The sequence below is a fragment of the Sceloporus occidentalis genome, unplaced genomic scaffold (genome assembly GCF_023333645.1).
Source record: "Sceloporus occidentalis isolate IW3139 unplaced genomic scaffold, rSceOcc1.0.p SCAF_4, whole genome shotgun sequence".
Taxonomy (NCBI): Eukaryota; Metazoa; Chordata; class Lepidosauria; order Squamata; family Phrynosomatidae; genus Sceloporus; species Sceloporus occidentalis.
The window spans coordinates 184,038,313-184,110,401 of NW_028316984.1; the positions used below are offsets into that span (position 1 = coordinate 184,038,313).

At 40.5% G+C, this 72,089-nt stretch overlaps 1 protein-coding gene across 1 annotated transcript; it reads left to right on the forward strand.

Moving 5' to 3' along the window:
* Positions 1-631: 631 nt before the first annotated feature.
* On the forward strand, positions 632-34,476 carry DLK1 (delta like non-canonical Notch ligand 1). Its single transcript, XM_089522545.1, has 5 exons — positions 632-943; positions 21,206-21,269; positions 26,570-26,700; positions 30,567-30,711; positions 32,851-34,476. Exons 1-5 carry the CDS (start codon positions 871-873, stop codon positions 33,548-33,550), a joined length of 1,113 nt encoding a protein of 370 aa, XP_089378671.1. The 5' UTR covers positions 632-870; the 3' UTR covers positions 33,551-34,476.
* The last annotated feature ends 37,613 nt before the right edge of the window (positions 34,477-72,089 follow it).

The following is a 72,089-nucleotide window of genomic DNA, read 5'->3' on the forward strand; positions in this document are numbered from 1 at the left end:
GCTTAATGTTAGGGAATTCTGGGAACTGTAGTTTGGTGATTATTCTGTCTTTCTGTGATTTTGTTGTGACGAACGAGGCAGGTCAAGCAGTCTCAGAATGGATGATTTCCGCAGTGTGTTTTGGACAGGACATACTAAAACAAATGACATTAGTTGTCCATAGAGAAACCATACTTGCCCATACAGAATCATAAAGGAATACATGCCCCTCGGGAAACATAGGGGAATACTTTCCCATAGAGAAACCATAGTTGTCCATAGAGAATCATTGGAGAATAGTTGCCCATAGGGAATCATAGGGGAACACTTGCCTTTAAGGAAACATAGGGGAACACTTGCCCACAGAGCATCATTGGGATATACACTGGGGAACCATTGGGGCATGTATGGGTAAGTATCTTCCAACGATTCCTTGTGGGCTAGCGTGGTTTCTCGATGGGGCAAGTCCTGCCATTTGTTTTAGCACGTCCCGTTTTGGACCGAAGAGGGAGTTGTTTCTCTGTTTTAGCCCAAGATCTTCTATACGGTGCATTCAGATGTATTGCAGTTCCATGCACAGAACTGGGCAGAAACCCTGAGCAATCAAAAAAATAAATAAATAAAAATAAAAACGACAACAAATCCTTGGTGACCCAATAGCCTTGCCAACTCCCTGCCAAGGCGTGGGGGGCGTGAACGTGGGCATGGAGCCATCCCCTTCTCCTGCTCCTTCTTCTTCTTTCTCCTCCTCCTCTTCCTCGCTGGGCATGGAAGAGCTTAGCTAGGCAAGGCTTTGGGGATCGCTGCTTCTGCTTCTGCCTCTGCCTCCTTCTTTAGACCTGTGAAGAGGGGCATGCATGCTCCCCTTGGCCCCCTGCCCCTCTCCTGGGAATGGATCCCCCCCTTGCCACGTTCCTCTGGTGCTCTTTCTGGCCATTCCTGGCTTCTCTCTCTTCCTCCCAAGGTAAGAAGGCTTCATCCTCCCCCTCCTCCTCCTTCCCCTCTTTGTTTTCTCCTCTCTTCCCTTTTTCTTCCTCTTTCTTTTCTTCCTCCCTCTCTCTCCCCTCTTGCTATAACCCTCTCTCTTTTGTTTGGGGGTTCTGATGTCTGCAAAGTGGGGAGGGGTGGGAATAGGATCGCCTTGGACCAGGATCCTGGAGATCAGGGTTCGAATGCTGGCATTGGGAAACCCCTGGGCCAAGTCACACTCTCTCAACCTCGGAGGGGCCAGGGGCCAAGGCAAAGTCCGCTCGCTGGAAGAACCGGCCAGGGAAAGCCCTAGGCAGGTTCTCGGAAAGATTTCTTCCCCAGGAGAGTTGCCATTGGAATGGTCAATTTGGTAGGGTTTTTTTTTTTTTTTTAAATGGTGTGTGTTTTCTAATATTGAGGGCACACAACAACAACAGTCACTTTGGGCCCCAGTCTGGGCAGGAAAGCAGGATAGAAATAATACTAATAATAATAATAATAATAATAATAACAACAACAACAACAATAAGAATGGCACACAACAATAGCAGCAGCAGCAGCAGCAAGGATTGCCTTCCTATGCTCCTCGGAAGTAAGTCTTGTAGTCCTGAGTGCTAAAGCCAGGTTTCCTTTTCCAGGAGAACAACCTGATTTCTTTTGGTCTTTTGTCTTTTTCGACTGCTTGTGGAATGACAGGGGATGTTGTCAGGGGCCTTTTGTCCCTGCATATCAGGGGTTAGATTAGATGATCCTTGGGGTACCCTTCCAGCTCTCTGATTCTATGATTCTGCTTTGAGAGTCTGTGATGGTTCCTTTGTATTCCTGTGCCAAAGAGAGAGTGTGTTGGGTATATCAGGGCAACCTGAGGCAACTATGCGGGGTGAAGTGCCCTGGAGCTCACCCAGACAAAAGTCCAAAACACCTGGAAATAATCCAGTTTGAGACCGCTTTAACTGCCCTGGCTGGATCCTAGGCAATTCTGGGAACTGTAGTTCTGCGACACATTTAGCCTTCCCTGTCAGAGAGTTCAGGTGCCACAAGAAACTACAGTTCCCAGGATTCTCTAGCACTGAGCCAGGGGAGTTAAAGTGATCTCAAACTGGGTTGTTTCTGCAGTGTGTTTTGAACCTTACTCTCTTGGAAGTGATGAAAGGAGTGGATCCTAAAGAAGGGCATATAAGCATCACTGGCAGCCTAGTACACACACTGCATTCATCCTAGGTCTCTTATTGTTGTCTTTTTGCCTCCAAGTCATTTTAGACTCATGGTGATAGGCGAACCTATCATTATAACAATACTTTGATAACTCACTGTCAACCATGATTCCGTCTCTATCTATGATCTCTAATAGGCACAAAAGAAGAAACTACAGCTAACCACGGAGATATCTTCTTATACAGATACACATAGAGACCATATAAATGGAATCATGGTTGTTGTTGTTGTTGTGTGCCTTCAGGTCCTTTCCAATTTAGGCAATCCTAAGGGGTTTTCTTGGCAAGTTTCTTCAGAGGAGGACTGCCATAGCCACCCCCAAGGCTGAGACAGTGTGACTTGCCCTAGGTCACCCAGTGGGTTTTTATGCTCATGCAGGGATTTGAACCTTGGTCTTCAGTGTCATGGTCGAATGCTTTAACCACTATACCATGTTGGATCCCTTAATTCATTGTTGTTATGTGCCTCCAAGTCATTGTTGACTTACTACGAAGGCGAACCTCTCACAGGATTTTCTTGGCAAGTGTCTTCAGAGGGAGTTTGCAATTATTATTATTATTATTATTATTATTATTATTATTATTTATTTTTACCCTGCCTCTTGGACAGGATCAAGACAACCTACAATAGTCATAAAATACAATATAAAATGCATCATACATTATAAAAATACATCCCATTGTCCCTCCCTCCTAAAACAACACAATAATTTTTGCATATTAAATAATAATATTAATAAAATACCATTTTAAACTATCAAAACAATCAATGACAGAGATATGGGTGTCTTGGGTTCTTCTATATAGTAGTCTGAATCAGTGGTAGGCCAAGGACAGGGAAGCCCTGTCGGAAGAGACCCATCTTGACAGCCTTTTTAAAGCTGTGAAGAGTGGTAATGTTTTGTGTCTCTTCCTACATTCTCTGAGGCTGAGAGTGTGTGATTTACCCAAGGTCGCTCAGTGAGTCTCCATGGCAGAGCGAGCCTTTGAGCCCTCTACTTTGCAAGATTTGTGCAGAGGAGATGTGCCATTCCCTTCCCCTGAGGCTGAGAGAGTGTGACTTGCTCAGGGTCACCCAGTGGGTTTTTATACTCAAGCAGAGATTTGAACCCAGGATCATAGCCCAGGGCTCAGACCACAACACACGGCTGGCCCTCTTCCTTAAATCCTCCCTAATCCTAGGTGTATATTGCACTAAATCCTGGTTCAGTATTTAGTAGAAGTGCTGTTTCTTTTAGAGAAGGAAGATGTTAATTAGTGTTAATTGTTTATCATAGGTTTATTTTTTATTTGCTTGCTATATTTTACGATTTAATGTTTATATGTAGTAATAGATATTTTGATAAAATTAGTTTAGTAGAGTGTACACTTTAGGCAGGTTTATTTTACTTTATTCTATTTTAACTGATTGTATGTAAAGCTCTGTGTAAATTTACAGCACTCTATAAATAAAGCTTAATAATTAATTAATTAATTAGCAGTGGGGCCAGAATCCCAAATATGATATATTAACACTGCCAACTGAAGGCTGCAAACCTTATGAGGAAGGACATCCTGTTGACCCCAGTGGGACTTATTTTAAAGTAGTCATGCCTAAGGCAGCAAAACAGGCTGCGAAGGCTTGGCTGTCTTTCTCCCAAGCTCAGCATTATTTGGAAACAGAACAAAACAAGAGGACATAGATATCCCTGTCAAGCTTTTCTGGGGGGCCTTTCATCCTCCAAAGATGAAAAACAGCCTCACAGCCTCATTTTTGTTGCCTGGGGCAGAGCAGAAAAGTGACACCTGACCACCAAGGCAAGCTACTAAAGCAGACAATTATTTTGGTCCACAAGGCAGGGATAGCCAGATAAGTGTGTCCCGTGTACGACACTGAAATCTTCCACCTGATGTTCATTGCCTAAGAGTTGGGTCTGATTTTCTGTAATATCAACACCCATCCATCCCCTTTCAAATTGCTGTAATTTGTCACCAATGGGTCAGCACTTGTGGAAATGAAGGCTTTCCTTCCAACGCTCACAATTGTTTCTCTTTGGACTCATGCAGAATCGTTATACAGTCAGGCCTCCTTATCCATGGATTCTTTATCTGCTGAGTCAACCATCTGTGGATAAATATTCATATATATATATATATATATATATATACACACACACACACACACATACACACACACACACACACACACCCTTTTTTATAAGGGGTATCATTTTATTTTGGTTGTTGTTAACCACCCTCGAGCCATGGTGACTATGTGGATCAGACATCTCCAAGATTTTCTGTCTTCCACTGCACTCCTCATGAGTTTCTGCAAACTCATACTTCTGACTACACCACTGTATATAATGGAACTTGAGCATCCATAGATTTTGGTATCCATGGGAGGTCCTGGAACTGAACCCTAGCGGATACCAAGGATCTAATGAATCCTGTTGCTTACTTCCAGCTGTGGGTCCCTTGACTCAACTGTCAAAGGTGAGTCAACATTTGTATAAAGACCATTGATTTCTACTCCACATGGAGAACCAGCATGGTGTTGTGGTTTGAGTAAACACTCAAACTACAACACTATTCTGGCTCTCCATGTAGAGCAGATCCATTGAACTAAGTCATTGAATTAGAGTAGATGCCCCCTAGGCTAGGGAAACCTTGGACAAGTCACACTTTCTCAGCCTCAGAAAAAGGAAATGACAAACCCCCTCAGATCAAATGTTGCCAAGAAAACCCCAGGATCGGTTCACCTTACGGTCACCATAAATTGGAACCATCTTGAAGGCATACAGTAGCAACAACTATGTTTGAGACCAAAAAACCCGATTCCTGACATTCTATTTTTTTTTTTATTAATTTATTTATTTACAAAAAAAAAAATACATACATATAAATCGTCATAACATTTCAAACATTCTTTTAAAATAGAAATAAGCACATTATCTTCATTATTTCTCCAGCTCTCAAACTATCTACTATAACTTACAGTCTAACCTCCCTCTTCCTTGGGCTATTACCAAAACCTTCTAATATTAACTCACTATACGTTATACTAACTATTTCTTATCCATATTTACTCCATCCATCGAATCTTTATCACAAGATATCAGTGATGGAGGGCTACTACTAATCCGCTATAAATCATTCTTCCCTGGGGTCGTTATCCCATACTCATCTGCTTTAAATAAAGGAGGAGAAAAGGGAAAAGATGGCTTTTTTATAATTCAGAATTTTGTAAAGTCATACTCTCTTTCTGTTTCCAAAGGTATTCTTTCCACATATTCCAAACTTCAAAAAATCTATCCATATCTCTATTACCAACTATAGCGGACAATTTCTCCATCTCACATATTTCCATAACTTTGAGTCTCCATTCTTCCACAGTCGGCATCATATCCTTCTTCCAATATTTGGCCATAGTTATTCTTGCGGCTACAGTGAGGAAATATAGTAGTTTATCTTGAGATTTATTTAAATTTAAGTTATCTGTCATATTTAAGAGATACAGCCTAGGTGTAACCTTATCCTTAATCTTTATTATTTTACTAATTTCTTTATGAATTCTTTTCCAAAAGGATTCTACCTTTTTGCACCACCACCAACAATGCAAAAAAGTACCTGTTTTCGTTTTGCACTTCCAACAGCTGTTTTTTTTAATTTTAAACATTTTTGCCATCTTATAGGGTGTCAAATACCACCTGTACATTATTTTATACACATTTTCTTTTAACAACACACTAGATGAATATTTAATTTTAATTTTCCATAGCCTTTCCCAATCATCCAGATCGATTTGTTCCCCTAAATCCTGCACCCATTTTACCATATATTCCTTTACTATTTCTTGCTCCATTTCGAATTTTCTAATTAGATTATATATATTTGAGATTCTTTTTTTTGGGTTTATCATTATCTTTTCTAAGTCCTTATCCATTGATCCGATTCCACTAGTCTTGATGTCCAACAAAAAACGTTCTCTAATTTGCCTATATGTAAACCAGTTGCACGAGTATCCTTCATCAATTAATTCTTCTTGCGTTTTCAACAACCTTTCTTCTCCTCGTGGTTTAGTAATATCTTTGTATGTTATCCAGTAGTTTTCTTTTAGGATCTCTCTTTTATATAATGCCTCATTTGGGGAGACACAAAGTGGCAATTTGGTACACCATTTCTTTTTATATCTCTTCCAAATTTTTAACATATTTCTTCTAATCATCTGACTATTAAAATTCTTGTCTAATTTGATTTTATCATAAAACAGATATCCGTGGATTCCATATTTCAAATTTCTCTAAATTTACTATGCGTCTATTTTGTAAATTAATCCAGTCTGTTACCCAGTCTAAAACACACGCATGATAATACCATTTCAAATTGGGCACAGCTAACCCCCCTCTGTCTATGGAATCCTGTAAGATCCTTAGTTTTAGTCTCGCTTTTTTGTTCTTCCAAATGAACTTAGTAATTTCTTTTTCCCATTCTTGAAATACTTTGTCACTGGTGACTACCGGAAGATTTTGAAACAGGAAGATACATTTCGGCAATAATGCCATTTTGATGATTGCAATTTTCCCCATCCATGATGTACTCAATTTCTTCCACCTATTCAAATCCTCTTTATTCTTTTTCCACATTTTTTCATAATTGTTTTTAAATAAATCTCTATTTTTGTTTGTCAAGTAAATCCCTAAGTATTTCACCATTTTGGCCAATTGAAAACCTGATTTGTGTTGTAATTCTTTGTTTTCATCTTTTTCCAAGTTCATGGTCAGTATATTAGTTTTTTCAATATTTACTTTATATCCTGCTACTTTCCCAAATCTCTTAAGGGTTCTTAATAATGCCTCAATACTTTCTAACGGGTTCGAAATTAAAAGAACTAAGTCATCCGCATATGCTCTTAGTTTGTACTCCTCCCCTCCTTGCTTATATCCTTCTATTGATTTTTCTTGTCATATTTGGTTTAATAATATCTCTAACGTTAATATAAACAGAAGCGGTGAAAGAGGACATCCCTGTCTTACCCCTCTATATATTTTACAGATAGGGGTTCTTTGTCCGTTGACTACCAATGAGGTTGTTTGATCTTTATAAATTGTTTCAATTGCTCTCTGAAATTCTTCTCCAATCCTCATCCTTTTTAATACCCCAAACAGAAAATCCCAATGTATATTATCGAAAGCTTTCTCCGCGTCAATAAAGTACATTGCGAATTTTTTATCTATCCTTTTTTCATGAATATCAATTAAATTTAATAATACTCTGATGTTATCTTTTATCATTCTTCCCGGGAGAAAGCCTCTTTGATCTGAATGGATCCAATTGATTAATACTTTTTTTAATCTTTCAGCCAAAATAGATACGAAAATTTTATAATCCGAATTTAACAAAGCAATAGGTCTATAATTTTTAACGTTTGTCAAATCTTTCCCTTCTTTTGGTATTAATACTGTTATCGATTGGGACCATGTCTGGGGCATTTTACCTTTTAGCACCTCATTCATCACCTGCATCAAGGGTTCACTAAGGCATTCCACACAAGTCTTAAAGTATTCGTTTGTGAAGCCATCCGGACCAGGGGTTTTACCTGATTTCCCTTTTTGAATGGCATTTACTACTTCTGTTAATGTTATTTCTGCGTTCAATATATCTTTGTGTTCCTCCGTAATTTCTGTTATATTTACCGAGTTCAAATAATTCTCAATTTTGTTCTTTTTCACTATTGGTTTCTTAAACAATTCCCTATAATAATTTAGAAAACTATCTTTAATTTGTTTCTGATCCGTAATGCATTTCTTTTCCACCTTCAATAATTTTATTGTACGTTTTGCTCTTTCTTTCTTAATTTGATAAGCTAATAGTTTGCCTGGTTTATTAGCTGATTCAAAAAATTTTTGTTTCACAAATCTTGCTTTTTTTTCCATTTGTTCAACCAAAATAATAGATATCTGTTTTTGTAAGTTTTTAACCTCTTTTAAAATATTTGAATTCTTAGGGTTTTCTTTTAATTTTTTTTCTGTTTTTAACAATTCTTCATTCAATTTAGTTAACTTTTCTTCTTTAATTCTTTTCATTTCAGCAGCTTTTTTGATCAACCAACCCCTGATCACGGCTTTATGCGCGTCCCACACTACCTGCAAATTGGTCCCTTTATCCAGATTTTCATTAAAATAATTCTTAATATTAGTTTTCAATTGTTTTGCCAACTCTTCACTTTTTAACAACATATTATTGAGTTTCCAATTAAATTCTTTTTTGCCTACCAACAAATTAATTTGTACAGGATTGTGATCCGACAATAGTCTAGGAAGTATACTTGCCTTTTGAACCCTTGATATTAGGTGTGAAGATATCAGGATCATGTCAATCCTTGATCAAGTCTTGTGTGGAGTGGAGAAGAAAGTAAAGTCTTTATTATTCCCATTTTTGCATCTCCAGGTGTCCTCTAACACCAAGATATCAACCATATCAAAAAATTCCCTTGGTAATTTACCTTGTTGCTTTTTGATTTTTTTTTCTGAAAACCTATCTACATTGGGATCGATTACTCCATTCCAGTCCCCCATCATGACTAGCGAATCATATTCTTGTTCCAATAATTTTCCCTTGAGTCTTTTATAAAATTTACTTTTATTTTCTAATGGGCCATAAACTCCTGCCACCAACATTCTTTGATTTCTTTCCCTTAATTCTATCAAAATAAAGTGACCTTCTGGGTCACTGAAAATTTCTTTGGCCTCCAATTTCGAATTTACATATATTACCACACCTTTTCTTTTAACTCTTGATGCCGCAATAAACTCCTGACCCAATTTTACACATCTCAGATATTTTTTGTCTTTTTGCTTAATTCTAGTCTCTTGTAGGCAAATAAGATCTAATTTAAGTTTTTGTAAATAATGATATATTTTTTTCCTCTTCTGAGGTGTATTTAACCCTTGAACATTCCAGGATAGTAATTTCAGATGTTCTGCCATGATCAGACTGTATCTCTCAAACTATGCACAGATCACTCTTATAAGTAATTATATGAATTTAGTGTTTATTAAGGACAAAAATTAATTTAAAAAAAAGGTAGATGTAATAATCGCTGTCTGTGGTCAAATTTTAAAATTGTAATTCTCTTTCTGTCAATCAGTCAGTAGGTCGGTTTCCACCTTCTCTTCCTCCCTTCTTATTCTCTCTTCTTCCAACAATAAGTCCTGCAAATCTAGCTCTAAATTCGGTTCATTCAATAGGTTGCCTTCAGGTTCCTCCTCTTCTGGTATGATATCTTCCTCTTCACTTCCTTTTAGTTCTACCACTAACTTATCACCTTCCTCACCTTCTTGCAGATTCTTCTTTCCTTTATTGTGTTTCTTTTGGTTTTTCTCTTCTTTCTTCTGTTCCTTGTTCCTTTCTGTAGCTTTTCTCAAGAATGCTCTGCTTTGTTCCGGTGAGGAAACCTTCGTTCTTTTATTATTCCACCAGAATGAGAGTCCCTCCGGCAGCTCCCAACGATAGGGGATATCTTCTCTTCTCAAGAATAGGGTCAGCGCTGTGTAGTCCTTCCTTTTCTTTAATATTCTTCCTGGGATATCCTTCAGTATTTTTAAATCTTGGTTTTTATAGCAAAAGGGTGTTTCATTGTGCTTGGTCAAAAAGAGGTCTCTCGTTCTTTTCCTAACAAAATAAAGTGCCACGTCCCTCGGAAGGTCCTTCTGTTTAGCTATTAGGGAGTTTATTCGATAAATCTTTTCCACTTCATCATCAAAAAATACTGGATCTTTATTCAAAAATTTCGCAATTTCTGGTATCAAATTTTCTACTAAATTTTCATTCTGTTCTTCCACCAATCCTCTTATTTTAACACACTTTTCTCTCAATTTTTGTTCCCATGCAGCTTTCTCATCGAGTTCTTCTTCTTTTTTTAATGATATTTTTGCCAACTCTGTCTCCAATTTTTCGGTTCTAAATTCCACAATTTCAACTCTTTGTATAATTTTATGATTTTCCGCAATTAGTGTATCCACTTTCTGATTTATTTCTCTTAAGTCTGCTCGAATTTCCTGTTTAATTTCTCTTTTAAAATTGTTCATTTCTTTTGCCAAATTAGCAGTCAGATTATTTGATAAACTTTCTAATTTTTCCAAAATAAGTTGATTCATATCAGCACTTTTATATGAATCAGTTGAAAGTTTCCTTTGAATCAGGGCCTGTTGAATGGCTTTTTGTGTCTGACTTCTAGTTGTCATTCTATCTTCCTAAATCTTTTCTTTCCAGAAACACAGTACCTTTCCCCTTCCTTTAATCAAAAGACAGAATAAAGAAAGTTCAAAATCAACAACCTCACAGTAATACTAGGAACCCGACCTTACTTAAATCTTCAATATTCTTAAGATGCAATGGGAATCGAAAAGGAAAAAAAAAAAAAAAAAAAAAAAAAACCACCTATCTGCACCAGTAGCAAATTGTGGAGTTACAAGCGTTTTCAATTCAATGTAGCTGTGTTAAACTAAAATTCAGCCACAGCCTATACACCACACCAGTAGCAAGTTTGACAATTAACTAATTAGTCCAAAATTAGAAGTACATTTATAGTAAATTTGTAAATAAAATAGATTTCCCCCCCCAAAATAACAGCCTAGCTTCCACAGATAATTTATAATTTTATAGTTTGAGTTGTTACACTGTCAAATTATTTTCCTTTTGGGCCTCCTCTGAGCAGTTATGTTTTACAAGCCTCTTCCCGCCCTGTCAATTAATTACCCTTCTCAGTTTGTCCTTAATAATAATATTTTCTCTCTGCGTTATCCCCTTTGAAATGAATTATTAGGAATTCTCCCTTCTTCCTTGCTGCATCTTAATCATTAAGACTACCTTTCTACTACCTCCCTTCTTCTGCCGGCCTTCTTTCGTTATCACTTTATACCCAATCTCTATTTCTCTCCCCACAGTCCTCCAGACCTTCTTCTGTCGCCGCTTTTATCTCCCTCTAACCTTCTTCCGTCGTTACTCTGTCCTGCACCTTTCTTTCTTTAGTTCAGTCCTCCAGACCTCTTCCGTCAGCACACTGTCACTTTTATTGTTTCTCCTGGTGACCTTCTTCCGCTGTCGCTCTATCCCTCCACTCTTTTTCTTTCTACCAGTCCTCCCGACCTTCTTTCGTTGACACTCTATCCCGCCACTCTTTTCCTTTCTACCAGTCCTCCCGACCTTCTTCCGTTGACACTCTATCTTTTCTTTCCTTCCTTTATTTCCTCCAGACCTTCTTCCGTCGTCGCTCTATCCCACAACTCGTTTCCTCAAGTCAGTCCTCCAATTCTCCTTCCGTCTACACTCTTTCCCCCGTCTCTCTATTTCTTCCTCTTCTGGGCCGCGCGGTCTCCACTCTTTCTCCACTCCTCTTCACCCCTCCCGTCTCAAGCTCTTTCTCTCGGACTCCTCCACTCCTCCACTCCTCCTTCCACTTATCTCTTCCAGATCCAGGTGGCTTCTCAAGGTCAGTCCATTAACTCTTTACTTTCTTAATCATGTTGTCTTAACAATCTTCCCCGTTATGGAGTCCACTTTAAATTTCGAGAGGGGGGGGGGGGAGTAGATAACTAACAAGGAGAAAAATCCGGTGTCTAACAATGACCAAATTATAGGAAAGACTTTAAAAGACTAGGAATCAGCACTTAAGGAGAGTATCTCCCAGTCCTTCTCAAATTGGGAAAACGACTCCACTGGGAGAAAATTTTTCCTTGTAATCCACTTTGAGTCTTTAAGCTGGAACTCCAACACCACTTTCTTCTTCCTCCGATTCAATGCGCTTTCTTTAGCTGTGATCAGCTTAGAAGGATTTAGTAGCCTCTTCCTTTATCCACTTCTTTAATTAAAAAGTGATCTCAAATTGGAGGCGACTCTGTGCGACTCTGTCGCTATACTTAGGCAGAGCGTGGATTGCTCTACAGACCCCCCATCCCGGTTTTTCCGTCCTGCCACGTAGCGGCTAGAACTTACTCTGCAAAGCAGTTCCAGTTCGGGTTGGGTCTTCCATCGAGCCCCCTCTGATTCCCTCGTCAATCAGGGGAATTTCCCGATCCCCAAAAATCCCTTTCTGGGTCCGAGACTCTGCCTTAAGTTGGGACGTCTCCGCAGCCTCCTCGGAGTTCGTCCTAGTGAGGCGCCATCACAACCGGAAGTGATCCATTCTATTTATTTTTAAGATTCATCCAGAGTTCAGCACTCTTTAGCCTCATTGATTTCATTAGGGCAGTTTGTAAAAGCATGCTTTGCCATCAAAATGAATGGTAACCTTTAATGAATCATAGCCTTACATGCTGCAATCCTGTATGCAAGTACCTGCATTGGAATAAGATCCATTGGACAAAAGGACTTACAGATAGTGTCCCTTTTCTGATTTCTGTACGTTGGCTTTCTTCTGGCATATTGCAATAAAAATGACCTTATAACAGTCATACAGTGGTGAGGGATGAAAATGAACAAGGCTCCAGAATAACTGAGTCCTGAGCCAAAGAATTAAATTATCCTAAGTACAACTTTTAAATAAATCAGAAGTGGGCAGACTTCAAGCTTGCAAGTCTTTTTTATTTTTTATTAAACAAGAATCCACCAGCTAATTCCTCAGGCACAAACACCCTTCTGAGCCTAGGATATTTATTTATTTATTTATTTATTTATTTATTTATTTATACATACCCGAAATGAATAGAGTTCCACTTCCCATTATTTCTTGGTGCTTTTAAAAAACATATGTATTGTATTGATAACACATTTATATCATGAAAAAATCCTCAATTAGTTTTAAGTAAGATTGGGAATTGTCCTTTTTAATGTACTCTTATCAAGGCCAAATGTTGATTCTAATTTTTGTTAAGTGAATTAGGTTTGGTTATTTCATAGAAGTAATAGCATATATTATGGTTATGGAAGTTTGAAGAATTAGAGGAAAATAACCATAAGTAAGGGGAAGTTCACTGGTATGTTAGTTATTTGTAGTGTATACTTCACATGATTAGTTGTATTTACATATGCTTGAGACAGACAGACACAGAGAGAGAGAGTATGTGGTTGTTTATATTTTTATGTGTGTTTTAATCAATTTTTAAAAAAGATATTTATTTTTCTATTTATACCAGAATTGAATGGAATTTGACTCCCCATTATTTCTTGGTCTTTTTTGTTTTTTGTTTTACATATTTGTTGTATTGATTACACATTTATATCCACTCTTTCCCGCAGTGACCTCAGGGCTTTCCTCTTCCACACTGTATCCTCATTGCTGTCGTGTGCCTTCAAGTCATATCCAACTTAACACAGCATTTTCTGGGGCTGAGAGTATGTGACTCACCCAAGATCACATCCATTGGGTTTCCATGGCCGAGTGGAGAATTGAACCCTGATCTGCAGAGCCATAGTCCATTCAAACTACTACACCCCACTGGCTCTCCCTAAATCTTCATACCAACTGTGAAAGACGGATCTGGTTTAGAGAGGTTATTGATCGAGGGTGACCTGGGGGGTTGATGGCTTGGTGGGCATTTGAACCAGTTCCAATACAATGTATTAGCAACCCCACCAGTATAATAAGACAGGTTTTTGAGATCCACTGTGGGATAGTGGTTTGAGTGTTGGACTGCAACTCTAGAGGCCAGTTTTCAATTCTAGCTTAGCCATGAAACCCACTGGGTGACCTTGGGCAAGTTATATGCTCTCATCCTCAGGGGAAAGCAATAGCAGTCCGCCTATGAACAAATCTTGCCAAGAGAACACCATGATAGGTTCATTTTAGGATCGTCATGTCGGAACCAACTTGAAGGCATGCAATAACAACAACAACAATAACAAGAATCACTTTGTTATTGCCGCTATTAAACGATGAACTCTTCCACATTGATTTAAAGACGTATGAATTTGTCCAATATATAGTTCCTTGGGTTCTACTGGTTTTTGTTGCCACTGCTTCCATATGTTCCATTGTTGGTATTGTTTGTAGCAATTTCTTGCACTCTCCCCTTTTGTTTATTAATGGAGTAATGGTTTGCAGAGGTGAGCCTATGGCTTGAGGAGAATTTATTCTTAAGTGTTATAATGTCACTGTGGAAAAATGCCATTTCACTGATGCACTATTGCCCTGTGGGTATGTTCTTTCAAGTCACCTGTCTACTTGCAACAACCTTATTAATTTCATAGGGTTTTGTTAGGCAAAACATATTCAGAGGTGGTTTATTATATCCTTCCTTTGAAATACAGCCTGCAGCACCCAGCTCTCCCTGTAGATCTCTATTCTGAGTACTAACCAGTGCTGACCCTGCTTAGCTTCAAACATCAGGTAGGTTTTGGTGTCTTCAGAATATTTAAGAAAGCAGATTAAGAAAGAAAATAAAGGAGAAGAAATCTGGGACAACAGAAATGTTGCTGGGATTCAAAAACAAAACAAAACTGGGAACTACAAACAGCAAACTTGGCAGCCTCCTGACATATTTGCCCTATCTGGAAGAGCCAAACTATGGATTAAAAATTCTAGTTGGCCTAGTATAAATCATGCAAAGATCTGCCAGCAGATGTCAACCTACTGCTGTCCATGAAATAAATCACAAATACAGAACAGCTATGGATGAGTAAATCTAGGTAACTTTTTCATATTCATGATTCCTGTTTAGTAATGATTGTGAAACTATTGGTTGATGGTCCAGATCTGATTATAGTTTCCCAATGATACTATGGCCTAGAGCAGGCCCATTGAATTAAAGGGATTTAATGAGTACTACACCTATTAATATTTCATAGGAGTTTATCACACAGTGAAAATTGGGAGTTTAAACAGGTATTTTACAGGGACAATCACACAATCGCAGAAAAGATTTTCACATAACATCGCAATTAGAGATGACTTATCTGTGAAGAACCAGATAATGATTTGTTCCTGGAGTATTCCTGGTTCTTTCTGGGATAAATCATCTCTAATCTGGGCATGTGTGAAAATCTTTGCTGCAATCACATGACTGTCCCCGGAAAATTCCTATTTAAACCCCTGATTTCCCCCTGTGTGATGAAGTCCTTACTCGCCTCTCCCCAAGACTTGAGACAGGGTACAACATGGATTAAAATGCAATACATATTACTAAAGACATGAAACCATTTAAACGAGTATGTTAAAACACATAAACATACGATTAAGACAACCATTAACATTCAAATCATCTAGACATGAAATTAAAAAAAAACAAGTTTGAAATTCATAATCTAAAACTAATTGCCAGAAGAGATAGATCTTTAATACTGTCTTAAATTCAGACAGTATATTTAAAATCAGACAGTATATTTGGATGCCCTCCCCCCGACCACCATCTTGAGGAGGAGAGACGAGGCCTGGCCTGGAAAGACTAAGAGCCCTCCCCGCGACCACCATCTTGAGGGGGAGAGACGAGGCCTGGCCTGGAAAGACTAAGAGCCCTCCCCCCGACCACCATCTTGAGGGGGAGAGACGAGGCCTGGCCTGGAAAGACTAAGAGCCCTCCCCCCGACCACCATCTTGAGGGGGAGAGACGAGGCCTGGCCTGGAAAGACTAAGAGCCCTCCCCCCGACCACCATCTTGAGGGGGAGAGACGAGGCCTGGCCTGGAAAGACTAAGAGCCCTCCCCCGACCACCATCTTGAGGGGGAGAGACGAGGCATGGCCTGGAAAGACTAAGAGCCCTCCTCCCGACCAACATCTTGAGGGGGAGAGAGGCCTTGCAATTTTTTGTATTGTATTGCAATTTTTACTGTACACCGCTATGATCATTGCGGAATAGCGGTCTATAAATAAAACTTATTATTATTATTATTATTATTATTATTAAAGGGGTGGAAGTGGTGGGATCCTTAGGTGGGAGTGATCGTGTTCTCCTGGAGTTGGTTATACAGTGCAAAGGAGAAGCCAGGCATAGTCAGACACGCATTTAGGATAGTAGATTTTAGTAAACATAGAGCAATACTGAGGGTAACCCTATGGTCAGTGATACTAAAAGAGAATGGAGTTCAGGATGGATGGGAGTTTCTCAAAAGGGAGATATTGAAGGCACAATTTAAAACAGTTCCAATAAGGAAGAAAAATAGGAGATGTCTCAAGAAACCAGGATGGATGACTAATGAAGGCTGCATTCCCACTTGATTTGATTTCCATGGATTCAGGTAACTGATCTGAATTGATGAATCAGTTCAGTGGCAGAATGTGGTTCCCATTATATTTGTACCAAGAGAGGCTGGGGACAGAAGGCTGGGATGGAGGTTCGTGAGGAGGCTGGGGAAGCCAGGGACTGCCAGGACGGAGAGGCTGGGGAAGCTGGGGACTGCCGGGGCAGATTCGAATCTGCATGGTCCCCACTTGGGCTGAATCGATTTATCCAAAAGAACCTGGGGAAAACAGGATCTTTTTAACGTGAGTTAAATGGGTCAAAAGCATCCCCCCCCCCCCTTTCAGAATTGCTTCAGTGATTCAAATTAAGTGGGAACCATGCTCTTTTAAACCGGTTCATACCGAACCATGATCCAGTTTAAAAGATAGTGGGAATAAGGCCAAACTGTCAAGTGAGATAAGTTTTAACCAGAACATGTATAATAAATGGAAAGGGGGAGGGGGAAATCACCGAAGAGGAATTCAAACAAATAGCGAGCACATGTAGTGGTAAAGTCAGAAAAGCTAAAGAACAGAATGAACTCAGGCTTGCTAGAGAGGTCAAGAACAATAAAAAGGGCTTGTTGGGTATGTACACAGCAAAAGAAAGAAGAAGCAAATGGTAGGGCCACTATGTGGAGAAGGTAATAATAATAATAATAATAATAATAATAATAATAATAATAATAGGATTTATTTATATGCTGCACATATTGCGTCCGCGGAGTCGCGTCCGGCAGAGCTGTTCAGGGTTGTGAGAGAGCTTACTCAATTGGCTCCCCCCATGAACCCAATACTGGAGTCATCGAAAGCCTGCTGTGACGAATTTAATAACTTCTTCGCGGATAAAATCTCTTGGATAAGGGCTGATCTTGACGCTGTTATTTGTTCAGAATCGAGAGTAGAGGCGTCCAGAGCTTCCGTGGACTCAGTTGTACTGGATCATTTTGAGTCTATAAGTACCGAGGATGTGGACAAGATCCTCAGTAGCGTTAGGAAGACAATGTGCTCTCTCAATCCCTGTCCTTCATGGCTGGCAGTTCAAGAGGGAACGGCGGTAACAGAGATGTTGCGCCGAATTGTCAATTCATCTCTCAGGGAGGGCCAATTTCCATCCAGTCTAAAAACGGCCATTGTAAAACCTGTATTAAAAAAGCCCTCTCTTGACCCCCTAATTCGAAATAATTATCGGCCTGTTTCACTGCTGCCATTTCTAGGAAAGGTGATCGAGAGAGCGGTTGCCTCCCAGCTGCAGGGGATCTTGGACGATATGGATTTTCTAGACCCATTTCAAACCGGCTTCTGGGCGGGCTATGGGGTTGAGACTGCCATGGTCGCCTTAGTCGACGATCTCCGTCTGGGCATGGACAGGGGTAGCATGTCCCTGTTAGTGCTTTTGGACATCTCAGCGACCTTCGATACCATCGACCATGGTATCCTTCTGGATCGCCTGGGGGAGTTGGGTATCGGGGGCACTGCTCTGCAGTGGTTCTGTTCCAACCTCTCGGGTAGATTCCAGATGGTGGAGCTGGGGGACTGTCGCTCCGACAAGAGGGCCTTTACATCTGGGGTCCCTCAGGGAGCGATCTTGTCCCTTATGCTATTTAACATTTACATGAAGCCACTGGGAGAGATCATCCGGAGACACGGGGTGCGGTGTTATCAGTACGCTGATGACACCCAAATAGTCTTCTCTGTGTCTCCGATTGATGCAGTGACTAGGGATGGCATCTCTCCGCTCATTGCCTGTCTGGAGTTGGTAATGGGCTGGATGAGGGAAAATAGACTCAGCCTGAATCCAGAGAAAACGGAAGTACTTGTGATAGGTTCCCCTGGTCTGGGGATGGAAATTTTTCCACCTGTCCTAAATGGGGTCACGCTCCCCGTGAAGGACACAGTTCGCAGTCTGGGTGTGCTTCTGGACTCATCGCTTCACCTGACTCCTCAGGTGGATGCGACAGTTAGAAGTGCCTGTTATCAGCTTCGGCTGATACGCCAGCTGCGACCCTTCCTGGGCCGGGAGGACCTTGAAACAGTGGTACATGCACTGGTAACCTCTCGACTCGACTTCTGTAATGCACTCTACATGGGGCAACCCTTGTACCAAACTCGGAAACTACAATATGGCAGCTAGGCTGGTCACTGGCAACTCCAGAGCCAGCCATATAACACCGGTATTGAAAGATCTTCATTGGCTGCCAGTCCGCTTCCGGGCGCAATACAAGGTGTTGGTTTTTACCTATAAAGCCCTAAATGGCTTGGGCCCAGGGTACTTGGAGGACTGCCTCTCTCCATATAATCCGCCCCGCACTCTCAGGTCAGGCGGGAAACAACTTTTGAGAGTCCCTGATACGAGATATGTGGTGTCTGCACATAGGGCTTTTTCTGCTTCGGCCCCGCAGACCTGGAACTCTCTGCCTGACGAGCTCCGCTCAGCCCCCTCCCTGGAGTCTTTCAGGAAAAATCTAAAGACTCACCTCTTTCGTCATGCTTTCCCCCATGTTCCCTAATTCCATTCTTCTCCTCTTGTGTTGCTGTATTGTATTGGATGTAATTGGTGCTTTGGTTTTTAACTGTTTTTAACTGTGATTGAATGTTGGATATTTTTATTGCTGTACTGTATTGTTTAATGTGGGGGGGATTTCTTTCTATTGGATTTTGTAGTTTCGGTATGTTTTTATTACTGTTGTAAACTGCTGTGATCATGGGAATAGCGGTATGCAAATAAAGATTCATTCATTCATTCATTCATTCATTCATTATATGCCGTCCAATCACTGGGAATCTGAGTGGCTTACAACAGAGGGGATAATAGACGGTTCCCTGCCCTCAGACTTACAATATAAAAAGACACGACACAAAAGGAGAAGGGAATGGTGGGAGGAGGGGATCAGGTCCAGCATTCTTCTCTCCCTCTGAGGCCTGGACCAAGGCAGATGGACCAGAGGGAGGGCTCTTCTTCTTCGGGCTAGCCCTGGTGGAGCTGGGCCAGCCTATTCTTTCCCTCACAGGCTGACGGATGACAGTTATGGAGGGAGGATGGCAAAATGCTAACAGGACAGAGAAAAGGCAGTATTACTCAACACCTTCTTTGCTTCAATCTTCTCAGAAAGGGAAAAGAATGGTTAACCTAAGGAAAATGGGGCTGTGGACAGAATAGGGGAAAGAGGATCCAAACAGAAGAGGATCACAACAATTATCATCCAGTTAGTCTGACATCAATATCAGGAAAGATTCCAGAGCAGATCATTAAACAGAGAGACTGCGAACATCTAGAAGGCAATTCCATAATCACAAAAAGTCAACATGGGTTTCAGAGAAAGAAGTCATGCCAGACAAACCTAATCTCTTTCTTTGATAAAATTACCAGCTTGGTAGATGAAGGGAATGCTGTGGATATAGTATATCTTGATTTCAGTAAGGCCTTTGACAAGGTTTCCCATGACATTCTTGCAAACAAGCTTGTAAAATGTGGGCTAGACAAGGTAACTGTTACATGGATTTGTAATTGGTTGACAGGCCAAAGCCAAAGGGTGCTCAAAAATGGCTCCTCTTCATCCTGGAGAGAAGTAACAAGTCCCATAGGGTTCTGTCCGGGCCCCAGTGCTATTCAACATCTTTATCAATTACTTGGATGACAGAATTGGGGGAATACTTATCAAATTTGCAGATGACAACAAATTAGGAGGAGTAGCTAATAGAGGACAGGATCACAATTCAACATGACCTGAATAAACTAGAAAGCTGGGCCAAAGCTAACAAAATGAAATTCAACATGGAGTAATGTTGAAATTCATTTTGTTAGCTTTGGCCCAGCTTTCTAGTTTATTCAGGTCATGTTGAAATACATAGATATAGGATGAGGGACCCATGACTTAAGGACACTATGGGTGAAAGGGCTCTAGGAGTCCAAATAGACCACAAGTTGAACATGAGTCAACAGTGCGATGTGGCAGCTTAAAAGGCCAATGTAATTCTAGGCTGCATCAATAGAAGTATAGTGTCTAGATCAAGAGAAGTAATAGTTTCACTGTATTCTGCTTTGGTCAAGCCCCACCTAGAATATTGTGTCCAGTTCTTGGCAACACAATTCAGAAAAGATGTTGACATCCTAAGCATGTCATAAGGAGGGCGATCAAAATGTTGAAGGGTCTGGAAACCATGCCTGATGAGGAAAGACTTAGGGAGCCTGGAGAAGAGAAGGTTAAGGGGTGATATATATATTATATATATATAATATATAATAATATAATTGTTTAAATATTTGAAGGGATGTCATAATGAGGAGGGAGCAAGTTTGTTTTCTGCTGCTCCAGAGAACAGGACCCAAAACAATGGATGCAAGCTGCAGGAAAGGAGATTCCACCTAAACATTAGGAGGAACTTCCTGACAGAAAGGGCTGTTTGACAGTGGAATAAACTCCCTCGGAGTGTAGTGGAGTCTCCTTCCTTAGAGGTCTTTAAACAGAGGCTGGATGGCCCTCTGTCAGGGATATTTTGACTGAGAGTCCTTCATGGCAGGGGGTTGGACTGGGTGGCCCTTGTGATCTCCTCTAACTCTATGATTCTGTGATTCTATGAAAAGAATTTAGGCTTGAACTGATATTGCTAATATGTAGTATGATATTTGCCCTTGTCATACCACTAAGTCCTGTGCTTGTTTAGTTAGAAGTACCTCCTACTAAATTTGATAGGACTTAAAACCTAATAAAAGTATAGGTATGATTGCAATCTTAGATCACAATCCCATGAATGTTTACTCAGGGATATAAGCTGCTCTATAGTCAGTATGATGACCACTATAGAATGTGAATAGTTTAAAATGCAAGAAAGATTTTATTTTGTTTTGTTTTATTTTATCATAAAAAGATAACTTTTGAACCTTACCTTGTATGTCTTATTATTTTAGGAACTGATTGCAAACCTGGTTGCCATCCAGTGAATGGATTTTGTGAAGTTTCAAATGAATGCAGGTAAATTAATTAACAGTATTTTGGCTAGGAAGAGATACCTCTTCCTTCAGTCGAAGCAGGATTTGCATTTTTATTTCATTTCCAACAAGCAAGAGCATAAACATAATTTGTCTGGAAAATGTGACGCAATGACAAATGTTTTAATTAAAAGAATGGTGTGATCATTTTATCCACACTTTGATTTATTATAGTTTTAGCAACAGACATGGGGGGGGGGGAATCCAAGAACAGAAGATAAATCATCTTGTCAGGATAAAATATATGATAAGAGGTTTCTACTATAACAAAAGAACAAAGAGTTGTATATCACTGTGTTTGTCTAGAAGCAGAACAGATCTCCTCTCCTTTTGCCCCTGGTCATCTCCCTGATTGTCTTGGGGATATATTTGTAGGGACACAGAGGGATGCAGGGAGATAAAGACGTTTTATAGCATGAGTGGAAATCTGTCTACACAATATGGGCTGGTATTTAGTATTGCAGATACAGATTCATATTGCAGAGTTACAGTTCTGTGTCTAGTAAGACTATGTAGTGTCACTGGAAACATATGTAAATGCCAGTAGCCAGACTAAATGGAGAAGCCCTGGTGGCACAGTGGTTTAATGCCAGTACTGCAGCCACTCACTTGCTCATTCACAAACTACGTTATTATTATTATTATTATTAACCTTTATAAAGCGCTGTAAATTTACACAGCGCTGTACATACAATCTTTTTAATTGGACAGTTCCTTGCCCTCGGGCTTACAATCTGGAAAGACACGACACAGAAGGAGAAGGAAGTGGTGGTGGGGAAGGGGATGAGGGCCAGCAGTTCTTCTCTACTTCTGAGTGGGGTTCCCAGGACAAACACAAAAATGGAGGACACAGAAAGCATAGGGTCCCCCCCCCCCCCAGCCAGGGGCTCAGGGTCGACTCATCCTTGCATTCTTCTGAGGTTGCTAAAATGAATACCAAGCTTGTTGGGGAAAATTAGCTTAAGTGGTATATAAATGAAGGTGCTATTGCTATCAGGTTGCAAGGAGAATGATGCTTCCACCACCACCGCCCAACCAACATGCAAGCCTGTGACAATCAGAAGCCAAATCCCTGTTGCAAGTCCTTGTTGCAGCTTCATTCCCTGAAAGAAACTGGTGGAAATGTCATCCTCCTGCCTCCCTGTTAGAAGCTGAATAAATCTCCCTTGACTGATCTGGCTGCTGGCTCTTAAAATGGATTAGGGTTGGGTTTGGTCCTTACTCAGTTATATTTCTATAAGTAAGTTGTTGTGATTGTTGTGGTGTGTCTTCAAATCATTTCTAACTTATGACGACCCTAAGGTGAACCTATCATGGGAGTTTCTTTGCAAAATTTGTTCGGGGGAAGTTTGCCATTACCTTCCCCTGAGGTTAAGAGCATGTGATTTGTCCAAGATCACGCAGTGGGTTTCATGGCTGAGCTGGAAATCAAACCCTGGTCTCCAGAGTTGTTGTCAAAAATTGAAACTACTATGTCACACTGGCTCATATAAATAAATAGACAGTCTCCGATATTTGTGGTGGTCACTTGATGTTATGTAAGACATGATAGTTTTGAAATTCCATGTAAACAGTTGGGTTCCTATTACGTGTGCTTAAAGACTTGTTCTTTGAGCCAGCAGTATATGCAATTGGGGCTATCATTTAGAATTATAGCAGCAATTATGGATCAGGGGATGAACCACTTTTCATTTATGTACTTATGAAAATATTTATATCCCAAGAGGAAGGCCGCTATACAGATGTATTGATTCAATAAAGGAAGACATTCCCCCAAGCTTGCAAGTCCTGAGCAGATCCAATCGCCGTTTGACATATAAGTAAAACAATATAAAAAGTGAAAAACAATTATAGGTCTTAAACAATAACAAAATAATTCAAACAGGCATTTTTAAAGACCAGCCGAAACAGGTCAAAATGGTTATAGCCATGCCCTTGCATTTGAAAAATGTATGAGGCTCCAAAGACTTTAATAAAAGCAATTAAGGGCATTCCAGAAGTTGGGGGCAGGCTGCCCACTATGTGCATATTCATCATGGGCAGAGGTGGGCAAGCTGTGGCCTCCTGATTGATCTCTTGTAGCCCAACCTCAAAAGCCCTGTGCAATTGATCAGTTCAGTCTCTGCAAGACCAGGCTCCCCTTCCTCAGCTGCTTCCTAAGTGGGGAGAATGGAGTACCAAGTAGAAAGAAAAGAGGGTGGTTGAATGTGAGGCAAAAAGAGAAGGAGAATTGTGTAGTAAGGTAGGTGGGCTTAGCTCCTTTGCCCACCTTGGGGCATGCAGTACCACGATGCAGTCTATATTGTAATAGATTACCTCCAAGGAAATGCAACATTCAAAAAGAAAAAAAGTGTTGTCCATACCTGAACTTGGTGCATATGCAGAGAAGCCAGATTCCATACATCTATGGGTTCATTTTGCAGCAAATACATCAGGGGCAGACAAACTCTGGAGGCCTGTTGACCAATTTTTGGACTTCAGGACCCACTACACACCCTATTTGCCTTTCCCATCACACATACTCCTCAGAATAACTTGAAACTGACTGGATGCTCTCTTCGTGCTTTGAAAAAGGGGCCAACCAAGGTGCAGGGAGGTGTTGCTCCTTGTTTTATGCAAAATCACCACCCCTGAAGGCTTCAAAGAGTGGAAACAGCAATTTTTGAGAACCATTTCCCTGCCGGGTATGGGAGAGATCCATAAAAAGGGGTTGAAGAAAAGCCCTGGCGGCTGTACATGTGGTCCACAGGTCACTCTTTGAATACTCCTGAAATCAGTTTTCATCTCAATCCACTAATAGTTGTGGTTTCTAAAACTTCAAGAATGTATCTACACTGTAGAAAGAATGCAGTTTGACACTACTTTAAATGGCTACAGAATCCTGGAATTTATAGTTTGGTGAGCCACCAGCACTCTTCGGCAGAGAAGATTAAAGATTTTGTAAAACTAAAAATCCCATGATTCTCTAGGATGGAGCTAGAGCACTTAAAGTGGTATCAAACTGCATTATTTTTATAGTGTAGATGCACCCCAAATCTGGTTCCAATGTTCTTTAGCCTGCAAAGGAGAGGGCACCTCCAAATATATAACATGATGTAAGTGGGTTTACTCTTCTATTAGAGCAGTGATTTTTTTATTGGTCTATGGGACATGCATCTCAGGATTTCAAGGGAGGCATCTGTAGTTTAAAAAGAAGGTGTAACTTCCTTTTCAGCAGTTGCTCCTAGACTCTGGAACAACTGCCGGACGAGATCTGTAAGATTACCAGTACCACCTTGGAAACCTTTAAGAAGGCTATTAAGACGGATCTCTTCCAGCAGGCCTTTCCAGACTAGGTCCACCTCTATTTACCTGCCTCCTCTCCCCTCTTTTCTCCATCCCCCTTTCCATCCTATCTGGACCCTGCTATAAATTTCTTATAAATCTTCTATTGATTTTAACCCTTAACCCTTGCAGTCTCTTCCAACTCTATGATTCTATTCTATGATTCTTATTTTATACTATTGTTTTAATGTCTTTCTAGTTTAATCTCTTTTTAGTATTATTATGTTTTTATACTGGGGGAAAGGATAGACGTTTTTGGAATTTTTAACTGTATCTTGTTTTATTGTTGTAATCCACTTGGATTCCAAGTGATTAAGTGGAATATTATAATAATTCTTATTATTAATTGTTTGTTTTGAAATTGGGGAAAAACAATATTGCATCCTCATCTGACACACACCAGTGCACCTGGCATCTCTCCTTTATCTCTGAGATCTGATTTCCATTGCAGAAATAATGCAGTTTGACACCACTTTAATTGCCATGGTTCAGTGATATGGAATCCTGGGATTTGTAGGTTGCTGTGGCCCCAGAGATCTCTGACAGAAAAGGCTAAATAATAGTTCATAAAACTACTATTCCAGAGTCCCATAGCACTGAACCATGGTCATTATTGCAGTGTCAAACCATATTATTTCTGCGGTTTGTGTCTATTTGACCTGAGTTATATTGTACAACAGCAGGTGTTTTGGGTAGATGTGTGCTCCCCTTTAAATTTTGTTCCAACAGATCTGCTACTTGTCCTGCACAAAAGGTTAAGCTCTTCAACCAGTTTTTCCATTTACAAATACTTTTAGCTACAATATCTCAAGTTCAAAACAAAATACTGGGAGAGGACAAATTGAAGTAAGAGGGGGCAAGAGATGTTTTATATTTATGAAAAGGGGTTATGGGTTTTTAAAAGATGTGCATCGGATTTTTACGACATATGTACTGTTGAAAAGAACTGATAATTAAGTATCAGTTCTTGTTACTGTTATTTGCTGTCTCTTAAGGAATCCCCCTGGTCATCAATGGGCCTGCTCAGGTCTTGCAAGCTCAAGTTCTGTCTTTCTTAATTAAATACACTGTTTTCCTCATTTCCTACTGCCTTTCACTTCATCGAGTATGTTTGTGTCTTCAGTGAGTATAATCATCCACTGGCATCAATAAGGTTGGTGTCATCCAGTGTTGTCATTAGGAGGGTGTGTGGTGTGTGATCCCTACCAGGTGACACTCCAGAAGAGGGGTGACACCAGGTCAGGCTCTCCTGACTTCGCTTTGGTGTCCTGGCTTCCTCATGAGTAGACCAGGGTACCAGAGTGAAGGAGGGGCATGCTCATCCCTCCTGCCTTCGCCCCATCATCCCGGCCTCCTCATGAGTAGACTGAGGAGATTTGCTCTCAGACCCATTCATTTGACTTTTTAGCCTTCTATACAGTATCTGTAGAACTCTCTTCCAGCACCACAATTTAATGAAAGGATTCTTTTCTTATCAACTTTAATCACTGTCCAGCTTTCACACCCACACATAGAAATAGAAACATGTACAGAGAAATCAGAAACAATATGTCCTAGATGATAATAATAATAATAATAATATTTATTTGTATACCGCCCTATGAGAAACCAATCCGGGCGGTTGACAACAGTAAAATATAAAATACATAAAAATGATTGTTACTTTGATGGTTAAACTCTTTTTTTATTCAGTTTCTATCAAAATTTGACTGTTGGATTTATTTATCGAAGGTATCTCTAAAATACTAAAACAGATTGTCAAAGTCTGAGAAACTAAATTAAAAAGAATTTCAACTATCAAAGTAAAGTCAGTCTTTCTTTTTTTTTTTTTTTCTTTTTTAAAAAAAGAGCTTCTCTACTGTTAAGAAACTTATCTACTAGGGTTTCCAAAGTCCTAATTATATTTGCCAAAGAGATTTTGGACTGTTTTGTCATCTTGTCTTCTCTCTCCTTTTCAAGATGCCGACATGGTTGGCAAGGCCCTCTGTGTGATCAGTGTATCCCATTCCCGGGTTGTTTCCATGGGACCTGTGCCAAACCATGGCAGTGCATGTGTGAAGAAGGATGGATTGGCAGCCTCTGTGACACAGGTTTGTTGCTAATAGTTTCCTTTCACACTGAACGGGAAGCACTGAATGCACGCAGACCAGACTGTAATAGCTCCATCTGGCGTTGAAGAGGTGCAGTTATTTTCATAGTATTTTCCTTCCTTTCACACTACACAATACTAGCAATTTAAAACCATTTAACTGCCATTCATGGCCTCTGTGGAATCATGGCACATGTGGTTTTGTGGAATATTTAGAATTCTCTGGCAGAGAGTGCTAGTGATACCCAAAACTACAAATCCCAGAATTCCACAGGATGCAGCCATGGCAGTGTGTGAAAGGGATATCAAAATGCTTTAACTGTGACATGTGGGCAAGACCTTTCCTTCTTTCCAATGAAGTTGGGTTGTTGGCCTCTGTTCAGATTGTTAGAAATCTGTATAAACAGAAACTCTAATCCACCATTTAGATGGCTGCAGGAACTGTACATGGGATGCTTTTGGAGATGGTCCAGAAACTTCAGTTAGTATAAAAAGTGGAAGCATGTCTAGAACCATGTTTTACTGCCTCAATATGGCAATATGTTATCACATGTTCACAGTTTGTTTTAATATAAAAGACTAGTGGAGAAACAAAAGGAGTCATGTGGCATCTTTAAAATGAAAAGATTAATTTCAGCATGAGCTTTTTGGGATTACAATTCACATCCCCAGAAGCAGCAGTGGAGTACAATATGCAGTCCTCAGATACATATCCTTTACAGGCAGGACTAATCTGTTGAATAAGATCATAAAAAGTGACATTCTGGGAATATACAGTGGCCATCTAATTTCCTATGGGAAGCCCACAGGTGGGACAATGAGTGCACACTTATCATCTATCTCAGACTGCACAACAAACCAGTATACAGATGTATGAATGTAATTCTTCACTAATTTTCTTCTCAAAGGAAGCAATGAATGATTTTAGCAATTTTCTTGCTGCTGCTAGAACAACAACAAAAAAAACCTGCACTTTTCAAAGACCATTTGCATTTCAGGACTTATTATGTGCAAAACTGGCAGAATTTTCTGTGTAAGAAACAGCATTTTGTGCAAAGAAAACATTTTTTCTGTACAGAAAAAGCTGTTTCCTATACCGAGAATGTTATAGTTATGGATTTATTCTCTGCAATATTGGCACATGGGCATTTTGTCCAAAACAGTATTTTCTGTGCAATTAACAGCATTTCTGATGCAGGAAATACTATTTCTATGCAGAAATATTTTCTGCACAAAAAATGCTGTTTTCTGTTCAAAACAAATGCATGCAAATTTTGCATAGGACAAATCCTAAACTGTGAAGATTCATGTCAGTTGAGGAATTTTGCCAGGTTTCTCAACACAAAAAGATATGTTTTTGACCATACTTGAATATTTTAAAATATTCTTTCCAAAAGGCATAATCCCTCTGCTAAATGTATCAATTTACAGCCATCCTAATTGTTAGACTCTGATGGTCTTTGCCACCATGAATTTCTCTCATCTCCCCTTTAAAGCCATTTAAGTAGACAGCCCTGACCATTTCTTATGGCAGTGACTTCCACAGTAATGTGTTATGTGAAGAAACACTTATTTCCTCTGTCCTGAAGTTCCCACTGTTCAGCTTCAGTGGATGAATCTGGTTTCAGGTACTGTATTACTTTCTCCACTCTGTGTGTGATTTTTGTACACCTCTATCGTGTCAATCCCTTACCTATCTTTTTCTGGGCTAAACAGACCCAACTGTTATCATCTGACTATTTACTTGATCTTGATCCAGTCTTCCTCCCAGTCTCTAAATCAAAGGAACTCACAATATGGTTTTAAACAGGTATAAATAAATGTGTGTGTGTGTGTGTGTGTCCACCTTCAAGTTGCCTCTTTAGTTATGGAGCCCCCATTAATGGCATAGGGTTTTCTTAGAGAAAGGAAGCTGAGGGAGCATCTAAACTGTGGAAACAATGCACTTTGACACCACTTTAATTGCTATGACTTCATCCTACAGAATCCTGTGATGTGTAGTTTTCTCAGGCACCAGCACTCTTGGCCAGTGAAGGCCAAAAACCTTGCAAAACTATAAACCCCAGGATTCCACAGGATGGAGTTACAACACAAAGTGGCATCAGACTTCATTATTTCTACAGTGTAGATGGACCCTCAGAGGTAGTTTTGCCAATTCCTTCCTTTGAAATATAGCCTACAGCACCTGATATTCATTAAAAATACAATAAATGATAATATTTGAGTAGTGTTAAATGGATTCTTAGAGTGCAATTAACATCCTTTGAGAGAAAGATCATTCCTCAGTGCAGAAAGTCCTAAATTCAGTCCCTGCCATGTCCAATTTAGAAAGGGGCAAGTGTCATGAAAGCCTTCTTCCTTGTCATTTGGGACAGCTAATACTAGGCTAAATAGATCCATCCATCAGGCACAGTTCTATGTTCCTTGGCATCTTCCATTCCATTGAGGAGCACTGTCATGGAAAGAACTCTGAAAACCTAAAGACCCACTGTCCATCAAAGCAGATAATAGGGGGCTAGATGTGGGCAGAGATTTGGAACGTAATTTTATTGGACCACATTTTTCAGAATTCATAACCTTGCTGGCTTGGGAGTTCTAGAAGATATAATTCAAATAATCATGATTCCAAGTTCTGGACTGAAGGACCTTTTAGTACTTACTGATTTCTATGAACTGGAGCAGGTTACAGAGACCACACAATGCCCCTGTTGAAACAGTTTCACTGGCTACCAGCTTGTTCCCGGTCACAATTCAAAATACAGGTTATGTTCTATAGAGCATATATGGGTCAGGTCCAGGGTATTTGGCAAACTGTATTTCTCTGTATGAGCCAAGAGGCCCTTTCTCAGTCCCACCACCATCAGAAGCATGGCTGGTGGGGACACATCACACAACAAGGGCCTTCTTCTTTCTGGATTCCCCGAGACTATGGAACTCCCTTCCCAGAGAGACCAGAATGACTCCCCCCTTGTTGCTCTTCCATCAGCAGGCTAAGACGTTTTTTTAAAATTCAGATAGACTTTTAAAACAAAGTTCTTAAAGAACATCCTGGGGGTGTTGTACTGTTTTAAAGTGTATGGTTTTTAAATGTTTTTATCTTTTTAATTGTTTTCTATTTTTTAGCAAGTGATCAATTTTAATATTGTAATAGTTTAATTCTATTTTAATGGTCACTTCTGTATGTTTTTAATTGCACTGTGTTTTTAAATTGCAAGCCACACTTAGCCCTAATTTTTGAGGAAAAGTGGGATATAAATACATTGTTGTTGTTGTTGTTATTATTATTATTATTATTATTATTATTATTATTATTTCAGTAGGACCAAAAAACTGGTCTTTATCCTCAGCGACCACTTTTATTCTGGCAGGTGTGAATGTTGTACTCAATCACTTATGATAAAGACATTTCAACATCCAGCTTTAAATGTGCCTATCAAAACTAGAAATATACTCAAACTGACAGACAAGGAATGTGATTTATATAATTATATGTCCTTGTCAGCTCCTATATGTAGGTCAAATGTGTAGATAGATGTGAACAAGACTCAATGAGGATTCACCTCTAGGGAAACATGGTAACATCTTTAAATTCTTCAGATTCTCTTAAATTTTTCTGGACTGAGCAACTTGTCGTTTCCGAAATGTTGAGCTGCAGCTCCAGTCATTGGTTGTGGTGCAAGGATATGTGGAATTTGTAGTCCAATATCATCGGAACCACCACAAATTGCTCACCCCTGAGCTGGTTTCATCACTGGCCTGACTGGCCTGACTTCGTGTATGGGCAATTCTTGCATTCTCCATGCATTTAAGTAAATAAATACACAGTATGGAGCATATTTCTTTCTTTGTTTCTTATTGCCAATACAGACGTTCACCCCTGTGCTTCAAAACCATGTACAAATAACTCAACCACTTGCATAGAGACAGGCAATGGTGGCTACATTTGTTTGTGTGCTGAAGGATATACAGGGAAAAGCTGCCATGTGAAAAAGGGGCCTTGCATAGTTAATGGGTGAGTATGGCTAAAGCTTATCAATTGTTGTTGTCTTTTATTAGGCTAACATCTATGGCAAGGAAGGCAGATTCTGGAATTTCGGGACCAGTTTCCTGCCCCTGGGACATCCCAGGTTCACAGTTAAAACAAAAACAAAAACAAAACAAAGTTAAAATGGCCATAAATCCACTTCTAGTTTTTTGAAGAAGGGATATTTTCACCTTTTAAAATAAGGAAATCATACTTCTTACAGACTTCCAAGAGGCAATTATCTTTTTTTTTTTAATTTGGGGGGCAAAAAAAGGGGAGGGAAGGCTGGGTTGGCTGAAACCCTTATGGTCATAGGCAGCTCATAGGCTACCTGACCCCCAACCCTGAAGTTAAAGGCATAGGACTAGATATTTTGGCAGCCATGCTTGTTTTTTTCCTACATGTCTGCTTTATTTACATTTAAAATGGTAGCTGACTCTACTTGTTACAACAAAAGGTATGTGTGTGTGTGAGGGAGAGAACCAATGCCAGCTCCCCATAGCCTGCCGTTTTAGTCATGTTTCTTCCCAGCCCAGGTTGCATCTGGTTTTCATGCTTAGCTGGGAGAAATGGCCCTAAAGCAGCCTCAAGAACTATTTGGTCAGTTACCTTCATTACAATCAGAGATTAGTCATAAAAATATGACCAAAAATTAACAGAAATGGGAAGAAAAACCAATATAATAGACAGCTCACTAGTACCAAAACAAAAAAAATCCCATATATATCCATAAGTGACCATTCAATAGCCAGCTCCTGAATCAATACCAAATAACATTCAGTAGGATTAGGGTGAGTTGTGAGGGAATTTGATCAACTTGCTCCTTGTACCTTTGAATGATAAGGTAGGCACTGTTTTTGCTTTTGAGGAGGATGTGGATTTTGTTTATTAAATCTGAAACAGGCTGGAGAGAAAACCTTTGGCAATTTTTAATAAAGAGCCAGCAGGGCTGCCTTGGTTCGCAAGCCCATAAAGCTGGTTCTAGGAGGTTTGGCTGTGCTTTTGTCCACAATTACAATAGGAGTAGCAAGGAAGCAAGAATCAGGCCAACCAAACTCTTTCCTTAGCTGTTCTGGAAGTTCTGGGCCTTGCTGCTAGAATCCCGGTTCATGAGTCATCCATCTGTCCCTTGGTGGCACCCTCCTGGTTTCGGGATTCTGGGAGCTAAAATGCAACAACAATTTTTCCATTTTCTACAGAATTATGCCTTCTCATAACTGAGATGGGGATCACTGTGGGTCCCTTGGGGTGTCTGAGGGTTTGGATTGGGCTGAAAAGCAACTTGAAGAAAAGACAATAACTGAAATCCTGTTGGTGACCTATGCCTGTGTAACCTGAGTTTATACATGCATACACCTGTTTTTTTGACATTGTGGAAGGAACAATGAGCCCTCCACATCTGCTGGAGATAGGGGAGCAGGATCCTCATGAAACTGGAAACACTTTTTCCCCCCCGAGAGAATACCTTTCTAGGAATCTCTCATTCTTATGGCACAACACTATGGTCAGCACCTGGCAGAATTGTGCTGGAGGACCTACAGATGCCTAGAGAAGTGTTTTCTCTAGGAATCTCTAGGTCCCCCAGCATGACTCTATGGTCAACTTCCAGAAAAGTCATGGCGAAGAACCTAAAGATTACTAGAGAGAACATATTAATCAAAACCACAAATAATTAAATTGACAAAGGTCAAAGCTACAAATGTGGAGGGTCGACTGTATTCACTGGCTCCTTGCATGACATCTGCACACACACACAGAGTAACTGTTATGCCCTGGAGGTGCTGCCATGGCTGGGTTGGTGGGGGAGAAGGCAGAGGAACAGGGAGCACCCCTCCTAACTTCAGTTCTGCAGCCAGGGAAAGAAATAAGTTCTCCTCAGCACTCTCATGAGAACAACCTGATTTCTCTTGTACTAGGCACTGCTGGGCAATTCTCCCTTCCTCCTATCCCAGCTCTTATTCAGACATGGCAGTCTCTCTGGAGCTTGAAAGATGCCTGGAGGCTTGAAGAGAAGCATGAGGCATCATATGTGTGGACCATTATGCTCCACCTGCTTTGCTGTAGGATCTTGGCCATTGCTTCCATTGCATTAACAGGTTTACATTTTCTGCTTGCCTTGAATTGCAGTTCACCCTGTCAGAATGGAGGAACCTGTGTGGACGACGATGGTTTCGCCTCTCATGCCTCCTGCCTGTGCCTTCCTGGGTTTACTGGAAATTTTTGTGAAATTGATATTGATGACTGTGAGCCAAACCCATGTGAAAATGGAGGCACGTGCACAGATATTGGCAGGGGCTTCCATTGCCATTGCCCCACAAGGTACGGTGGGGCCTTGTGCAACAGCCACACATTGGTCTGTGCTAGTAACCCATGTGAAAATGGCGGGACTTGTCATGCACATCCTAAAGGAGGTTTTGAGTGTCTTTGCAAACCCCGTTTTGTTGGTATCACTTGTGCTTCTGCTGACAGAAACAAGAGTCTGAATGGGGAGGCTAAGCACAGGGGGAATCACCATCCCCATCCAAGAGTTCACCAAAAACCTGTTCACACACAGGAACGGGAAGTCTTAACCATCAAAGAGACAATTGAAAACCGCCAGCCTTTGCTTAATAAGAGCCAGGTGATCTGCTTCATGGTTCTGGGCTTGCTGACATGTCTGGTTGTGCTCGGTACAACCGGGATTATATTCTTCTCCAAATTTGAAAAGTGGCTGGCCAATGCCAGGTACAGCCAACTGGTCCGCAAAGAGAGAGATGGATTTCTGAAAGCAAAGAAAGGTGAGAATCTCTCAGTGAAGATCATCTTTCCAGATCAAACTGATGAATGAATAAGAACTGTACTACCATTTATTGGCAGTCTTATAATTAGAGATTAATACAAGCTTGGCAGGCAGGTTGTTGGCTTTTCATTTGTACTCATAATAGTATTTGGAACCCATTGGTGATGGAAAAATATGCTATATTTGTGTTACCCAGAGACATTTTCATACCTCAAATGCTTTTTTAAAAATCAGATTGCATTGTGTAAACCCATGAAATGTTGTGTTGTAATCCTTTGCTCACTTTCCTGGGAATAAGTTCCACTGAATCAATGGATTTTAGTTCTGAAAAAGCACACACAGGATTCTAGTGTTCCTCCCCAACCCCCTGCTTTTAATAAAAGAAATCAAATGGAACTTTGCTAAACAAGAACTGTTTTTATTGCATTTTATGGCATGTTGACATTTGTGATACTCCTCCATGATTTTCAGTGCTTATTTTTAATAAACAGTAACAGTTAAGGGCTACATGGATTTGTCTGTTTGTATTAGCATTTGTTATTTTTTATTGACATTGATCTAGGCATTAACTTTGATCTATTTTTGTTCAAATGGGAGATGAAAATGCCTAGCCCTATCAGTCACCAGATTGCTTTGCACAGCAGATTTTGAATGTCTTTATAGAACAGCAAACTGTTTGTTATGAACTTTGCTATTATCATGCTTTTATCACTAGAGATCAAGAGAGATGTGGTATCTTCCATGGCAGTGGGGTGCTGTAACTTCTTAGGGGTTTAGTTTGAACCATAGCATCTGAACTGAAGACAACAACCACAACATCTTGACAAAATGCAGGCTTATGACTAACACCATCATTTTTCTTTCTTTTTCCTGTATAGTTTTTAACACCTTTAATGCCAGTGGAGCTTTGAAAGCTTGCAACTTGTATAATGTGCATTATGGTTGATTCAATAAAGGTATCACTCTTTTGAGGATTATGGATGATATTGTACTTTGCTATATGGCCAATATGGCTATCCCTGGATATGTTTTAAAGAAACTATTCAAGATGTTGACCCTTATCCTAAAAATAAATTCAACATCTGATCTGGGGCAAATGATTTAGTTTGAACTAAAACCTGTAGTGGCTCCATTGCCTCATTGGCAATGCCAACTATCACTCTTTTCATAAGGATGTGGTGTGCCATGCAGTACTCTGCCTCAGGCAGAAAAATATCTTGAGTTGCCCTATGATGATCAGTGCATCCCATCACTGCTGCTGCTGGAGCTGATGCTTTTAAGAAGCTGGTGTGAGGGAAAGAAAAAAGTTAGGGTGTGTTGGCATGGCTAATGGTGGTAAAAATCAGAGAGCTTCCTCATTCAAGTATCAATGTTTTGAGAGCTCAAAGGAGAAAAAGCTTGGGGGCGGGGGGCTTTGTGCAGTTTGGAACCCACTCTTATAACCCACAGGAGTTCATGGGCTCAGATCTCATGAAATCAGGTACCCAAATAGCCATAAGCATGGATGGATGGAGAGCATATTCAAACTATTTTTAAATGGTTGAAAAATGTGTTTATTAAGTGTTAGAAACCCCAATGACTACAAACCTGAATGGACAAGAATATTTGCAGTTCAGGACTTATTCCACCTAAAATTTTCACATACCTTTTTTTCTCAGACATCAGCATTTCCAGAAAACAGCTTTGTCTGAGTAGAAGAGATTTTCTATACAGAAATATTATTTTCTATGTAGAATATGCTATATATCCACATGTGAATTTTGCACAGAACAAGTCCCCAACTACAGTGTTTGCTGTACAGAAAATAATAGTTCTGTGCCAAAATATTATTTACTGTACAGAAAAGCTGTTTTCTGTGCAGGCAATGCTTTTTTCTGTCCAAAGAATAACCACATGCAAATTTGGCACAGAATAAATCCCAAATTCTGAATGCTCTTCAAAAACTGCACAGTTTTTGAAGACATTTTCACAGTGGGGAGAACATTGCTAAAATCACTGATTGCATCCTTTAAAAATGAAATAAGCAACAAATTACATCCCTAACATGGACAAAACACCAATAGTTCAAATTCATTTTCTGGCATGGTGATTTTCTGTGTAAGACAGTGGCAGAGATAGCAGCAGATGTTTTTGGGGCCCACACAGCTTCTATGCCTTAATAATCATTGAAAACCCTCATACTGCTAGACATGGACATAAAGAGCTGTCTTATACACTGTCAGACTATTGATCTGTCTATTGCTAAATTAGCAATGATTCAACAAAGTCTCAGACCAATTAGCAAAGTTTCAGGCAAAGGTCACTCCCAGCTGTGAACCTAAGAACTTTCAACTAGAACTTCAGGCCTTTTGCATGTAGACCATGCTCTGAAACCTGTTTGGGTCTTATACATGCAGAGATGCCTCCATGGAAACATCAGACATTCTGTCCAATGTAGAATATATGCATTCAGTTTAAGACTGAAGAAACGGTCTTGTACATGAGGTGCTGCTGCTCATCTGATTGCACATCCAGATGCACATTCAGTTGTGTAACATTGCCACTCAAGACAAGGGCTGCATAACACCATCTGTGCATAATTCAGATGCAGGGATTTGCACTACACAACACTGATACAAGATTTCGTTCCATGTATTCCACCACTATGCTGTGGCTCTAGAGGAACATTGCTATGCTTTTGTAGCAGTTACTGCAGCCTCTTCAATCTGACAAATGTTTCAGACTACAGATCCCATCACATGGGCTTGATGGGCCACACTTTCCCCACCTTTACTCCAAAAGAATCCTCTTAAGAAACTAGCTTTTCCTAGGATGGGAAATCTGGAAGTAAAACTACATTGTTCCATGTGCTCAGTGTGACAAGCCTAGAGGTTAACAGCTAAATCCAATTCTCAGCCCCAATTGGAGTAGACCCATTGATTGAATGGGATTTGTTAAGACAATGTATATGTAAATCCCTGGATTTTTGCCTGGAATCCTGTAATAAATTATGTTCTCAATAAGGGATATTGAAGCCAATTGTCTTTCAGATAATTACAGAAATACATTTTAAAAATAAAAAAACCCACTTCTTCACAGTACAGTGAATTCTTGGACTGTTTTATATTTTTATTACCCAGCAAAAACATTGTATTCATATGCCATTTATTTAAAATGTTTATTAGATGCAGTAAACTCGTCTAAGTCCCACTGATTGCAATAATGGAGTTATGAAGTTATATTTGATTCAGGACAAACAAGAAAGAAAAAGGGAGAAACAAACAAAGAAAGCATTCTTTCACACAACATATACATAGTTAACTATTCCACTGTCAAACAGCTCATGCGGTAAACAACTTCTTCCCAATGTTTAGATGGATTTTTTTTCTCGTAATTGGAATCCACTGGTTCCTGTCCTAGCTTCTGGATCATCAGAAGTCAAGCTGGCTCCATCCTCAACATGACATCCCTTCAAATATTTAATGATAGTTATTATCTCACCTTTAAGTCTTCTCTTCTCATGGCCAAACATCCCTAAGCCATTCTTTGTAGGACTTGATTTCCAGAGCCTATCACCTAGAAGCCACTCTAGGTTTTGGCCTGAGTTATCTTGTGTGCTGAATCATATTTTGGAAGCAGGGCCAGCATTTTAGCTAGTTCTTTCAAAGTTCACTATAATGTTCTTTGCTGCTGGAAGAGGTGGTTTTGAAATGACACCTTTGCTTTCTCAGATACCCTTTGGTGTATGACTACCAGAGCCTTGCTAGCTGATGACTCCCATGTCAACAGATCATGGAATCCAACCAAGGTTTCAGTTTGGACTTAAATTCCTATAATGCTTATAATGTAGATCTAGTTGTGGATTCTACAATAAAATGTGAATTGGGGAGAATAAACGTACCATCCTGATAAAGTGGGATTCAGTTCCACAAAAAGTGGAGACAGCCAAAAGCATGAATATCTTTATAGAGTGATTAGCAAATCTGTTGAGAAAAATGTTACCAATAGATACCAGTCACAATTAATATATTTGTGTTGTTTCAAGATGGCAAGTGCCCTTGTGAGTGCACCTCTAGTTCAAGAGAACAAACAACAGACATCCAAACCAGTCCAGGGACATATTCAGAGTGTCCATAAGAGCAAAAGCATGGTTGAAACTTTCTGGGGTTTGTATCACAGAAAACTGGTTGGGTGGCGGTGGAAAGGGGATTAATCTCTTTCAGCTTTGCCCCCAGATGCTCTGTGCAGCATCTGGGGAACAGGGAGATGAAATAGCAGTGATCTATCATGATTCCATCCTCTTGACCAGGTGCTTCATTGCACAGACTGTAGGGTTGGAGTGTATGTATTTAAAGCTCAATGGCTGGGACAGATTAGGGATTCTGTTGATTTACCACCCACTCCACTGCTCAACAGTCTCCTTCCTCAGCTAGCCAGGATGGTCTCGTGGTTGATGTTGGAGTCTCCTCAATTCTGATGGGGGGGATTTCACCATCCATGCTGAGACTGCCCTTTCAGGAGTATCTCAGGACTTCGTGTCCACCATGACAACCATGAGTCTGTCCCAAATGGTATTTGGCCCTACTCATGCTGCTAGGAACAACCAGGACCTTGTTTTCTGTGCTGGGTGGGATGATGGTGTTCTATAGTTGGATTTTAATAGTCAGACCATCACCTGTACAGATTTAGGGGGAATACAGATGGGCAGAAAGGAGTGCCGAGATGCTGTGCCTTTCTGCCCCAGATCGTTGCCATGGCAATCACACGGGGGCGGCAATGATTCACCCCAAAAAGGAGCTGAGAAAAGCAGCTCCTTTCTGTGCTGCTGCCAAGGTACCATTAGTGCCCTGGAGTGGCACAGCGACATCTCTTGTCCGCCATGCCATTTAGAGGCGGCGCACAAGACACGTCATCAGTGTGTGTGCTGTCTGAACATGTGTACATCCAAAATGGCTCCAGGAGAGTGTGGAGCATGTGGACGCTCCGTGTTCCCCAGCTCTAATTTTGACCCGAGGCCACCACAAAGTGGTGGTCTGTATTGGACCTTAGATTTACTGAGACTCAGAACTGCTGCAAAAATGGGTGGCAGTTTAAAATGGTCTACCACAGGAGGCGTGTGGATTTGGAGGGACTCCAGATGGCTTTGGGGGGGGGGGTGGAGTTCTGTTACCTTGGAAGGCAGTTCTGTCAAAATCCTGGTTGTCCTCTGAAATGAGAAAATGACTAGGAGAATGGATACTCCTGTCCATCCCTCATCACAGAGTAGAGCTAAACCAGACTATTTATGAAATGAGTGAGAGGTTGCTAGAGTGACATTAGAAGAAGATTTGGAGTGAATCTGACTGAACATATTTTAGGGCCTACTTCTGTGACAATGGAGGCACTAGAACAGTTTCACCCTCCCACAAAGAGCCATTCAGCAGAGCTTAAGGGGACTTTTAAAAGGACAGAATTTAGACCATTCAATAGCCCAGTGTGAACAATTTGCTAATTATTATAATTATTATAATTAATTATTTTAATTATTATAATTAATTGTTTTGATTCAGTTTTCTCCCACAAAGAGAACTGTGTGCTTTCATGGAGCAGTAGGTACCATGGCAAAGGATCTGGACTGCAAATCAAGATTGATAGGGAGTAAGGAATAACCGAGCTAACCTAAATGAGCTCAGGTCTGAAGGTCCAGACTAACTGCATCCCAGAGTACTGAAGGAACTTGCAGGTGTACTCTCTGAACCACTTGTCAACAATTATGGGAAATGCTGGGGAACAGGTGAGGTAACAGAGGACTGGAGAAGGCAAACATTGTCCCTCTCTTTAAAAAAAAAAAGGCGGGGGGACAAAAAAGAAGATCCACGAAACTACAGACCAGACATCCTGACCTCAATAACAAGGGAAATACTACAACACATTATTGGAGATTATCACGTGGAGAAGAAGACCTGGAATAGATTTGGGATTGCAAACTCAAAAGGAATATTATCGCACGTAAAATCATTGCTGCTGCCAGTAGGGGACTACAACCCAGGTCCCAGCCATGCTCAGCTGGCCACTTTGCAAAAATGGAAAGCTCCCATTTTTGCAAAGCAGCCAGCTGAGTGTAAGTGGGACCCAGGCTGTAGTCGCCTGGCAGCAGCAGTGGCAATTTTACATGTGATAATACCCACTTTTGAGTTTGCAATCCCGAATTTATTTCGGGGTTTTTTCTCCATGCGACAATCTCCATACAGAAGCCTGTCTAAAAGTATCTTGATGACAATGTAATGATCAGTAGGAGCTGGCAAGGGACAAATCCTGCCATATTAATTTTATATCTTTTGATCAGGTCACTAGTTTAGATGATCCTAAAAGTATTTGATAAGGTCCCTATTATTATTTTGATTAGTAAACTGATAGAGGGTGGAATAGATGGGAACACTGTCATATGTATCCATAATTGGTTGGAAAAAAACATGCTCAAACTGTCATCAGCAACAGCTACACTTCAAAGCAGAAGAAGGTTGCAAGTGGAGTGCCTCAGAGTTCTGTCCTACAGCCATTTTTATCAGTAACTCAGTTGATGGGATGGAGAGGAATCTTTATCAAAATTGCAGATGATGGAAAAATGAGAGGCGTGGCTGCATATTAGAAGTTATGAACAGAATTCAAAATAACCCAGCTGAAGTAGAAAATTAGGCAGAAATTGATAACAATTATTAATAAAACTAATAAATTAGCCAATATAAATAAACCAATAAATAAAATTATTAATAAAATGAATTAATTAATGTAAATAAATAAATAAGTTAGTTAACTAATATAAATAAAACCATAAATAAAATTATTAATAAAACTAATTAATTAATGTAAATAAATTAATTAATTTAGTTTTCTTAATAATTTTATTTGTTTATTTATAGTGACTCATTTATTAGTTTTATTAATACTCAAACACAGCTGGGGAGTGGGGTACAATTAATATAATGAACTAGTAGTTCCATCCTGAGTCAATTTAGGCTCAGGAGATGTGTTTTTTGAAATAAGAAAGGAGTAGCAAATGACATTTGCTAACTACCTATTTATCTACTTGCATTTGCATACTTTTGAACTGCTAGGCTGGCAGAAGCTGGGACTAGTGGCAGGATCTCGTCAATGGCAGCTGAGTGAAAATCAGCACTAGGAATGTCATACTCAGCTACACTATTGCAGAAACAGTTGCACAGACAGGTGAACTAGAGCACTACTACTCAAAGTGATGGTCTACAGCAGAGGTCGGCAACCTCCGGCCCGCGGAGGCCTGCCCACCGGCCCCTGGCTGCTATTGCCGCTGCTGCCGCCGCTGCGGCAACCGCCCGTCACGACTTTTCGCCGCTCTGGGCGCCGCCATTTTGGGCGGCAAAATGACGGCGAAGTCTCGTGTGACCTTCCCCGAGGTTGTGCGAGACTTCGCCGCCATTTGGGGCTAAAAAATGGCGGCGCCCATAGCCCCAGAGGCCGCTATGGGCGCCGCCATTTTGCCACCCAAAATGGCAGCGCCCAGAGTGGCGAAAAACTGTGACAGGTGGCCGCGGCGGCAGCCGCGGCGGGCCTCTAAGAGGCCCACTGCCGTCGCTGGGGCCCTCCAGGAAGGCTCCGAGGGCGGCAGGGGGCCTCTGGGGGGCCCGCTGCCGTCTCTGGGGCCCTCCTGGAGGGCTTCGAGGGCGGCAAGGGGCCTCTGGGGGGCCCTTTGCCGTCGCTGGGGCCCTCCAGGAGATCTCCGAGGGCGGCAGGGGGCCTCTGGGCCCTTTGCCATTGCTGGGGCCCTCCAGGAGGGCTCCGAGGGCGGCAGGGGGCCTCTGGGGGGCCCTTTGCCGTTGCTGGGGCCCTCCAGGAGGGTTCCGAGGGCGGCAGGGGGCCTCTGGGGGGCCCTTTGCCATCGCTGTGGCCCTCCAGGAGGGCTCCGAGGGTGGCAGGGGGCCTCTGGGGGGCCCGGTGCCGTCTCTGTGGCCCTCCAGGAGGGCTCCGAGGGTGGCAGGGGGCCTCTGGGGGGCCCTTTGCCGTCGCTGGGGCCCTCCAGGAGGGCTCCGAGGGCGGCAGGGGGCCTCTGGGGGGCCCTTTGCCATCGCTGGGGCCCTCCAGGAGGGCTCCGAGGGCGGCAGGGGGCCTCTGGGAGGCCCGGTGCCGTCGCTGGGGCCCTCCAGGGGGCCCTCCAGCACTGGCAGCCCCACCAGCTTTTTGCCAGTCTCTGACGGGGCCTAGGGCCCCGTCAGGGGCCAGCAAAGAAGGGGAGGCCTGGCCCCCGGAGGGTGGAAGCTCCGCCCCCAGCATGCGGCCCTGCCCCTGGAGGGTGGAAGCTCCACCCCGGCACGCAGCCCCGCCCTGGAGGGTGGTAGCTCAACCCCCGGCACATGGCCCCGCCCCGGAGGGTGGAAGCTCCACCCCTGGCACACGGCCCCGCTCCGGAGGGTTGAAGCTCCACCCCTGGCTTGGGCCCCCCAGTCGCCTGAGGGACAGCAACCCGGCCCCCGGCTCAGAAAGGTTGCCTACCCCTGGTCTACAGACTGAGCTATCAGTTGTTGGTCCACGTCATGTTTCTAGGAAACTTTGTTGCTGCATTTCTGACTTATGGCAACCCTATCTAAGGGTTTTCTTACCACAATTTATTCAAAGGAGGTTTGCCATTGCCTGTCCCTGAGACTGGGGGCATGTGACTTGCTCGGGATCATCCAGTCAGTTTCATGGCTGAGCAGGAATCGAACCCTGGTCTCCAGAGTCATACTCCAACACTCATACCATTATGTCATGCTAGCTCTCCACATGAATGCAATAATATTATGGCACTAGGGATGGAAAGAATATTCAAAAAGATCAGTAAGGCTATTACTATACACCCCTGAGTGTTAGCCTTCTTTTGCTTTTGTGTAATCTCCTGTAGTCAATCCATTAGTTAACCTAACATAAAGTTAGAGGAAGATTAGTCATTCAAGAATTAGGCTCTGACTTTTTTAATGTAACCACTACGAATGTCCACTTGGTGGTAGTATTTGCCCATGGCACACCCTGAACCTCTTGCAACAAATTACTGCTTTATAAAAAAAAAGTTTATTTTTCATCAGAACAACATCTGTAACTAAAGTAGATGTCAACATATTTTGTAATCAGCATACAGCTCAGTTTTTATCCACTATTATCAGGTCTCTAGAATCTAGATCCTAGAAGATTTCAAAATAATGAAAAGTAACATTTTACATTTGGCTTTAACTATCATGGACTGTTGCCTACTTCATCAGATACATGGAGTGTTGCCTTGACTGGAAGACATTCATACATGTGCTTGGGTGGGAGGAAAATGTGGAGAGATAGAAATGCAAAAGATAATTGATGATAATCTTAAAGGTGGCCATTTAACAAAGAGACATTGAAAGCTGCATCCAATGAAGTTGGCAACAGTCTGTGAAAATATTTGCCAAAATATTTTTGTGAAATGGTAGAATGCCTCCATTATACATTGGTGCAACTGAGGAAGACTAAAATCTCCTGTCCTGGCACATGAGGGTTAAAGAATAACTAGGTCTCAACCTGATGCATCACCATTTGGAGCCATGGAGAAGAAGATCTGGCTGTGTTCCTGAACCATCTGAACAACATCCACCCCAACATCCAATTCACGATGGAAAAAGAAAAAGAAGGAACACTGCCATTCTTGGATGTCCTGGTCATCCGCAAACCAAACCAACGTTTGGGTCACACAGTATACCGAAAATCCACACATAGATACCTGCACAAGAACTCCAGCCATCACCCAGGACAAAAAAGAAGCACAATCAAAACACTGGTAGATCGGGCAAAACGCACCTGCAAAAACCACTTCTTGGAAGATGAATTGAAGCACCTAGACCATGCTTTACAGGTGAATGGTTATTCCAGCTCAGGCATCAGAAGGGCTGCCAGGCCCAGGAAAACCAAGAGGAGTAAAGACTAGCAGCCACCCAAAGGGAAGGTATTTTTACCATACATCAAAGGAGTCACAGACAGAATAGGCAAAGTGGTGAGGAAGTACAACCTTCAAATGGTTTACAAACCAATGAAGAAAATCCAGCAAATGCTTCACTCAGCCAAGGACCAGAGAGACCCTCTCTCAGCCGCAAGAGTTTAATGCATATCATGCAGCTGTGGACAAATCTACATAGGGACCACCAAACGCAGTGTTACCTTTAAATTGCAATTCCCATATGCCACTGAATGTAATGCTAACAGTTGTGCCATAAACAAGTTCGTACAGTGCACCTGCGTCATAGGTGGATGCCATATATGTGGCTTTCAGCTTATGCTGAAAGCTGTGCAAGAAGGAGGAAATGTTTGAATGGGGCTCAAGCATATGTGGAAATTGTCTTACACGGGTCAGAATGGATTCCCCCACTGAGACAAGGGCATATTGTACAAAGAACTGCAGAAAGACCATTAACTGGGGATTTGCAGCAGCAGCTCCACTGGCCACTTGTTTGTTTCCTGACACAATTTAAAGAGCTGGCCGTGACTGACAAAAGCCTTCACAGCTAAAGTCCATTGCTGTTTGATACATCACATCTCCTCATATCCTCAAAGGTGCTACAAGATCTCTCTCACCTAATGAATTTCTGTGGCTGAGCAAGGATTCAAACCCTGGTCTCCAAAGTCATAGTCCAAAGTTCAAACCACTATGGGTATTATTTGTATTCCTATCCAATGTATTATTTAGAAATGTGGCAATTGTAGAAGATCCTCAAGTGGAAAAATATTTCATTGAAAAGCAGAGTGAAAATCTTCCATGTTGTCCTATCTCTGATTTATATGTATGGGTTGTGAAAGAATTTCACCACCATTTCCTTTTCTTTCAAATAAATAAATAAATACATGCCCCACCCTCATAAAAAAACCAATTAATTACTTTCTTATCAAATTAGTGGGGCTAAATATATTCACGAGGAATAATCAGTCCTGCTTGAAATATGTATGAATGCAATTCTAGCTTGCAGATGTGAAGCTTTAGCCCCAGAACACCATGCACACCATGCACCATTTTACATGTCCAATTCCCATGCTGCATGGGGGCTGTGGATATTGTTACTATCATAGCAACAATTGGTCTCAGCTGTTAGGTTTCCAAACACAACAATTCTGAACTTTCTCCCATTTCATTTAGCATCAGATCTCAATAGATTTGGCTGCCCTCCAGCAGAATGAGTTTTCCCATTTTCTAATGAAACAAAACAGGGCCTTGGCTCAGCCTTTCTCTGGATAAAGCTGCCTTCCTCTCATGGATGAAGTTAAGCATGTTAAGCAGGAAAGGTATGGCAATAGAAATGATGTATGTCCACGATGACTGAAATATCGCAGGGTGAGCACCTTTAAAAACACGGATGTTTTATTCTTGTTTTAAAAACCATGGCAACTTGCTTTCCCATTGGAATTTTTTAAAGGACCACAATAAATGGACCCTCACAGCATGCTTTTTATTTTTTTTAAAAAATAGGATTCTGAAATACAGAATTCATGTGTCAGTTGGCCTCTGCATACTCTTGCCAATCTAGTACATAATTATTCTTGTCACAGATTCTGACAATGTCAATGCAATGCTTTCTGGATTTAAATAATGAAACATTTGGAAGTGCAAGGTTATTACCCTTACTTCTAGTCCTAGTGGATGGCTTCCCCAAACCCAATACTAAGAAGGAGCATGCTTGTTTCCTGTGGCTCCAGAGACTAACTGGTGGTACAGATTGGCAAAAAGAGCTGGCTTCCTGGTGGCTTGAGGGCATGACGTATGCACGATGCACGCTCCCAAGATGCTGGGAACATGCCATGAAGCCACCCCAGTTTCAGCTGCAGCACGTTTAGACACATCATGCCACCAAAACCTAGAAAAACTGCTGCTGCGACAGCAAAGGCACCTTTTTTCCAGTGCAAAAAGAAGTGGCTTTCTGTCACTTCTTTTTGTGCTGGGAAAATGCCAGGTTGGGGTTGTGGTGTGCAGTTGCCATGGCCCCAACCCAGTGCTTAAACAGACTGTGTTAAGCCGCCCCTTTACCCCAGTCTACTTTCGTCCCAAGACTCCATCTGCACTGCAGAAATAATGCAGTTTGATACCACTTCAACTGCCATGGCTCAGTGCTATGGAATTCTGGGATTTGTGATTTTGTGAGCTATGTAGCCTTCTCTGTCAGAGAGCTCTATTACTATAACGAACTACACATCCCTACTCAGGAAACCCACTGGGTAACCTTGAGCAAGTCATACACTCAGCTTCAGATGAAGGACCTGACAAACCTTCTCTGAAGAAATCATTCCAAGAAAACCTCATGATAGGTTTGCCTTAGTCAGAAATGACCCTCATAACAAGCACATAACAAGAGTTATTACGGCCCCTTATTTCTACATTTCCATTGTCCATACTACTTTCTGTATCTTTGGTACTAACACAGAAGAAAACTGACCAAAAACCTTATAGTGTTCTGTCATTCAGCATAATTCCCTCGACCAAGGATGGCCTTTAAAAGAAAAAAACAAAAAACAAAAACTGTGTGGGGGTCAGGGAGCATTGAGAGATTGCTAGGCAACTCTGGTGTTTGGGGACCACAAAAGTAGGGTTCGGGGTTCAGGAGCCAAATGAGACCAATGGTGTGCACTTTTCCACCCTGCTCTAAATCCAAAACCAAATTTGTCTGAAATTTGACAGGCATAAACTGAGAACCTAGAACATATTGGATGAGCATAAAACTTCACCAGTATACTTCTGCTGGGTTTTCTCTCCTAGTGCAATGGGTCTTTTCAGGAGCCTTATCACATGAGAAAAGGGTGCTGATATGAGGCAAGAGAATTGCAGCTTTCTCCATGCCTTTCTGCATGCTGTCGTAGCATTTCTGTTCTTTTTCCAAGAGAGACAGTAGTAAAAACATTTCTTTTGTTGTGCTGGAAAAATCCATTCAACAAATGAGCCATGGCATGTAAAAGCAGTGCTGAACTGCATTATTTTGGCAGTCCAAATGCAACCACAGGTAAATGGTAGTTGTGCTATACCACCTTTTTGCAATACAATATTGTATACCCTGCTGTGCATCGGTGGATATGCTTGATGTTTCTGAAATCCCAGTGAATGAAGTGGCACATTGAAGGCCTGCATGACTACCTATGCACCATCTAAGGATAACAACTTCATGTGCAATGAGTACACTTGCAGGATTCCACTTACGTAACTACAGTGGGCCTTTGGTATCTTCTGGGGTTTAGTTGCAGGACCTACCCCCCAACAGATGCTCACGTCCCATTAAATACAATGGCATAGAAAAATACATATGGCATAGTAAAATCCTTTATATAAAATGGCAAAATCAAGGTTTCCTTTTTGTAATTTATATTTTTTGAATATTTTTGAGCAGTAGATGCTTGAACCCATGGATAAAGAATCTGTGGATACAGAGGGCTTGCTGTATGACTTGAATAGGGGCAAAACAGCATGGCCAAAAAATTAAAACTGTATGCATAAAGAACGGCCTAGATCTAGATTATCTAAAAGCCTGTTATCTCTCCATATGAGCCTACTTGAGTTGTATGATCTTTGGAAAAGGATTTTCTCTCCATCCTATCATCTCCGCAGGTTTACCAGGAGTGAGCCTTTTCAATAGCTGCTTCTAGTTTACAAAACTCCCTCACAAGGGAGACTCAGTTGGTCTCTTCTCTCTTTTCATCAGTGAGCAAAGACTTTTCTATTTAAACAGGTCTTCAGCTTTCAACTGCTTGTAGTATAAGGATGTGCAGTGAATGCACTGTTTTTCATATGCAATACACATTTAATTAGGGATTTTTTTTAAAAAAGGTTTCAATTGATTGTTTAATGCTTTTGAAACTTTTGTACCACATACCATTTTAGCTATGTTGTTTAGCTATGTTGTACCAACTTGCATTGGTATCCACTTTGAGTTCCATGTTGGGAGAAAGGAAGGATAAAAATCCAATAAATAAATAAGCATTGTTGTTGTTGTTGTTGTTGTTGTTGTTGTGTGCCTTCAAGTAATTTCCAGCTTACTGTGACTCTGAGATGTACCTTTCACAGCATTTTCTTGGAGGCGGATTTGATTTTGCCTCCCTCTGAGGCTGAGAGAGTGTGACTTGCCAAAGATAACCCAATGGATTTCCATGGCTCAGGAGGAATTCAAATACTGGTCTTCAGAGGCATAGTCCAATGCTCAAATCACTACACCATGCTGATTCTTGCACACTTAATTATGCATAAAACACCAAGAAGATGTCAGCCACAGTTCAAAGTCTGAGAATGCTCCTCACACCCCAGGAGGAGGTTATCACTTTCTCCTTTTCTTGGAAAAGGCTGGTCTAACCAGTAAGATAACCAGAAATTGGATTACTTAAATATACTCTAAGTGGTTCTGCTTTTTTTTTTTGGGGGGGGGGAGCCTTTGGAAACGTGAGTTGGTTCAAACAACTTGTTCCCCCTATCCCACTCTTTTTGTGGGCAGTTTATTGACAATAACATACTAGACAAAAGTTGCCTTAGTTATGAAACCTGAAGGATTTCAGAAGGCTAAATACAAAGGCTGGGTAGAAAGGGAGTGTGTAAATCGAAGAAAGGGTGATTTGCTTCTATTTACATCCTACTTATTGGCAATTTGTGCCATTTCTTTTTTTAGATTCCATGCTTCTGTCATTGCACCAGCTTCATTAATTTCTGGTTTCTTTCAAAGCTCAGTGCTAATTGCTGATTATGCCCTTTCAGTCTCTAAATGGCTATTTGAAGGGCTTTTTCTTTCATCCAGGATCTTCTCTATTAGCTCAGGTCTTTGTGGAGAGTGCAGAACGCATCACAATTTTGGTCCGAAAGCAATCAAGATTTTAAGAAAGGAATGTGGGGAAGGGCACAACTGAAAGATTTTCCAATCCCTGCCTGCAAAGACAGACAGTTTAGGAAAAGAAAGATTTTTCTTGGGAACATCTTAATGTCTGTTTGCACCAACCAAGATACCTAAATTGAACAAATACAGCAAATCTTCTCAATAGTTTTTATTGATGGTGGCTGACGCAAACCAACACACACTGACCTAGGGATGCTGGGTGCCATAGTTCAGAAAAGTAATTTTTTCAGGCTCTGGAATCAAAGGTGCCTTTCATTTCATGAGTGCCTTTCACTTAGGAAATATTCTGTTGTTATTGTTAAATGTCTTCAAATTGACCTTCACTCATGGCGACTTATCCTCAGCTGCTCTGCTCAGATCCTGCAGGTTCAGGCCCATGACATACATGATTGAGGCCATCCATCTAGGATGTGGTCTTCTTCTTTTTCTGCTGCTTTCTACCTTCTCTAGCATCTTTGCCTTTTCTAATAAGTCATGCCTTCTTATGATGTGGCAAAAGTACAACAACTTCAATTTAGTCATCTTGGCTTCCAGGGAGAGTTCAGGTTTCATCTGTTCTCCTGATCATTACTTCTTCTTCCTCTGAGTCAAATATCATGCACTGCATATGATATTTTCTGAATACAAATTGAGCAAACAGGGTGATAAAGTATAAACTTGCCTGAGATGTTTGCTGATCAGGGACTATTCTGCTTCTCCATATTTTGCTCTGATGGTAGTCTCCTGTCCTGAGGATAAGTTATACATCAGGGCAGTCAGATGTAGTGGAACTCCCTTTACCTTAAGAGCATTAAGAATATTCCACTGCTTTTCATAATCCATGCAGTCAAAGGCTATAATAAATGAATCACATACTGATTTTCTTCTGGAATTGCATGCTATGTTCCATTATCCATTGTATGTTTGCAAGGTGATTCCTAGTGCCTCTTCTCTTCCTGAATCCCACTTGCACCTCTGGGATTTTTCCATTTATGGTAGGAGTCTTTGCTGAAAAATTTTGACCATGACTTTGCTTGCATGAGTTCTGTAATTGTAACACAAGGCTCCTGCAATTACTGCAGTATTCTCTGTCTACTTTTTGTGGATAGGAATGTATATTGATCCCTTCCAATCTGGGGGCCATTGTTTTGTTTTCCATATTTGTTGGCAGGTTTTATTTAGAACTAAAGTTGACCCTGTCTCTGTGGATTATGGCAATTTTATTCATATGTCACCTGTCCCTGGGGATTTATTCTTCCCAATTGCTTTGAGTGCAGCTTTCACTTAACTTTCCAAAATTTGGCATTCATCTTTGTAAGTTTCTTTTTGTCATGTGTTGCTCATCCTTTCATATTTGTATATAGTTATTCTGTGTATTATTTCCATCATCTTTGAATTCGATTGAGGCCATGTATTATGTTCCTCTTCTGATTGTTGAGCATCCCCACCTGTGGTTCAAATTTCCCTTTGAATTACTGGATCATGTGGGGAAAGTATCTTGTTCTTCCTTTTATGTTGTCAGCTTCTATTTCTCTTCATTGATTTGCTGTAGTTATTCTCTTTATCCTTACACACTAATCACTGAACAGTAGCATTCATGGTTCTGATTTTATTCCTGTCTCTCTTTTCTTTTGCTTGAAGCATTTCATCTGTTATCCATTGTTTCTTCTTTCTTTTTGGACACAGATAGTGTCTTTCTGCTTTCCTCCTTAGCTATGCCCCTGCCATAGCTAATATTCTAAACCTGGAATTTTCTAAACCAAGGATATTGTAGAATAGTGTGTCTCCTGAAGACTGGTTGCTCTGTGAATGATTTTAGGTGGTGCTAAAATGCTTATTGTGTTTTATGTAACTGTGTCTCCACTTGTATCATTTATTTATCAATAAGCATGAATGACCATGCAACATTTACCTAGAACCTCATTTACAGTTTTAGTTGAACGTTGAAAGGAACTATCCAAGGTTCTTATTCAACTCTTTCAGGGATGGAGTGGTTAATTGGTTCTCATGGGAAAATAAACCACTCAGTTTGCAGCTGTTTTCCAGTTGTTTTGGCCAGTTTTTGGTTAAAAAACCCACCAACCATTACCAAATATTTTCCTTTTTTACAGATCCCATATCTTCTGTTATAAATTTAGAAAGCCAGCAAATGTATCTGAGAATATTTTTTTTTAATCTCTTTGTGCCATCTGGCAACTGTCAGATTTATCTGTTCCCTCTCTCCTCACCCCATCCTCAGCTAATGGGAAAGACTGAGCTTGGACCTTGTTGCATCATCTGCTACTCAAAATGGCAAAAAGCTTCTCGTGGTCAAAGTTTCTTACTTAGGAGTTGTTTTGAAAATTATGCAACTTTTGTATCAGGATCACACCTCTTCAATTCTCAGAACACTCTGCACTTTGACGTGTCTCGTGAAATGTCAGTAGTTTTCATTTTTTTAATTATTTCTTATCCTTCCTTGTTACATAAACAAAATGATGGGGCCTTATGAATTCCTGGAATAAGGACACATCGACTATTATTGCACTCATTTGCACAGTAGGCATCCAAACTCCCCCTGCACTACCAGTGTGGTCCTAGAATAAGGAATATTTGTACAATAACAGCCCAGTTCCAATACTGGGGTGACATGATGGGGCTACAAGATGTCCTCTTCTGCACCACAGTATTATAGAACTGTGATCAAAATTACAAAGAACTTCAATAAAAACATTGATTTATAACACCCTTTTCACCAAAGAGTGGAACATCAGACATATATAAACAAGGATGAAACAGTAAAATAAAACACTATAATACACCAAAAATAAAACCTCCACCACCCCACTAGTTGCTACCCATATTAGCAACCTTATGCCTTAGTAGGTTGACTCTTTATATACAATTACTGCAAATATTTCAGAGTACTGTGAAGAAAATGAATCTTTTAAAATAATAATAGTAAAAGAGAAGCAAGTTCACTTGCACTGTGGATGTAACACTGAAGACAGTTTTTGCCTGGTCTACATTAACAATGACTGAAATTATGGTAATTCGCAGAGGCTGTTTGTAAATTTAGTTCTAATATATTTTAATACAGCATCCCTTACTGGACATACTTTATTTAAATAATTTCAGACACTTTAATACAGCAGATTCTGAAAGGTGAAGAAGAGTGGCAGTGAGACACTAATGGACAGATCTTAAACATCTGTGTCATGACACTTTCTTGTGCCTCCTGAGGTAACCTGCCATTCTAAGCTATAGAACAGTCTAAACTTTAACTCTGGCTAGCTTTGGTAAATCTTATCAACCTCAGGTAGTTCGCTCTCTTGGTGATCCTGCCACTAGATGCCAATATAATCTAATCCAATCTATTCTAACTCTTTGTCAGTGCAGGAAATGCACAGCTAAAAATCTTCTAACAGAAAGACATCCATTCTCTGCTTAAGATTGCCAAATGAGAAGTCCACCATCTTCCAAGGCTGACTGTTTCACTGTCAGACAGCTCTTATCACCAGGGAATTCTTTCTATATTCAGTTGAAATCTTCTTCCCTATAATTTGAACCCACAGGTTCAGATGTTACTTTCTGGAACAGCAAGGGAAAACGTTGCTCCTCTTAGGTGACAGCTCTTCAAATAATTGAAGATGGCTGTCAAATCACTTTCTTATTCAGGATAAACATACCAAACTCTTTCTGCCATTGTTCACAGGAGTTGATTTACAGGCCGTTCACTATCTGTATTGGTAGTCTCTGGAAATAGGGATACAATTCTTCATGAATTTCAGCAATTTCCCATTGCTCAGTTGAAGTTCAGGATGTATTCTGTGCAAAATTTGCACATGGTATTTTTGTGTAGAAAATGGCATTTTCATCATCATCATCATCATCATCATCATCATCATCATCATCATCATCATCAAATCTTTATTACAGTCAACAGACCTCCAGGCAAATGGCATTTTCTGCACAGAAAATAATATCCCACACAAAATTCACAAAAGGATAATGCTGTTTCCTATGAAGAAAATATTGTTCTCTGTGAGAGAAAAAACATACAAATAAACCAAAAACCATGTACCAATTTTGTGCAGAATAAATCATGAACTGAAAATTCTCATCAAACCAAGTTTCTCCTTGTCAGGATTTTGCAACACTCAGGAAGCACATTTTTTCATATATATATATATATATATATATATATATATATCACACCTCTCTATCAAAGATAATTGAGGCGGCTTTTTGAAATGATTTACAATGGCAAACCTCCTCTAAACAAATCTTGCCAAGAAGATCCCATAATAGGTTTGCCTTAAGGTCGCCATAAATTAGAAAAGACTTGAGAGCACACAACAACAACAACAACAACAACCAAACAAACAACATACAACAGCAGCAATTAAAGGCATGGGAGCCTGTCCTGTGTTTCTTTATTTTTTTTAATAGTCTTTATTAAATTTCAATTAAAATCAAGCTTAACTTTTAAAGCAAATAAACTGCAATATCTATGTATCCATTATGAACAAAACAATGAAATAAAAATAAATTTCTATACAACAGTTTATCTCTGCATGTATATCTTCTTGTCTTCTTGTACCCTTCTTCTGGTATACTTCCTTCTGTCCCGGATTTGGAAAATAACTCTACTTAGTTACAAACCAAAACAACTTTGTTACAATATCCAGTATGTATTACAATTATCATTTGCTCTCATCTTTGTATGTTTGCCTGGTTCCATTAGCTACGGTAGTAATTTACAAGGCTTACTTCAACACAATCCAAAGGTAAAACAGATACAGCGTCTAATTACAATATCATACAGCCCCAAGTTGTTTACAACTCATTAAAGTTAAAGGTAAATTCCCTGATTAAGTCTTTTAACTTTTTCATTTTCCCTTTTCTTTTCAAGCGCTCTTCGGCGCCATTTCATTTCAGAGCTTGCTTCTTCTTTGAGGTGAAGCTAACAATATCAGAGAAAAGAGGGAAGAAAGGACCATTATCACCGCATCTGCAAATGTATCACTTTTACTTTTCCTACAGACTAAAGCGATTTACTGCCCTAATTCCCCTCGTTTATATTTCATTGAGCTCTATCTTCATATGCCATTCTTTTTTTAAAAAACTTGTTACTTTCTCCCAGTCTTCTTTCATCCTTCTCCTGCTAAAATTCTTAACATTACAGGAAAGTATATCCAATATTCTATAGTCATTAACTTTCACTAACCAGTTCTCCCGTGTGGGGATTTTTTTTGATTTCCACAATTTAGCAATCTCTACCCTTGCCGCTGTGACCATATAAAGCACTATTCTTCAATGGACTCTCTCAACCTCAGGTTTTAATACTGTTGTCATGTTGAGAAGATAAATTTTGGGATCTAGAGGGAATTTTATTTCTAATATTTTTTGAATCAGGTTGTGGATTTCCTTCCAGAAGTCTTGGATGACTTTGCATTTCCACCAAATGTGGACCAAATTGCCTTTTTCACTATTACATCTCCAGCACTTTCCATGTTCCAGATTGTACATTAACTTAATCTTCCACGGCGTGTAGTACCACCTATTCATGATTTTTAATAAATTCTCTTTAGGTTCCTGCGCTATGGTAAAGCCATGCGTTTTCTTCCAGGCATTCTGCCATTCTTTCAGATTTATTGTATTCCCCAAATCTCGTGCCCATTTCGGCATATATTCCTTGACCATTTCCTGCTCTAAAATGCGACTACGTAGCAATTTATAAAACTTTGATATTTTCCTTTTATCAGATTGCCAAAATAATAAATCCAATTCATTCATTTTTCCTTCAACGCCTCCCATTTTTATATCCTCTTTAAATTTATTATTAATCTGATAGTAGGTAAACCAATTTAAATGTAACCCATCACATCTTAACTCCTCCCTGGATTTAAGAAGTAAATTCCCTTGTAGGTCTTTCTTAATACAGTCTCTATATGACACCCAACTACAATTATTTTCTGTGTTTCACCTGCATCCCTAATCTCTATCAACTTTATTGTCAGCAGAGAGCTGCTGCTGTTACTGCTGCTGTTGCTGCTGTTGCTGCTGTTGCTTCTTCTTCTTCTTCTTCTTCTTCTTCTTCTTCTTCTTCTTCTTCTTCTTCTTCTTCTTCTTCTTCTTCTTCGTGCTAGCAGATTTAGATTGGAAAACCATCTGGAAAATAATCCACATTTTCCTATAAAGAGCACCAATACAAGGCATAAGTTGAAAATCAGTCAACCGTGTAAAGCAGCAGCTAAAAAAAATTAATATGATTCTAGGCTGCATCAATAGTATAGTGTCTAGACTGAGGGAAGAAATAATGCAACTCTATTTTTCTTTGGTTAGTCCTCACCCGGAATGTTTACTCCAGTTCTGGGCACCACAATTCAAGAAGGATGTGGACAAGTTGGAGTGTTTCCAGAGGAGGGCGGCCATAATGGTGAAAGATCTAGAAACCATGCCCTATGAGGAGATGCCTAGGGAGGTGGGTTTGTTTAGCCTGGAGAAGAGAAGGTGACATGATAGTCATGTTTAAATATTTGAAGGGATGTCATATTGAGGATGGAGAAAGCTTGTTTTTGTCTGCTCCAGAAACCAGAACATGGAACAAGGGATTCAAACTGCAAGAAAAGAGATTACACATAAGCATTACAAAGAACTTCCTGATGGTAAGAGCTGTTTGGTTCAAAACCCACTGCAGAAATAATCCAATTCAGACTGCTTTAACTGCCCTGGGGAATCCTGGGAATTGTAGTTTATTGTGTCACCAGAGTTCTCTGACAGAGAAAGCTAAATGTCTCATAAAACTACAGCTCTCAGAATTCCCTAGCATTGAATTAATTAAAGCAGTCTCAAACTGGATTACTTCTGCAGTGTTTTGGACCTTTGACAGCAGGATACACTGGCTTGGAGTGTGGTGGAATCTCCTTCTTTTGAGGTTTTTAAACAGAGTCTGGATGGTCATTTGTTTGGAGAGCTTTGATTGTGTGTTCCTGCATGGCAGGGGGTTGGACTGGATGACCCTTGTGGTTTCTTCCAACTATATGATCCTATGATTCTAAGATTGTGAGCCCAGTTCTCAACTGGGCATCCACAAAACTGGGCTTTCTGCTGTATAATACAGAAGGAAAAGAGAGCTATTTTCTCTCCCACAGTGAGTTTTTGTAACTGCTTAAATGGGTCAAACAGTCAACCCCCACCACTACCACCTCTACAGTATTATTCAATTACTTAATACATTATGTAAAGCCTTGTTCTTTAATAATGATTTTATTTATACTTTCTCTGGGGACTTTTGACTTACCAGGAAATCTAGAGCGCCTTGCAACACTTTCTTCTGTTTCAGAACCCACAGGAGATAACACCATTTCTCTGTCCCTTGTGCTGGAGTTTGGTATTTTAATGGATTTCTTGCTCTTTGGCTCCATAGTCAAAGTAAACATTGACATAGCTGAGAATGATGAACAAAAGGATGGGAGGATTAAAATGGGGCTCCTTTTCAGCAAATATTTATAGTGTGGCCTCAAATCCTATTAAGTATTTGTCACCTTCTCATGATATCTTCTAATCAGGGTCCCACAACTGCTATGTCAAAAAGAACCCCATCACCCATCAGATTTCCAATAAATGCAAGATTTAAGAGCGTGCTAAGCATGAACATAGAAGATTCTATGACATCCCTCAAGACATGGTCTGGCCGGGTAGTAAGGCCTAAATTTAATTGCTAGTCTCATACAGAACTGACACATTGAATCAGTTTCTGAATGGTAAATCAACATTTATGCAAATTCCATTGATTTAATCAGTCTACTATAGTTGCAATTAGATCTAGGCCCATAATTATCTACTTTCATATGCGGTTCAAGCATAGTATAGTAGTCTGAGTGCTGGAAGATCCAGGTTCAAGTCTACTGAGCCATAAAGCTGGATGATCTTGAACCAGTCATGCTCTCTAAACCTGGCCCACTTTACAAGATTGAGTGAGGATTCTGCATAACATAGAAAAGCAAATCTACATACGTCACTATGAACTCACTGGAGGGAAGGTGAAATATAAATGTAACTAATGTGTAATATTTTACTGGGCTGTCGTCATTGTGTGAACACAATATTGGTCTAGATATGACTTGGTTCCTGATGCAATATGGCTTTTGTTATATGTGTATGTTCCCAGGAACTGCTCAACCTCCTATACAACTTCCTCTACTAACGTTTTATGGATTTTATGCACCATGGATTTATTAGCAAGGTCCCTTTAGTCTCTAACCTGTTCTTTCTTAACATATAGAAAAACATATGGGAATCATGCCTTCTTGCCTAGTAGTGTAGAGCAGGCTTTCCCAGAAGTTTAAGCATTAATAAGACAGAGATCAAAAGAGGTTAAAGAGACTACTACAGTTAGTGTAAGTAAACCAGAGTTTGTGACACACCAGAGTTTGATTCCCATTCTAATGGGAATATACCAAATCCACACTTCCTGAACCTCCACACAAGCCAGAACCCAGTGGTGGAGCAATATGCCCTTTTCAAAATGTTGTTCACAAATCAGAAAATGCATGGGATCACTGTAAGTAATATGAAAAAATAAAACACAATTTGGATTCTCTCATCATAGGGTTTTCAAGGTAAAAGACACCCAGAAGTGGTTTAACAGTGTCATCTTCTGCACATTACTGACAAGAGGTAGTTAAAATGCCACCATAATTGTTTATAAGATAATTCTCAAACACTGCCTTCTTCTCCCTAGTAGCATCACTTTTCAAGTTTTCTCACCATTCTCACAATTGAAATTATTCGTTCTCTTCTGCAGATACAGCCATTACACTCTGAAGAAGATGAAGCCAACTTAGCTTAGTGTCTCTACTTTGAACATTCCTCCTTGAGTGACTCTAGTGGGAGTCTAGAGTGTTCTTGATGGAGTCTAGTCTCTTGGAGAAATTTTTCTCAGCTTTCAGATCTCCACACCAGGTTATGGTGTTTATCTGAGAGAGAGTGCAAAGAAATAGGAGTGCTGCAACATGTGATTGTTCTAACGTGTAACCTATACTCTGGACAAGAAGCCACTGTCATAACACAGTATCGAGAAACAGAATGGTTTCCCATTGGCAAGGGGATTAGACAAGCCTGCATTTTATCATCCAATCTGTTTAATTTATATGCAGAACAAATCATATGGAAAGCTGGATTAGACCCAGAGGAAGGAGGTGTGAAAACTGGAGGAAAGAACATTAATAATTTTAGCTGTGCAGATGACACCATATTACTAGTGGAAAACAGCAGACTTGGAACAACTATTGATCAAAGTTAAGGGAGAAAGTACAAAAGCAGAGTTTCATTAAGAAATGAAATATAATGATCACAGAAGATTTATATAACTTTAAAGTGGGCAAAGAAGATATCAAAATTGTTAAAGTTTTTTTTTAATAAATTGGCTCAGTCCTAAATCAAAATGGAGACCATAGTCAAGAATTCTGAAAAATACTAAGATTTGAAAGAGCTGCTATGAAAGAACTGGAAAAGATCCACAAGTGTAAAAATATATCATTAAATACCAAAATCAACTTCAGCCATACCTTAGTACCAGTTACCATGTATGGAAATAAAAAATTGGCAGTGCTAGGACACCTTACCAAAAAATTCTAAGTTCCTCAGTTCCTCAGTAAAGTACACATCACATAATTGTTTAGGGTGGAATCATGACAGTCAAAATATTGTCTGTGTTGTGCAGATAAACCTCAGATGATCTGGAGGGCACCAGAAACCCATTCATTCTACAGAATTATAGCCCTATGATTCCACTTCAGCTGCCATGGTTGCATCCTATAGCATCCTGGGGTTTGTAGTTTGGTGAGACACTAGAGATCTCTGGCTGATAATTTTAAATAACTCTCCCTAGCCTGTCAATCCCAGGATTCCATAGGATGGAGCCATGGCAATTAAAGTGGAATAACAGTTGTATAATTATATAGTGTGAATGGCCTCTGAGTTGGAAAAAAGTAGCTAGGGTCTAATCTGGACTGTAGAAATAATGTAGTTTGATGCCACTTTAACTGCCATAGTTATATCCTATGGAACCCTAGGATTTGTAGTTTGTTGTAGCACCAGAGTTGCCTGAGAGAGAAGGCTAAATATCTCACAAAACTAGAAATCCCAGAATTCCATAGCACTGAGCCATAGCAGTTAAAGTTGTATCAATCTGCATTATTTTGCAGTGTGGATTAGACCTCAGAGTTTCAAAGAAGGTGGCAGGCTCAGTCTGTGGTGGCAACATGTCAGAATTTTTTTTGAGGAACTCATGAAAGAGTTAAAGTCAGCACACTGGAAAATGCTTAGATGTGTGTGTGTGGCTGACCATGAGCATCTAGCCTGGGAAGGACAAGGCTGATCAAGCACAGCTGATGCTCATAGCCTCAAGGACACTTTGGTGCCTGTGTGCACTTGTACCTGGATGATGAAACATCTGACTGGATTGCACAGGAACTGACTGAGTTTGGGAGACCACATGGTCTGAAGGGTATATAAACTCAGGGGCTTCCAGTAATTGCTTGTGGGTTGTAGTAGGAGTTTGGTATTTGTTTGTGATCTGTATTATAGCACTGTAAATAAAGCACTTCGGGAGACTTGGCTTGTCTGATCGTTTATCAGCTGAAGCCTGACATTGGTTGCTGTGTGTCCCCAGAGGTTCCTGCATTTCTTCAGTTCCTGGAAGACATCCAGCTGCTGTTATCTCTACTGGGAAGTGGAACCACATTTCTGAATTTGCCAGCTTACTCTGCCATACAGCCAACATTGGCTACAGGGCTCAAATGAGTTGCTGACAACACCTACATCTCTAACCCTTGGAATATCAAGAACTCAAACATGGACCTTTACTGTACAAAACAGGTGCTCCACAAAATTCATAGGGATTAACTGTGAAGCATGTCTGTGATGCATCTGAAGAAGTAGACTTAAGTCTACAAAAGCTCATGCTGCTAACTTCTTTCTTTCAGGTAGTCTCGAAGGTGCTATAAGATCTCTCTACACACTAATTTTACAGATAACTCAACTATATCTGAATTCTGTTATTAACCATAGTAAGGGTTCTCCAGACATCCACAGTATGACTTAAAACAAAACAACAAAAAAGTAATCACATGGCATGTGACACAAACACAGTAAATAATCAATGTATTTTCTTTCTGTCTGAAAAATACAACTCAAGTCATTTCCTAAGCAGAGCAAGTTCATGACTGATGCTGTGCTATCCATCTTTAACCAGTACTGATCCACTTAAGGATGAACCAGAAGGTTCACAAAACAGGTCCATTACTCCAGTTGCTTGGCTGAAGTATTTCTCGGGCACTGCCTAATTCTATTTATTTGACTGGCCCTGAACTAGTATCCATTATCTACTGGGGAGGATTGTTCCTGATCTATTGTGTGCATGCAAGGCATGGAGGGGAAGCGCAGGTCTTTAATAAAGAATTATTTAATGCAATGAAATCTTTGCATTAGTTATTGGTTGGCTGAAATCACAACTACATTCTTTTTCTTGCAGATCCTGCTATTGTCAATAACACATTAATTATTCATCCTAATGCATCAATAAGTAGATGAGCACTTACAACACAAACCTTGATATCACTGCTACTAGGGGATGCAAGACTGGAGATTTGGAAGAGGAAGAGAGATGGAAAAACTTAACTGTCAGGAGCTGGATGGACAGAGTGTGGCCTTGGAACTTTTGGAAAAGCTGATATTCAGAATCAAAGGGCCTGTACAGACATGCCAAAATAAAGCTGCTTCAGGTCACTTTGGAGGTATGCTGTTTAAATACTGCATGCACCCTAAGAGACCAGAAGCTGCACCAAAGTTGTGCTGCAGTCCAATGTCGAATGGATGAAGATGGACATCGGTTATCTCTCCACCACAAGGTCAGAGCGAAGCTTCAAACACAAGCCTCCAGCTTGCTTGGAAGAGTGTCTGGAGAAACAGCTGCCAGATCAAAGAAACAGCACTCTCCAGCTTTCACTCCTAAGAGGGCTTTATTTGTTCTTAGTTCCAAACACACGAGCTAAACACCACTATACAAATCTCACACCAACCGTCACACCACACTATCCCCATACAATATAAACAGTGTTTGGGCTTATATACACAATTGCCATGAGGCCACCACTTAGCCCAACCTCTTCCTGTACAAGTTGCTATGCACCATGGACATCAATTCCTCTTCTGTCTGATGACATAGCATATTTACATTTACTGTACATTCAGCACATTTGACCTTGAGCATTCAACTGCTGCTCTGGACTCCAGCTGTAGCCAATCTAGGCTTCTGCAGACATTGCCACATTTGAACATTTTCCACTTTTAATACCTTAACATAGTAAAGGCCATAACTGAGACAATTTGGAAGCCATTCATTTTATTTGCTCATAAAGAAACAGCCCCACATGCCCACCATACTCATAAATAAAGTGTTGGAAAAATCCATTTTGATAATCTCCAAAGAACTCAGTGTATTTAAAACATATGTCCAAGCTATTATGGCTTTATGTTCTTTGACATATCTCTTCTCATCTTATTTGTTCTCTGCTCATCTTCTGTTTCCTTTGTTACTCTTCTTGATGTTGTTCAGATACGTTGTTACTGTTTTAATTTATATGTAAATTTTCCATTTCCTATATATGTTAAATATAGCAAAACTAGAGGGAGAGGGAAAGGGATACAGACCGCCCAAAAAGGGTGGTCTGCTGGTGTCTGTTTTTCCATCGGATGGAAGCCTCAGCTGCCAAACACCATTCATCACTTGTGTAATGAGTGTGCCAGTGGCGCACTGTGGTGCACTTGTTACGCTGCCACCATGGCGTAGAAAGAACCCAAAGAGTGGGTTCTTTCCACGCCACAGTGTTGGTGTAACAAGTGCGCCATAGTGCGCCATTGGCGCACTCATTATGCAAGTGATGCATGGCGCCATGCAGATGCCGCATGGCTCTTGCGTAACAATGGCACTGCCCACCCTGAGGCACCCTGAGGCACCCCTCGCATGTGACAAAGGCATCCTTTCCAGCCCATCTGGACTGGGCCAGAGAGAGAGAGAGAGAGAGAGAGAGAGAGAAAAGAGACTTGTTGCTGCTGCATGTCTTCAAGTTATTTCTGACTCATGGCAACCCTACTGAGAACATATTATTTGATTTTCTTGGCAAGTTTTGTTCAGAGGTTGTTTGCCATTGCTTTCCACTGTGGCTGAGAGAATGTGACTTGGCCAAGAGTGCCCAGTGAGTTTCCATGGCTGAGTTGAGAACTGAACCCTCCTCTCCAGAGTCATAGTCCAACAGTCAAACCACTACACCATGCTGGGTCACTGTCATATATATTAAATATTATCTGTATCTATATTTAAAAACTCAATAATGCATTCATTCTGTCTTGATAACTGCAATGCTGTCTATGTAGAACCTCTCTTGAAGACTGGTTTCAGTGCTGTAGCTTCTGCAGAATTTTATATCCTTCTTTTCAGCAAAGGTGGACCACCTCTCCTGTTCTTGTTCATCCTATGCTTGTTCATATGCATTTGCGGTCTATAAGCTCCCAGATCTAATTCAAGGTGTTACTCTTTTTTATGATTTTATATTCAGAATTTAAGTAAAAATACAAAAAGGTTATGCATCAAGGCTTGAGCAGATAAGTTCTAAATACAAAAAGTTGTTAACAGTCCTATTCTTTAATACATTTTGTTGTCTTCTTGTCATTTTTCTTTTATCTTCACATGTCTTTGTTACAGAACCAATGCTTTGAGGTATCTTGTTCAGCTCCAGAGTCAATATTGTCCACAACTCCATGTCCATTAAAATAGGTTTCTCCAAAATTTCAGCTAGTTTTGTTGTGGGCACCAAGGAGATTATTCTTCATATATAAACAGAATAAAAGTATGTCATACCAACCGAAGTTGTACTATTGGTTTCTTTTATTAAAGAGTCTTAGGACTCTTTAATAAACAGATCGGCAGTAGAAGCTGACTTCCCAGCAGCATAGGGGTGTGGTGTTCAGACAGTGCATGCCCCCAGGCTGCCGGGAAGCTGCATGGCTGACAGCACATGCGGCAGCTTCACAGCGTTTACGTGGCATGGCGTTTACATGTGCCATGTCATATAAACACTGAAAAGCTGCTGCCACCATAGCAAAGCCAGCTTTTTCCTGGCCCAAAAAGGAACAGCTTTCTCCCACTTCTTTTTGAGTCAGGAAAATGTCAGATCGGGGCCATGGCATCTGGTTGCCGCAGCCCCAATGCAGCGGTCAAAGGGGTGGTGTGATGCCGCTCCTTCGGGGCCATCTGTTTTGCCCCTTAGTTTCAGTGACAATTTTAAAAGTAAGACAGTACACCATACCATGTTAAGCCAGCTTCTTAAGGACATGATGTCTGTTTTTAAAGTCTAAGTAATAAAAACCCTGAAAAATTGAAAAAGCACCTTTTCCTACACATTCTTATTAGGCATTTGGGGTGGCTTTACTTTGTAGGCAATTGAGGAGGCTTTGCTATGTAGCTTATCCTTTCAGAAGCTTGTGTCAAGAAAGAGCAGCATGTGACTTTTCTTGGGCATTTCACACCAGCTCTCATAATTGGTGTGCAACATCTGAAGCTGCATTCCTCTGGCTTAAGTCAAGAAAAGCCCAAAGAAGAATTTTTTTTGGTGGTTGCACCAATACTGTAGAAGTTCCTACGTGATTTGAATCATTGGACATCTTTGTCTATTCTTATATAACATACAGATCTGACTTATTTCAGCTGGTTTTTGGAATGTCTAAAATGGTTCTATCCTGGTCCTGGTTGGGAATGTCTGTATTCTCTGTGCTCATAGTTTTTTTTTAATGCATTTATAAGTATTTTATTATTTGTATTCTATTCATAAACAAACACAAAGAAACAAAATACCTACAAAATCATGAAAACAAACTAAATGAACACAATGACTGGTGCCCTAGTGGTGCAGTGGTTAAATGCCTGTGCTGCAGCCACTCACTCAGAAACCAGAAGGTTGTGAGTTCAATATCTGCTAGGGACTCAGGGTCAACTCAGCCTTGCATCCTTTTGCAGGTCAGTAAAATGAATACCCAGCTTGTTGGGAGCAATTAGTTTACACATTGTAAACCGCTTAGGGAGTGCTTAAGCTGATAAGCAGTATAGAAATGTACTTGCTATTGCTAAAAAAAATGGGTTTTACCTGTGGCTAAGTGTCCACAGAATTGTGTCAATGTGTGTATGTTCACCATACAGCTGTACTGGTTTGATACCCCTTTAATTGCCTTAGCACCATCTCATGAAATTCTGGGATTGGTAGTTTAGTTGTATTTAAATTTTTCTTCTGTATTTCTGGGGAATGTACTAGAACTTCCTAAGTACTTCACCATCCTACAAATTCTGAGATTTCTTCAGATGGCAGTTAAAGTAATAGACAACTGCTACCAATGTGAAGTCCAGACACACTCTGAATTTCTTTTCCAATAATTACCATTTACTAATTGTATTTAGTAACATTTGCAGAGCCTTGTTAAAGTGTACTAATTTTAGGGACAGGATTATGAGAAGGTCTTTCTTTGTTACTTTCCTCTTCTACCCATCTCAGTGGTCTATCCCTTTACATCTCCTTCAAGAGGTTCAGAAGAGGTTAGTAAAAGTTCAGATGAGGCTCTGATACACTTCTTCCTGGCCTCATTAGGGCATTTGAATTCTTGTATAATTAAGATCCTTTCCTTTCAGGTCTTGAGTACTGTTGAGGCAAGTTCATCTCAAGGTGGCTGGATGTTGGCTGAAGAGAGGTTTTCATTAGCCACTATGCTATAAAGACTCCCACCCACACAAGTATCTATTCAGAGCTTCTCTCTACATCTCAACAAAGGCAATATTTACTGCTCTTGAGACTCAGTGGACAAGACCAGGTTTCTCTTGTGTCCTTAGAAGAAGGGAAGAAAGCTTACTACATGATGGAAATAAAAATAGAATGTCCTTTCTCTGAGATCACAAGAGAAAAAAGAAAGAAAGAATTGTCCATTCCATTTTTCATTTTAGAGGTAATATAGCAGCACTAGGTTATTTCATGCCTCTTTAACTAAAAACCCAGCAATTCTCTTTCCATATCCTATTCTCATTATTCCTCCAGCCCTAAAATATTTTCCTTCTTTAAAAAGGTAATATATCTATCTTTAAAATATCACTCACTTTTTTCTGTAATTATATTAGCCCTTACGTCATATTATGCAATGTTAAAATTTCCTATCTTGACACAGTTATGTAATACAGATCCTTCTAATTAAAACTGTAATTAATTACTTCTAATGAAAACTATAAATTTATTACATATAACAAAACAGTATTGTATACAATCACTATATCAACATCCAAATATCAATGTCTTTTACCCTGTAACCAGATTTCTGAACACAGCTTCTACCAGCTTCTACTTTTCTTTTTAAATTTAATTTGTGCCTTTTTCTACACATTTTATTGTTATATCCATATCATTTCAATTCCTTAGGATTTCTGATCATTCGGAACCTTTCATCTTCTTGTTTTCATTGTTGCTGCTGTTGTTATTATTCCTTCAAGATGACTCTGACTTACAGCAACCCTATTTTAAGGTTTCCTTAAGATTTATTCAGAGAAGGTTTATCATTGGCATCTTGTAAACCTGAGATGATGTGAGTTGCCTAGGGTCACCCAATGGGTTTACATGGCTGAGTAGGCATTCAATCCCTGGTCTCCCAGAATCATAGACCAACATTCAAACCACTATGCCATGTTGGCTCTTCACCTGTACTGTCTCCTATGCATGGAGGCATTTCTAGGGTTTTGTAGAGGTCCCAGTATACACACTGCCAGACCATTTTTGAAAAGACATATTGGGTCCAGACTATTTGAAAGACCATACTCTCCTGATATGAATCTGCTTGAATTTTAAGATCCTTGGGGGAGGACTCCTTTTGATCCCACCACCATCATAGGGAGATTTGGCAAGGACACAGGAGAGAGCCTTTTTGGTAGCTGCCCCCAAGCTATGGAATTCCCTCTCATAGGAGGCTTGGTTGGCCCCGTTTACTCTCTTTCCACCAATAAGCAGCCTTCTCCCACCAGTGTTTGGTGGTGTGAGGAGTAGAAGCAGGAATCCCAATGGGTCCACTTACAACTCATTATATGTCATCCTTCTAGTATCCCACTCACCAGCACCTCAGGACTCCATCCCTCAGTACAGTTACCTGGATTTTAAAGTGGGTTTTGAGATTATTTGTGATCATGATAATGTGAATACCAAACAGTTATGAGGTTGTATGACTAGCTTATAACACTATAACTACTTAACAGGATGACAGCCAACAGTGAAAAGTTTGCACACTATATACAGATCATCTGTATATTGCACAACTTTCAGAAGCAGGACTAGCTCAAGACATTTTGCTGCCTGAGGTGCCCCATCCCATTCCTTGTACATATTTACATGTACATATTGACTGGAGTGACAGTTGAATCTTACTTCAGTGTTGGTAATGAAGGCTGCACTTGAAGGCAATAGGCTAGTTTAGGAGATGTAGAGCAGGCTGCATGACCAATGTAGATCTTTTCTCTAAATTCCTAGGGTTGTTCCCACCCTGGCAGCCATCACTTAATGATAGGGCCAGCCCTATTCAGAAGAACATTCTAGCAACACAAACCTGGGCCATCCAGTCCAGCCCCTTGCCATGCAGGAAATTTCAGTGAAAGCATACCCAACAGATGGCCATCCAGCCTCTGCTTAAAGACCTCCAAAGAAGGAGACTCCACCATACTCTGAGGAAGTGTGTTCCACAGTTGAGCACACTTCCTCAGCGTATGGTGGAGTCCAACTGGTCAATTGGAAGGCAGATCAAGGAATAGGGATCTAACCTGTGTTAGATGGGGTTACATTTCCCTGAAGACACAGGTTCACAGTCTGGGGGTGCTCCTGGACTCAGCTTTGAACCTGGAGGCCCAGATCTTTGGAATGACCAGGAGTGTTTTTGCATATTTAAAGCTTGTGTGCCAGTTGTGCCTGTTCCTTGAGATGCTGGATCTGGCCTCAGTGGTACATGCCATGATAACATCCCATCTGGAGTACTGTAACACGCTCTATTTGGGGCTGCCTTTGAAAAGTGTTTGGAAACTTCAGCTGGTCCAAAGAGCTGCAGCCAGGCTGTTAACTGGGGCAGGTTACCGAGACCACACAATGCCCCTGCTGAAACAGCTCCACTGGCTGCCAGTTTGTTTCCCAGCACAAATCAAAGTGCTGGTTATTACCTATAAAGCCCTATATGGCTCAAGCCCATGCTATTTGGCAGACCATATCTCCCTGTATGAACAGGCCTGGGCTCTGAGATCCTCTGGAGAGGTTCTTCTCTCAGTCTCACCACCACCATAAGCATGGTTGGCAGTGATGCAAGAGAGGACCTTCCCAGTGGCTGCCCCTAGACTCTGGAACTCCCTTCTCACGGAGACCAGAATAGCTCCCTCCTTGTTGGCCTTCCCCGGCAGGCTAAGACCTACCAGTTTAGACAGGCTTTTAAAATGAAATGTTTGTAAAGGACAGGCTTGGGATGTTGTTTCATTTTAAAGTGTTTTATATAGTTTTATCTTTTTAAAATATATTTTATTCCTTTAATAGCTATCTGTTTTAACATTGTAATAATTTAATTCCTTTTTAATGCACTGCTTTTCTATGTTTTTAACTATATTGTTCTTTTAATATTTAATACAGTTGCTCTGAGTCTCAGTTCTGGGAAAAGAGCGGGATACAAATAAATATACTAATACTACTGATCTGTTGGTAGCTGGTGGAGAGGTGTCCTCTCATGGATGATTACAACTATGACTGATCCTTCAACTGAAGAACATGTGAAGCACATTTGAGGAACCCTTCAGCCTGGAAGTTTCAGAACACAGTTTAAAAACCACTCATTTTAGAGAGCCACTGTCAATCAATAAGAATAACATTGTGTTAGGAAAATATTCAACAATTGGTATTGGGCAACTTCCTAATATATTCTTTATATTTTGGTTGCATTTTTCTTTTCCCTTTATTGAAGAAAGGCAGCACAGCCTCCTTAAGGTAAGAATAGGAAGCCTGCATCCCTCTAGTCTATACATTGTTGGACTGCAACCCCTGTTATTCCTTACTATTGGGTATGTTGGCAGGGGTTCATAGGAAATGAAGTCCAAAAATCCTCTAGAGAGCCACAGGTTTCCACCATAAGGTGTCACCACATGAAGCATTTCATTTTATATCATGGGCTTGGTTTGAGCAAATCAGTTATTCTCATTCAGTGTGAAACTGAATGAAAATTAGCATCATGCATTGAAGCTTTGTTGCCTGACCTTGGTTGCTACAATCCTTTCCAGCAGAAGCAAACATGGAGACTTGCCAGCTTCAGCTGAGGTGAGCATGCTGTTCTTTTCCCAGGGCTGTTCAACCACTCAAACCATTGATATGGAACACAACATGGAGAGGTTGTTTCTGACCGCAGCTAATTATTCGCTTCTCAACTGAAGGGGAACAATTCTGGAAAGAATTTTTTAAATCCATCACAAGTAACCTGCCTAAAAATAGAAGGAAAAACCAAAATGAAAAAGTGCTTACTTTCTTTTAACCCCCCCCCCCCCCCGGGTCTCCCCTTGCATTGTCTCATGCTTTCTTAAAATGGAATCTTAAAACTGTCTGGCCCATGAGATACAAAGGCTCTAAGGATTAGTTTTCTAAAGCATGTGGATTTATTAAGAACAAAGCCCAAAAGGAGAATTTTTGGCAAGGAACTCTAACTTGATTTCTTTATTCATCAGGTAGGAAGAAGTATTTGACCTCATGCAGCCTTACTATTTCTGTCAACAAGGCCTTCTATTTACAGCCACCTAAATTAAGCATTTTAATCAAACCAAATCCTTCAAAATCTCTCTCCAGATCTAAAACTTTCAAACATTTATATAAAGAGGACTGGGAGAGAAAGAGAAGGAGACAAAACTTAAGGAGACTTAACTATAGTGTGTCTTTTTCAAAGTAGTAAATATGTTAATCTCTTTGAGATTTTCCCTCAGCATTTATAATCCATTATTTATTTAACCATGTTACGGATAATATCCTGGTCATTTCCGCACTTTAAACTTTTAAGCTCAAAAGGTAAAGAGAAACAAAATCTTCATAAGAAAAGTTGGTTTAAATCATGTCACCCTGGGAAACTTAAAAATGGATGTTCACAGTAAAGACATTAAAAAGAAGTAATTTTTTAAGGTACTGCATTTCATTTACATGAAAGGGACTGATCTGGAGAGGAAAGAATGGAGCAGAAAAGCTAAAAGGAAAAGAAGAAATAAAAAGGCAGCCAAAATTTTCCATCTTGAAGAACAGGGGCAACATTTAGAAACTGTGGCTGCAACTTACATTTGCAAACATGCTTGGCAATCACTCTTTTCTCAGTCTAGGCTATTCACTGGGCAGTTTTCCTCTCCTGGAAGATCCAACTCATTGAGTAAAAGCATAAATATATAAGAAGTGTTGTGTCAGACCAGACAAAATACAATAGAGTCCAGCATTTGTTCCCACAGAGGCCAACCTGTTAACTATTGGATGCTCACCTGTAGGACATGGGTGCAATTGCACCCTCCATCTCACATTCCCCAGCAACTAATATACGGAATGGGGGTTTTGAGCCAGAGAACCCGAGGGTTTCACAAAAAGTTGCTAGAGATTCCATGAGATATCATGACTGAAAAAAACAATCTCGGATATAGGGCCGATATACACCACCAGAAAGCGGCATGCTGCCAGCACTACTAGGGTTAGGGACTGCACGCTCCCTAAGCGCATGCACCAACCGCATGCTCCCTAAGCACATGCTCCCTAACCCTAGTCCACGGCAGCACTGGCATCACGTCGACCTCCCGTCCACATGGGAGCCACCATGATACCGGTGCTACCGATGTTTCAGGAAGGAACTACATGGCCATGGGAATGATCTTGAGGAGAAAGGGGCTGCCCCTTTCTCCTGCTGTCTGTCGGGATGTCCGGGGGCATGAAGCCACAAGGACACCTCTTTTCTGGGCCATGGAGAAGCGGCACTTTGCTGCTTCTCTGTGGCCTAGAAAACACCGGATTGGAGCCTCAGGGCTGCCGGTGAGGTTGCCTTGGCCTCAATCCAGCACAAAAAGGGGTGGATGCAGGTCACCCTTTGGGGGCGGTCTGTACCGGGCCATAATGCGTTTTATGCAGTTGTTCCCTGAGACCTGAAAGTTATTTCAAAGGCTCCTCCACAGTAAAAAAAAAAGTTGTGTAAGGCTGATCTAGAAACATTAATGCTTCTCCTCCAGGAACTGATGTATAGGAGTGTTGGTCAGGGTTCAGTTCTATGCTCAGTCATTGAAACCCACTCGGTGGCCTTGGACAAGTCACACACTCTCAGCCCCAGAAAATCCCATCATAGGGTTCACCTTAGGGTTGACACAGCTCAGAAGTGACTTGAAGGCACACAACAACAAACTGATGTACCTAATCTCTCTGAATATCTCTGCCCTCCTTTTAAATCTATCCACATTGGTATCTATCAGTAATTTCAGTATCAATACTTTCTCATAACTGCAAGAGAAAGTACGTTTATCCATCCTAAATCTCTCAAAACCAGCATCAGTAGATGATTTTGGGTTCTAGTATTGTTAGAGACAAAGAAAAGCTTCTTCCTACCCACTTTTCCCATAGAATGCACAAATGTAATGTGATTATCTTTTTCTGTCTTCTTGCCTGCCTTCCTGCCTGATTAAATGTAATTAATTAACTTGTCTATGAACTATGCTCCAGACCAGGTCTGTCTTCAGACAAGAGTGAATATGGGTGAATTTGTACAGACTTCAGAAATCTATGGCAATGTTCAATGTCTGCAAGCAACATCTGAAGTCACATGCAGAGTAGGAAGAAATCCCTCCCACTTTGGACCTCATTCTTTTTTCTTTAAAAAAAAAAAGCTTTTCTGTTCTATGTATGACTAAATGTGCAATTTTTGATTTTTATCGAAAGTGAACCAAACAAAATTTTCAGCCACCTGTACCATCCAAATTCAACAGAAATAGTGGTTCACAGCAAATAGGGGACTGTGTTGTTCCTGCCTTCTGGGTAGCTGTCAGAGATGAGAAGCTTGACAGAAAAAAAGAAGAAAACCCTAATTTAGCGCCACAAATATGGTTGAATATACATGGATTTAGATACAGATTTTTAACAGCTAAGCATTTAAAACTCTGTGCCTGAGCAGATAAATGTCTCTGTTCTAAACTCAAACTTCTGTTTATGGTAACATAAGACTCAGTTTGGAATTGCCACTAAAATTACCATTAAAAGCAGTGTTTAGTGAAGGGAAAGCTTTATTAATACAAATGATTACAACTTTGTAGAGAGGGAAAGATGAGATCTGCTACATCTGGCTACATAACTAATAGAAAGGGGAGTAGGAGAGATTAAAGAAAGTGAAGTCAACTCTCAGAAGATTAAGAGAGAAGGAAATAACAGAGCAGATACTAGGAAGAGGGAATACTGCACAAAATCCTAACAACCTCTATTTACCTCAACAGCACATAGTCACTCGCTCCTTTCTTTACTTACATCAGCTGCTTAGTATACAGTGGGCCCTGGTATCCATTGGAGTTTGGCTCCAGGACGTTTTGTGGATTCCAAAATCTGTGGATGCTCAAATCACATTATATACAATTGTTAAGTAAAATGGTATCCTTTCTATAAAAAGGCAAAATCAAGGTTTGCTTTTTGTTTTGTTTTTAAATATATATTTTCAAGCCATGGATGGTTGAATTCATGGATACAAAATCTGTGGATATGGAGGGCTGACTGTATTTAATTAAGTATACTTGTTAACTATATAGATTGTCCCTAAGGGGAAGCACGCAGCCGCCCCTTTCCTGGATGGATCGGGTCTGCAGCAACCTCACACCACAGCCCTGATCTGGCCTCTGGAGAGCGCAAAAAGGAACTGAAAAAAAAAAAAGGCTCCTTTTTGCACCCTCTAAAGGGCGCCATAGCTGCAGCACTGCAGCTTTATGACACCCCTTCGGCACTGCATCATTTGGATGCAGTGCTGGAGTCATACCATGATGTTGTGCACCGTCTGGAGTGAAGCACAGCAACATGATGTCAGGACGCTGAGCCGTGACTCAACCGACAGGCCAGTACATTCTGCTGATCTGTACAGGCCCTTAGTAACTAATTAACATCTTCTGGCCTGCCTCTTGCCCCAAACCTGTTGGAAATATCATTCACTCATGTTCCAATGGGGAGGGGAGTTACAATTGTGGCAACAGTGTCACAATTGTGATTAAGCAACAAGCATGAATACAGAACAATTCTGAATGAGTAGATCTAGGTAACTGTTCTGCTACTTATGATTTTGACATTATTGCCATGATTGTAACTTGGTGGTGGTGGTGGTGGTTGTTAACTGTCTTCAAGTTGACTTCAGCTCATGGCAATCCTATGGATGAGATATGTTCAAGACTTCCTATCCTCTACCGTTCTTTTCAGGTGCTGCAGGCTCAGGTCTATGGCCTCCTTGACTGAATCTAGCCATCTGTTGTATGGTCTTCCTCTCTTTTTGCTACCTAATAATAATAATAATTCCTAACATCATTGTCTTTTCTAATGAGGCATGCAATCTCATGCTGTGGCCAAATTATGATGGTCCAAGTTGTGTCACTCTAACTTTCAGGGATAGTTCAGTCTCAAACTGATCTAGAACCCATTTGTCTTCTTGAT

What these genes read in the sequence shown, in the direction of transcription:
- DLK1 (XM_089522545.1), top strand. Translation starts at nt 871, where the DNA reads ATGGATCCCCCCCTTGCCACGTTCCTCTGGTGCTCTTTCTGGCCATTC. An exon ending in GAAGTTTCAAATGAATGCAG is followed by an intron (nt 21,270 to 26,569) that starts GTAAATTAATTA and finishes CTCCTTTTCAAG; the next exon opens with ATGCCGACATGGTTGGCAAG. An exon ending in GGGCCTTGCATAGTTAATGG is followed by an intron (nt 30,712 to 32,850) that starts GTGAGTATGGCT and finishes CTTGAATTGCAG; the next exon opens with TTCACCCTGTCAGAATGGAG.